The sequence below is a fragment of the Periplaneta americana genome, chromosome 16 (assembly GCF_040183065.1).
Source record: "Periplaneta americana isolate PAMFEO1 chromosome 16, P.americana_PAMFEO1_priV1, whole genome shotgun sequence".
Lineage (NCBI taxonomy): Eukaryota > Metazoa > Arthropoda > Insecta > Blattodea > Blattidae > Periplaneta > Periplaneta americana.
Genome location: NC_091132.1, coordinates 69517697 through 69571651, shown reverse-complemented (window position 1 = coordinate 69571651; position 53955 = coordinate 69517697). Strand labels below are relative to the sequence as shown.

At 36.1% G+C, this 53955-nt stretch overlaps 1 protein-coding gene across 2 annotated transcripts; it reads right to left on the bottom strand.

The window, feature by feature from the left end:
- Positions 1-4381: 4381 nt before the first annotated feature.
- SmydA-1 (SET and MYND domain containing, arthropod-specific, member 1) lies at positions 4382-53682 on the bottom strand. Of its 2 annotated transcripts, none has more exons than XM_069849466.1 (8): positions 53515-53682; positions 41963-42110; positions 39147-39410; positions 36986-37237; positions 29460-29770; positions 24588-24958; positions 20985-21103; positions 4382-12858 (listed from the first exon to the last, which is right to left on the bottom strand). In XM_069849466.1, the coding sequence occupies exons 2-8, from the start codon at positions 42098-42100 to the stop codon at positions 12700-12702; spliced, it is 1614 nt and encodes a 537-aa protein (XP_069705567.1). In that variant the 5' UTR covers positions 42101-42110; positions 53515-53682; the 3' UTR covers positions 4382-12699. The 2 variants fall into 2 exon arrangements, with proteins under 2 accessions (XP_069705567.1, XP_069705568.1); XM_069849467.1 differs by lacking the exon at positions 53515-53682 and adding an exon at positions 53351-53480.
- Positions 53683-53955: the final 273 nt, after the last annotated feature.

The window sequence follows — 53955 nt, the reverse complement described above, 5'->3', positions numbered from 1 at the left end:
GTGGTGTGAGAGATTTAGGACATTTGCCCCTAAAAATTAAAAAGCACGAATCTTCGCTGTCTCACCTGAAAAATGTCGTTTCATTGACAATGTTAGGCAAAACTAATATTGCTGCGCAACTAAGTGAAGCGAACAGAACAAACATTCTCAAACATAATCAAGAAATGAGAAAAAATCGTGAAATTATTTTTAAAATATTGATTTTGTGGCCAATATGAACTTCTCCTTAGGGGACATGATGAAAAAATGATTCGAAGAACCCTGGTGTATTTCGTGGGTTGCTACAGTTCGTTAGTAATCTAAACGAGCCTCTCAAAAATAATTTGGAACATGCCACTGTTTAAAGGTAGTTCTAAAACAATTCAGAATGAACTGGTAGATTGCAGTTGAGTGTCTGCCAATCTGAAATTCAGACTGAAATCGATGTTTTTTTTTTTTAGCGATTATAGCAACTAAGTCAGAAAGTTTTGATTTTTCGATATGTAGTGTATTTATTTTTGTCCTATACTTATTAGTAATGATATCAAGAAGTGAAATTTGTATGTACCAAAATCTACTGCAGCTCCCCCAATCCACAAGTTCACGAGCCGCCACTACTTTCAGCACTACATTCATTTCGTTGTCAACTCATTCACTGAACTGGAACTACGACACATTTCACTGATACTATCCTGATTTCATTAACATTTCAAAAACATTTCACTGCTCAAATAATTTGCACTACCACTATAAACTATAAAACTTCATTGAGACAAACACACTTCTCTGACATAACACACTTCTTTACTGATCCAACACTTCGAATAACAAAACATCAATTACACCCTGTAAATAGTGTGCATCCTTTAAATAATGGCATTACACAAGAAATTCCCAAGAAATATTTTCAAACTCAATCTCATAGTGTCAAACGAAACATGTTGCTCCTCTGTTAAAATGTTACAGTATAGCCTACAAGTAGAGCTGGTCTTGTGCTTTCTCGAACCGGGCTTCTTATGATAAAAAATATTGAAAAGCAAGCTAGAATGTAGGGGCTATCTTAATGAAAGAGGATTTCTTTCTTTTTATCATCTGAGAACTAAATACAGAAACCATGTCCATCGTAATAGAAGTGTTCAGGAAGAATTGGAGCAAGTACTGTAGAATTAAAAATGAACATGTTTATGATTTATAAAGCTGCATTAGATTGTCAACCAGCAGTTCATGAAGATGTTCGTACGAAAAATTCAGTAGGCTATATGTATGAACAAATCCAATTGATCTTTGAAGAAGAACAAGTAGAAGGAAGTGATGATGATGATAATGATGATGATGGGGATGATTTGAATAAATTTAAAGTAGTTGCATATGCTATTCTTTCTCCTCAACAGATTTCTAAAGTACGTTTATAAATTTAAATACAGTAATATATTTGATGTATTGAAGTTCAGCATGATATAATTCAATATTCGCAAACATAGCCTACTACTTCATTGAACGAGGGTCTTATTTCTCCACTTGATATCGACCAAACTGATTGTGAGACCTCTGTCTGCCATCCATCAAGTATTGTCTTCGAACGGAGTTTTCACGGACAGATGAAATATTTCGAGTTTTTTTTTCTGAAATTTCAAAGTAAACTTTCAAGTGCATTAAATACATATTTGCGTAATTTATATGAGTTAATGAAATAATATAGCATATTCACTGTAACGCAATGAAAGAAGGAGAATGTGGAAGAATAAACAAATATGTACGCGATCGCGCCTCCTTGTAAAGTAATAAATTTGGGGCTTGAGGAAGAAACTAGGTGAGCTCCAAGCCTGCTGGCCACTTGTCTCAATCCGTTTCCACAGAAGAAACAAAAGAGAATTTTGAAGAGTGAAAGACGAAAATGAACGTAACCTCGTAACTACCGCATGTGGAAGAATGTCGTAAGCACGATTAGCTGTACGATTGAACAGCAGCAGAACAGAGTCGCTGAAGATGTTAAAAACCTAGCCAAAGCGAGTGGCGAGAGGGGCGTCACTGTCCTCGCTAGACAAGGAATTCGAGTCCTTATACTAGGCGAGTGGCGATCGATTTTCACTGTAGTGGTAGTGACTGTTTTTATACTTCTGTTAAGAGTGGGTTAAGATGGTGGTAATAGAGGTTGTATGGAAAAAATGGTAGTGTTATTTGCGAGTTAGATGCTCTTGCTGTTGAACTGGTGAATCTGACAGACATTCCGAGGTGGAATCCTGCGACAGTCTCGCAGAACTTGGTGCAACGCGTCCAGCACTGGTGCAGAATTCTACTGCTTCGTAATCGGCGTACAAAGTGTCCATTGTTTAAGGCTCGCAGCGGCGGTTAATGGTCACGTTCCTGCACTAGTCCGGCCGTTACTCCGCGTGTTGTGTTTAGGTGGAGTTCTTCACATGTCGCTAGGCAATGTGCCATTCAATTTGAGGATTGTCGCATGCCCTGAATTTCTTCCAGTGGTCTTACATACTGATTAAACTACATACTCTGATTGATTTTACTACAGACAACAAGTTTACAATGTTCAACATCTTCCTGTTCCTAGAATTTTTACACTTTTATTTTGTTCGTTTCATAACCTTGCCATTCCAGCACAATTCCTACAATCTCCTCTCTTGCTTGGCATGTGTGATATTACTTATCCGTGGCTTCCTCTTTTTTTTTTTTCTTTACTGGTGGAATTCATTTCAATATTCTCAGTGACAATCTATCCTCTGCTATTCTCTTTACGTGGCCCTATAAATCTAGTTGTTTATACAGGGTCCGGTGGAATGATCTCTCCGATTAGAAACATAAATAACAAGAGCAACATAGATCCTATTTATATGAAATTATTGCGATTATCTTAAAACTAATTAGCCATAAAACGCGAAATGTAATATTTCTGTCGATTTTATTTTTTTTTTCGAAATTGATGCGAAATTCTATGATCTCTAACCTATGATATAAATTACTCGACTGCAACACAATAGTAATATACGTTACAAGAGCGGTGTGTTGACGTTTTCGTGTTCGAGAAAAAGATTGAAAAAGCGAAACGTAGTTGAGCTTTTTTAATTTCCGAGAACATGAAAACAAACATACCGCTCGTGTATCGTACATTATTTTGTGCGAAGATCGTTTATTACATACCTGAAAGACGAATTTCTAATTAGTTGCAATAAAACCTCCATCTTGGTTTCTGTTTAATGACGGCAACTTCGGAAAACTAAAATATATTTCTTCAACATTGTTGCTATAAAATGTTTTTTGTGTTTACTATACTCCAGCAGGCCGTGATATACATAAGTTTCGTGGAGTAGTAGACTTTACTTAATTTTTGCAAATATTTAAAAACGATAATTAACATTGCAATTTAGGTGAAATTGCAGTGGTAAGTTTCCAATTTATAATTATTACTATGTTAAACGTCTCTAAAAATAATATGTTAAAAGCCTAAAAGAGTAAAATGAATGTCGCGCTTAAGCGGTAAGAAGAGAGAAATTGTTATGTGTGTTACGTTGGGAATACTGAATGTGGTATTTCACACTTACCGCGTATTGGTTCTGTGCGGAAAACAAGCAAATACGCACGATCTCGCACAAAATAAGTAGTAAACAGCAAACAACTGTGGTGACGCCGTCTTTGGCCCAACCGGGTACGACCCACGCCGCCCTTCTATTATACATAGTAGAAGGACTCTAGAACACAGTTAACCTGAAACCACTTGCCTCTCTCACATCGGGCAATAAGTTTCGCTGCCTGGTGATAACCAAACTTCACCCTGAATACTTACTTTTTCCTTTCTACTCTGTCATTATTCCATTATTAAGTTACTGCGGTATCATCTTGCGATCTCTGAATAGACTTTGTAGCTGAAAATAAATTGGACGGAGTTACGCAATAATAGACCAAGCGCCAAAAACCTGTTTCGAGATATTGGCCATTGAAATAAATCTATTTCTTTATAAAACATTTTACTCAAGAAGTAGGCTATTATAACATTCATACTATTACAAAAAATAGCACAAATAATACTAAAAAAAAAGGCTAACCGATTTTTAATAAGAGACCAGCAGTTGAATTAATATTTCAAAGCAAAATAAATAAATGAATTTTATGCAATAAACGAATTTTTGCTTATAAATAGCAGCAAAATTCAGATATCGCATTCTTGATTTTTTCCGAGTTAAATTAGACTCCCATGAAGAGATTTGTGCAAATGTCTCATTTTTTCAAATTGTCTGTTGGTCTACTATTGCGAAACTCCGTCCAATTTTAAATAAAAAAGTAAAATAATAATTATACAGTAGTTTCTTTCTTCCAACAACACATAGACAATAATAACTAAATGCGTAGGATGTCTGAAAAGTCAGGATGCGAAAGTAAATATGAACCTTCATTTATTTTAATAACGAAGAAATTCTGCTATTTATTTGTACAAAATTAGGTATAATACAAATAGTTGAAGCAATATGTTCTCAAAACAATATTATATTTAATTTCAGGTGGAATCATCACACAATGGAATAGAACAGGAACGGGAGACTTTGAAGACTGGAAATTGCACTGGCCAACGGACTCGTCCAGGCTGCCTCGAGATACAAAAGGTAGGATAAATTAACAATCTTCATTAATGGAATTTTTAAACTGTAGTGTAGGCCTACAGGTAGCATGCAAGTGTATTGGTGATATATCTGGCACTGAAGAATTGACACAATTTCTGGGTTTATAAATATGGTAATTTTCACAATGCAGTAATGTTATGGCTACTAGTTTTACCAGATATTAAAAGAGATTGCTCTACTTGAAATAGGCCTATATTCCTGAAGGTATTCTCGATCACGAATTTTCTACTTTGTAGGTATGACAATGTTAATTCCTCTCTACACGTTGAACTTCCTGTAAGACGTAAGAAGTGAACTAAGATATTGTGATTTTAATGAGAGTTTATGTAACTTATATATCGATCTACCGAGTGTTGTCACATCCTACCGGGGTTTATCCTCAATCAATTTTGTTTTCTTCTGTATTGACACCAGAAAAGTACTTGGTGAGGTCCCATTACGTGGAGTCAGCACAACGTCGGGTTTGTATAAACAACAAAAGATATTCTATTGACAATGGACAAACATTAGTGCTCCAGTCTGGATTCGAACCCACGACAGTAAGTTTTACGCAACGATAATGCTGTCCTCTTAAGGCTGGTTCACAATAAACCGAGAACGGAAACGACAACGAGAACGAGAACTGAAATATTATTAAAATAAATGTATTTAAATGTGAGCATTCACAATTAACTATTGTGAACCCTGACATTTAAATACATATATATATATATATATATATATATATATAATTTGAACTGGTAATGGAAATTGCGGGAAAACGGCTGGACGGGTTTTAATAAATGACCCCTCATTTTGAAGCTTGGAACTCAAAGTTTTTCGGAGAAATAGTAGCTTTCAGTGAAATGTCAATTTTTAAACATAATTTTCCTATTTTCCAAAATCCATCTGTCGTCAGTTTTGAGAACCAGCTAATAGCATTCACGGTCGACTTGATATCCCTTCGCTTTTTTGTAAAAGAGAAGCGAAGCGAGCATCAAGTCGGCCGTGTTGCATTTCAGAATAAAACAAAACACATACTACAGTAAACAATATTACACGAAGGCCATGATCTGCAAGAATGCTGACATATTTAGAGCTCAAATTAAATTGGTCATTAAAAAATTAACTTACTACAAATAATTTATAGGTTCGATTCTGTGGTCTGTAATTTTCTGGGTACAGCTGTATATTGGATATTAAAAACTACAAAACTTGGGGTGGTTTGATGACATTATTACCATTAGAAATGAAATATTATTGTAGTTAATGCCATGATGTGACTATTTTTCATTAATTATACATATCAATGCTATATTGATGATATGAATAACTTAAATTAGATTTTGATTTCTATATTTAACTGAGTGGCGGCTATATAGTATGTATAGTATATGTTACTGAAAGCTATAAAACTTACGTAAGATAATAATATTATTAAAAATCAAATATTTTTACAATTATTAATCAAGTGGGGTTGGGTCTTTTTCATATATTTAATGGCGGTGTGGTGTAGATATTTATATGCGTGGTTCTCTTCAGTATTGGCTCGAGAGAGAATATCTTTCATTGTTATGGAAACAAATAACTTTCCGAATGTCTGGTATTCTTCATTGAAAATAAATCTGAAAAATGTTTATTTGAACGTCTAATGAACTTAGTTTGCAGCATTTGCTGCACAAGCCACTAGTTTATTTTAACATTATTTCCGTTCTCGTTCTCGTTCTCGTTGTCGTTTCTGTTCCCGGTTTATTGTGAATCAGCCTTTAGCCGTCGTATATTATCCTGATGGGGAACTTGGCGCCACTTTTAGACTACCGGGTATACATTTTCTTATTCTTAACAGATTTTACTCTACTACTCCCATTCTTTTTCCTCAAAATCTACCCAGCCACCTGCTTGATGTTATTTAAATGAAATAGGTTTTTAATATATAACTCTCATCTTTCCTCTATCCAACTATAACTGTTTTTGATGCTATTTAATCGAAGCAATAGTTACGATGTTAATAATAATCATTTTGAGTTTCTAACAGTTGTCTTGAGCTCTTTTCCAAACGAAACAAGTTACGTGAATTTTAATACTAATAAAAATAGGCGTTTTCTCCGAGTATTTCAATTCTCTTGTGACATCCTAACAATTCTGCAGTGCATTATCATCATCATCATCATCATCATCATCATCATCATCATCATCATTTACATTCATTGCACTGTGGTGCACTCTGAATGGTCTCTGACGAACTAAGCGGTGTACGCCTCTCGGCACTAGTGACATCTATGGATACAGTATCGAAATCATTAGGGTGCTTTCCTGACTGTTCCTAATTATTTACATTTATGCTGACAAGCAAACATTCTGATGGGGACAGATAATTTTTTTTTTCTTCCACCATGTTAATAATGTCAAAAGAAGTGCTTATACAAATTTTAGCCACTCGACTGCAATTACGAGGCCGTTCAGACAGTGATTTTCCCTGGGACCATTTACAGAAAAAATCACAATTGCATGGAAAGATTTCTTGAAGCAGATGCAGCAATTTGTTCCGCTATTTGTCAACATATCCCCCCCCCCACTGGAATTGAGACGTTTGTCATACCATAAGATCAATTTTCCCTGTGTCGTAGAAGTCAGCCGATGGGATTGGAATCAGCGTTTGACAGCCATCTGCACCTTCTGTCGATCCCATAGTATGACAAATGTCTCAATTTCGGTGGGAAATATGTTAAAAAATAGCTCAACAATTGCTGTGTCTCTTTCAACAAATTTTTCTATTGAAATTGTGTTTTCTTTCTGTTAACGGCCCCTGGCGAACTTATTTTTTTACGGCCCCCGTAATTGTGGTCGAGTGGCCAAAATTTGTATAGGCACTTCTTTTGACATTATTAACATGGTGGAAGAAAAGAAATAACATTTATATCTGCCCCCATCAGGATGTTTGCTTGTGGGAGGTAGTTCATGTATGATGCTACGCTCCCGTCATAACCAGGATGAACAGCATAAAAACAAATTTGATTTACAACTATGATAAGAGGAACAAAGGTGTACGATGTCTTGTGTAGTATTGGTGGTTATAAGTTCCTAGTTTTGATACATACACATTTTGGTGGGAATGTGCCTGCTTATAAAATGTTTCAGCAAATCTCCTAATGGTAACTGGGATACTTTCCACTTTTAGATTTTTATGTATCTGTACATTTCTCGTGTACCACCCGCCATTATGAATTACATGCAACACTTTATTTTGCACTACATGAATGGGATTTAACGTTGTCTTAGGTGCATATGGCCATACTATTGAACCATACAAAAGCACCGATCTAATCAGCAATTTATAAATTATCACTATTTAGATGTTGACAATGCATATGTTTTTTTGAAGGGTATGTAGTTGTACCATAGTCTAATATATACAGTCACGAAGCTTGAGTTGCGGGGGTACTAGGAACAATAGACTGTGCCGGTACTATTTCGCATTGTCTGTAATGAGGCGATATTAGCGATCCTAGTGGTTAGCAACTAGCTATGGATGCATATATACTACGTATTGAGCTTCGTGACTGTATTTACTAGACTGAGGTTGTACCATTCTTCCTATTGTTTTTGCTCGTCTATTAACCCTTAAATTGGCACTGTATGCTATAGGATACAACAGGTTAATAAACTATATGCTATAATTTTAATACAATAGAAAAAAATTGGTTTGAAAATTAAAATTTCACAATACTATAATATGCACAACATATAAAATATGAACATTGCGAAAGTTGTTTTCTTTACAGTCCGACATGGTCTAATATACTAGTGTGAGAAATGAAGTTTCGCCAGTTTAAGGGTTAACAATGTTTTTTTCTGACGTAGTCCACAACTATCCAAATGAATTCCAAGTTACTTAACAGAATCCTGAAATTCAATAGCAGTATCATACAAAAGTGGCAAGTGAAGGGTCCTGTCACTGCACAAGAAAAATAATAAAATTAAATAAAACAACATAGAAACTTTGATAAAATTATACATTTGTTATGTTTATAATAAACAAGGCTCTGAGTCCAACATTACTGATAAAAGTGATACCAGGAATTTTGTCTTAAAACTTTAAATTAGCTGCCCAGGACTGAAAATGTGGCTTTTGCGTAATAAATACCGCCATTATTTTTATTGCCTTTTATGTCTTATATTTTATATTCTGTAGCCGTTTTTCTGGATTTGTTTATAGCCTACTCGTAAATTAGTTTCATGCAAAAGGCTGTTTATACTGTAATAGATATTCTCAGTTAAATATTGTTGTGGTCGAGATATTGATTCTATTTTTGTTCATACATTGTCTCACTGAGGAACAGGATTCTCCCACTGTGTGTTACTTAAAAGTACGGTATGAATTTCCAGATTTTACTTCTCTTCGTGCTAAAAACTTATACAAATTCATCTCTCTAGGATAATTATGCAGATATATTTGTATTGTAAGGACATTTTTAATCCTCAAGACTACATTTTCGATGCAAAGAACAAAGTTGGAGTGGAAATGTTTCGTGAAATAGTTTTGTCTATTGAAACTATTCACAGACAAAAGAAAATTTTCACAACTATCTCCGCAGCAGTTGACTTGCTTGCTCACACAGTTGTTGATTCATATTAATAAATAATTCCGCGCATTCAGCTTCCACAGATAAAGGATGGGAATTTCCCCACCGAAACAAACTGTCAATGCCAAATTTTATGTGTCACGTTCAGCGACGCCAGAAGAATTTTAGCGAGTCCCTCGCAAGTCGCCGCTTGAGTCCGTGGCTCTTGCACCTCCCCCAACAGCACTCAGTAAAATACTCCCGTCTGCTTTACGATTATAGTCTGCTATCTTTTATTTTGAGCTCCTATATCTACATGGTGTCTTTCCATGATGTCGAATTACAATAATAAATGTTGTCTAGGATAATATTTATTACGAATGTGATATCTGTATCTTTTATTTCGTATTATAAATGATCCACCAGGTTTTAAGTCAAATATTTGCGAAAACTCTGGATGCATAGCCATTATAAAATATACCGTATTATTTAATATGGAATTGAATCGTAAAGCCCTTCTAAATGATCTTCTTAATGATAAATTTGTGTGATTTATTCAGCTTTGTTTGCACCATCAAAACAACTCGCTCATCATCAACCCATCCTCACGTATTATGATACCGGTTCGACTTAGAACCGGTTCCTAGTGCATGAAATACGTAAGTACTTCATTTCAGTCTTGAACAGTGCACACACTCAGTGCAGGAATCTGCCCGACACTGATTTACTCTATATGAAAGAGCGTTGCTCTGTCACTGAATGAGTGGGTTCCAGAAAATAAGCATTTCTCGCCAAAGTTGAAATTTGGAGATGATAAAATTATCCGGTATGAGTGATAGATGTACACGGCACTCATCATTTTTATGCAGCTATAATAATATTGATAACTTAAAACATTACCACGTTAGAGATGTCATTGAAATGAATAGTTACAAATGCGAAATATCACTTACATGATTTAAAATAATATCAAGCAGTTTTTTGTTTGCAACAATTTCCGGCATCTCTCGGTGTTTTTATTAACGAGTAACTCTAAATCCTGGCCTTAATTTGTGAAATCTACAGTGATCAATTCATGGCACTGAATATCCGAAATATTTTGTGTTTTTCTGTAGATTTATTCCTAATTTATGCGGCAACGCCAAAGGGCGAATTTGGTATATCTCGTTGGTACAATTATAGAGTACCTAAGAGGTAATTTTTTCAACAACATATAGGCCTAACTTTTTGTTTGGAAAGGTGATTGGTAAAACATTAGCAGGTAAAAAAATGTGTTCCATACAACTTATATATCAAATAAATTCTACCTCAGATTAGGTACAAATCGAAATTTTCGAAATAGAGATTGGACACACTATCATTTTGTTAATCCACTATGACTCAAGTGGTAAATTTTCTGGGCACAATTTCAGTGGTCCTTTGTGTAATTTCTGGGAGATTGTGTAGACATTTATCTGCTTCCTATAGGAATTAATGTCGACTTTTTCGAAATAGGGATTAGGCACACTATCATTTCGCTAATCCATTATGGCTCAAGTGGTAAATTTTCTGGATAGAATTTAGTTTCTCCTTTGTGTAATTTCTGGGAGATTGTATATACAGGGTCATTGACGAGGATTTACCTCCTTTACGGAGCTTATTTCTGAAGACTTTTCAGCAAAAATTCATATAAAAATAGTTCCTATCCTCAATATTCTCAGAGTTACACTAATTAAAATTGTTTGTAAAATACGTTTTTTCTTTAGTTTGAAGGTAAAAGAATAATACAAATAGAGAATGAACCATTCAGAACTGTCATTTATTTAATGACAAGTAGTATGAAGCTAAAAATGTGCTGTGAACTCCTTAGTTGCTTCGTACAGACATCTTTTTATATTTTTAACTAGAAAATTACATTATTCTTACGCACTTATCACAACAATTACTACAAATCACACCACTTCCACCGACTTTATTTGTAGTTCAATTTTGCATCCTAATTTACAGTCTTGGAGAGTTTACAACACATTTTAAAAAAATGTTGCCGTCCGCTTGAGTACACTTGGCCGCACGCTTGTGAATGGCACTCGTCGCTCTACGTAACTGCATTCGGCTATCTTTGATTTCCGTAGCGCTCGCGCTGGCTGCTGACTGCTCGCTGACCAAGATCACGCGTTCACAGCAATGCGTTCCAATAACGAAACGTAAATCTGTAAATACTGAGACTAGGACCCATGTTTATATGACATTTTTTGCTCAGAATATCTTCGGAAATAAACTCCGTAAAGGACGGTAAATCCTCGTGAATCACCCTGTATTTATATGATTCCTGTACGAATATTGTTTGTTATTGGCATTATTGCTTTATTTTACCACTTGTTACGTTAAACGGTGAAATTGCGTAATGCTAGATATATGAACAGGGACCCATCACTTGTGAATATGTAATTGTGTTGGTTCATAGTCCTCAGTGAAGAAGAAATAGTCCAAACTATTCAAACCTTAATGGCAGATTATGATAATGGTGATGATGATGATGATTTTTGCTAACTCTTACCTCCATAAATTCATGCTTAAGTTAAGGAAATAAGAACTATAATCCTTTCGCTGTAGAAAAATCCTAATATAAACAATAGCACGTGACTGAAGTGAGGCTTCATTGGCCGTTGTTTGGCGCCATAGATTCTCAGTACATGTTCCCGCCTATTGTTGTACATTCTGTTTCATGTTAAACATTTCCTGTTACTCGTCAAGTAGGCCTAACCTCACTACTATGCATTCGTTTGCTTAGGAAACATTTACTTTATAATTACTGTAATTAAAACTCACATAAGTTATTATATACATTTAAGATTATTTGTTTTTCTCCGCTTTTGAGAGGGTTTCCACTCTTATGATCAATAACCACACACACCGAGAATGCAGAAGACATACTTCAGTACCACGTGCTTACGAGACGCCAGCTTGTTACAAGAACAGGCTACCTCGGTATTATTGTTGGTATTCATCCGCGTTCATAGTACATAACAAAATATAAAAGTAGCTTTTCTTTTACATAGCGTTTTACATATGAGTGAAGTTATATGTTTCATTGTATTTAACAATTAGAATCAATTTTTTATTTCCAAATAATACAAGATTATAGTTTCCAAATACGGACTATATTTTCCTGCGTCGTGTGAGTGTTTCGACTGTGAGCCAATCACGGGTATGACAGCAACGTGCTTGTGTTTACAGTAGGATTTTTCTTACAGCGAAAACAGTATAGTGCTTAGTCACCTTCAGTATAGACCCTCTCGTATGCCTCTGAACTCCCTCCAATCTTCCTCCGGTAAAATGGAACATGAAATAAAATAGGGTGTCAATCTACCTCTTTTCCTTGCTTTCTTTTCTCTCTCTTTTTGAAGAGCCAGTTGCCTCATGCTATTCGAATCGACTGGTAAATTAACAATAATCCCATCGGCCTATTGAAACAGCCTGCTGGTTGCAACCGTCATAGTTACTTATATAAAATAGGTGAGTACAGCCTGTGTGTGGTTGCAATTTGGATCGGGCTTGGGTGGTCCCTAGGGCTAAAGTGGGCTGTCCCCAATAGTGGTGTGGATGTTCTGCAGAAGGGCGTTGAGATCCACCAGGTTCCTCTTCGCCTGCAGAGCGATCTTGCCTTCAGGAAGAATCTCTGGCTCGTGGTTCAGCAGGAAGGACGCCTCAGTCAGTAGTCTCTTGGACTCCTGCAACATCGCAATAACATGACGTCACCACCACAAGGCCAAGGTCCCTTTTATTGTTGTCCTTCGTGGTACAATGCTCCGCTAATGTGCCATTATCAGGATTCCATGCGACGCAAATTAGAAACATACCATCATTCACTAAGTTCTCGTCGTCTTGTCTTATTACTGGAAGGTTTTAAAGTGGCTAACATATGGTCAATATCTTTAGTTCTCACAACCTGTCTGTATTTCATCATGTTTATTCCTTAGAAATTTCCACAGTGTTTTCTTTCAATTATTTACATTTACAAGATACATCTTATTATACGTAAACTATGTTTTTACACGTATATTTAGCATTTTTGGAACATCGGATGAACCAAATTTCTACGTCTCTCTCTAACTGTAAGTTGTTCGAAATGTCGGAAATAAAGTCTGAATATACAATTATTAATGAACGTTAAATATGAACAACTCGAAGGCGATCAAATCCGAATTTACATAGACTAGGTATCGCTAAAAAAAAAAAATTAAAATTTCGACGGAAATAAGAGACTAGATTTTATTGACGATGATGTTCGTATGTCTGCGTTTGAGACCGTCATAGATTGTTGTAGTAACGACAATACAATCAATAAAAGGATACGAAAGGACGTCTTTCAACCAATCATTGCTGCTTATCGCAATTTTATCACTTCCCTAGTCTTTGTTTTTATCACTTCCCTAGCATTTGTTTCTTTGTTTGCCAACATTTCAAACTGAAAATTCTTTACGGTACTATAAAATATGCTTTGCGATCGTCATTTGTTTCCCGTATAGATAGTCGACTGAAAATGGCGTCTCGGTTCAAACGTTTTGGTGAAGGGAACATTAGTGAAATAGAATTTTAGGAAGTTGATTAATATCTATTTATTGTATTAGAGTACTTTATTTCTTCTAATCTATATAATATGTTTTCTTCTGTTTTCATCACCTCCCTACCATTTATTTCTTCGTTTGCCAACATTTCAAACTGTAAATTTTTTACAGTAGGTCTACTATAAAACATGCCTTGCGATAGTGATTTGTTTGCCGCATAGACAATCAACTGAAAATGGCGACTTCGTTTAAACGTTTTGGTGAAGCTAACATTAGTGAAATAGAATTTTAGTAAGTCAATTAATGTCCATTTTATTGTATTAGAGTACTTTATTTCTTCTAATGTTTATATACTTTTTGTAATCGTATAATAGTCAATTAAACCGCACCCGAGTTTTGATTTTCTCTAGATAAATCAAAAGCTCTAGTGAGATTACTGTTGATAAAATAAACGTTGTTTATTACAATTGACTGAAAGTTCATCTTGTCGTAAATATCTCCCTCATAAATAATGGTGAATTTGAGCCACTTATAAGATAAATAGATATTTTTAAATATATTGCAACCCGCCAAGTCTTGCAATAAAATCCTTCCAACTAGTTATGTATAGGCCTACAGGTTGAATGGTAACCTCTGCACCAAAATGAAACTGGTAATAGATCATGAGGATGGGTTTGAAAAATCGAAATAAGTTTTTCTCCAACATTCACCATTTTAGAGGAAATCGTTATCATTCTATGAAGCATTTGGCAATATCACGACTACTGCAATAACCTACTGTACTCAGTCGGTGACGCACGAAGGACGCAGCGTTGCAAGATTTATTTTAACGATTTTCGCAATAATAATAATTAATTATTCAATTTAAACTCATGACTAAACGGTTTGATATGGAAAAGAAGAAAAAAAAAAAGATTCAAGACATGAACTGTTCAGAATATTTTTACCTAACTACTTGTATAGCAATCATCCGGCCATTACCGAAATGAAGTGCTACAAACATTGGGAAAACACTGTTTTTCCATACTTAACGGTACTTCATCGAAGGAAAAGTGAATAAAAGTTTTGTTACATTTTTAATATGTAGAATCACCTCTTAAATGTTGGTGCAACGGTCCCCTTTCACCCTGTATATGCGAACTCCTCTTGAGTATAGGGTTGGACTCATTCACATTGTTGAGTTTATGGGATATGAGTAAGTGAAACATTTTCATAGCAACCGAAGTCGAATTTCCGTTCCAAAGAATTCTTTCAATTTTTTATTAGTGTAGTTCGAATATATACGTTGCACACTAACATATTTTTTTTATAAAATACACACTTCATTTTAAGTTGTTATTTTTCATTTAACAGAGGCATGGCCACTGGCGTGATCTTGGGACAACGAGCGGATCTCGTGCTTCGAGACTTAGCTCGGGCGTGGGTTAGATCCCTCATGGACAATCTATCATGTTAGTTTTTTCTGAAGTTTCTCCCAACTGTAAGACGAATTTTAGGTAATTTCTGGCGAATTCTCGGACTCGTTTAGCTATTATTATTATTATTATTATTATTATTATTATTATTATTATTATTAGTAGTAGTAGTAGTAGTAGTAGTAGTAGTAGTATTAATTATTAGTATTATTATTAATTGTATTTTTTATTAATTGTGTTTATTATTGTCATTATTGAGTGTAATTAGTTACCACTACCACCGGGTATATACCCATTGCAGTGTGAATAAATACATACACATACATACATACATACATACATACATAATACATACATACATACATACATACATACATACATACATGCATGCATGCATACATACATACATACATACATACATACATACATACATACATACATACATACATACATACATACATACATACATACATACATACATACATACATACATACATACATACATACATACATACATACATACATACATACATACATACATACATACAAATATTTCGTTGCCACCTATTCTACTGACACTAGATAAAAGCATTCTTGATATAGCGTCGTTAGCTAAACGATTTAAGAAAGAGACATGACTAACAATAAGCATCTTTCCCTTGTCATTGACCCACACGTCATAAACAAACCTTGGTTTCGTCTCCGAGCGTTGTGAATATGCAGTCGGAATGATAAAAAGTCAAACTTAAGTATTTCTGCCATACTTTTCCCACCAGATCAGAAGGTTTCTAATTTGTATGTCATGAACATCAGTATCACATAACGTGTGAGAGAAAACTCTTAGGACCGGCCACTTTATTCACAATAGTATCTTGTAGCATGAATATTACGTTCAGGTTCCCTTGCGGTTTTGTTAACATAGGCAGTCTCCACGAGCAACGCAAGTACAAATACAGACATATCGGGTTATTATACGATTTGACAGCAATACAGAGGAAAACAACTCAAGAATAATGAACAGATGACAGAAATCTTGAACATGCTGCTGAATTGTTACGCCTATAGGCCTACACCAACTTACAAAGCAGCGTCATGTTTCAGTCTGTGAACTTTGAGACATCTATTTCATTAAGTGGATTTCTAAATTTAATGCTTGTCCCTTTTGTATTAACCTTCTTTATACCAAGTTCCAGGTATACGGAGTGAACCGTAAGTAATGTCATTAATTTTAGGGAGTTATTACTTGAGATATTTTAAACAAAATAGTTTAATACAATTTTGCTCGTTTTTGCTTCCTTTTCGAGATAAAAATTGTTTTATATTAAACATTTCATAGCGTGTTTTGGGGAAGCCATTGATTGAATTGCCAATATGCTCAGTCAATTTAAAGGAACAGTGTTTTATAATAATAAATTATTGAAAGAAGAGAATAAAGCTACAAAAACTTATTGGGCATTTCATGTAATACTTGTGTTTGTGTACTAAGTTATTTTAAAATGGTGTATATCCTTCAAGAGAGAACATAAATCATCATTATTGATTAAATTTAGAAAATTACACAAAATAAGCTGTGTTTTCATTCTACAATAAATTGACAATAACAAAAATACAGGTTGCCAGACGACGATAGAAAATAAAAGATGCTAAAACAAATGAATGAGGTGTGTAAACAATTGAATGCTCTTTCATATTTAAGTTTAAAAATATAGGGGTGCCATTTGAAATTTGAAATTGGGAGTAGCTGGGGATGAAAGGTGAAACCTAAAATGCAATTAAGCCTGGTTTCAGAATTCCCCCTCAATATCTAAATTGATATGTTTTTTGTTTAAATTTAATTCAATTTAAATAGTTATTTAGACTGGAAAGTTTTGAAATGAAAGCTCTGTATATAAAATAATTAAATATATTGAGAAGTTCTCTGTTACTAACCGGAGTTGAACACATTGTACTCCCAGTAAAATACTGTCGTATGTCGAAAATCACATATTATTTTCGTAAATTTTTTCCAGCACTGTTTTACTGTTTGGAGGTATGAGATTCTAACAGTAAAAGAGTAGATTGTGAAAGGTTTTGGTACTTATTTATTAAAATATTTTTACAGCAGTATTTTACTAGGGAATAGCTTATCTTTACAGATCACAATTTTCGAATTACGACACTATTTTAGTGGGAGTGCGACATATGACATTAATAGCGATAGTGATAGCCATGTCGATAGTTTATTTTTGGACTGTGATAGTGATAATAATGTTGGCATTGGTAGCAGAAATGGCGAGAGTGATTATGATGGTGAATCGTTAAAAGATCAGAAAAAATATCCATTATGAACATCATAGTGGTTTTAATGCAGTAAAAAGATTTTAAATTCAGTTCAAACGGCAATTACTTGGAACCGAGCGTTTTTAGGTGCTTCTACACAAACGGTGATTTCGAAAAGCCCTTATACCGGAACGGGTCACGTGATTTCCGCTTGTTTCTGTAGCCAACTGTAACATTTCCTGGAGGAAAGCGCCTGCCCTTTCCTGCAATAATATTTTCTTTATGATATGAAGAAATCTGGAGGCGAGCTCGTCCGCTACGGCGCGTAACGGCTGTTTCTTAATATTAGCTATAGGTACGAAGAAATGGTCCAATGATTTTAGCGTACTTACAAACATAACCGTTGTTATTATTTATTTCTAAGCCCATTGACAATGTTGCCAAGTGAGCTTCTGTCTCGCAAAGTCTACCTCCTTCCATGTTCAGCACAGTGGCAAGAAATTACCATTGCACCTCGGTAGAAATTCTAGTTTTTTTCTTCAATAACAAGAGGAGAAAATATTATCGGATTATGTCAAAATTATCAGTAGGCATAATTAAAAAGTGTTTCAAGAAAGATGTAATATTTTTATAACAAGTGAGCTATTTGTACAAGTCTATAAATGTAGCTTAATTCCTTTCCGTTATAGCTATTTGCACTGTTCTGACGGTAGAATACCGTTTATATGCACATTCCGATTTGTACAAACCTGTCCTTACCCATTCATGTACGGTGGAAGCACTTAAGTTCGACAGAAAACAAGTTCGACATTCAATAGTTCGACTGCTTACGTAGGAGAATTAGACACGCCCCTATACGGGCACTAAGAAATGGGTTTGCCATTTGAATGGGATTTGGTTCTGTGTCTTGTAGTGATACTTTTGTTAAAGGAAAACAGAATATTTTATTGTTTAGGACATCCATATTTAATCACTGATTTTAAATTAATGAACTCTTCTTTTTCTATTAGAGAATTGTGCCGTTTGTGAGACGGAACTGTAGAAACCCACTGTGGTACTAGAAGCGCATACACAAGTCTCGGGACGGGCAGGAAATGCAAGTACAGTACTGTATTCGTTGATGGATAACCAATAAGAATTTTTATTCATTTCACTTGCCACACCACTACCCTTATTGGATGAAATTTCAATTCTGTTCAGTCGAACTTAGGAGAGTCCACTGTATTTGCTTAGATGTTTGCACAAGCAAAATTTGCTTTCCATCACGATCTGAAAACAAATCGATTGGAATTTTTTTTTAATTATGGTTTATTTAACGACGCTCGCAACTGCAGAGGTTATATCAGCGTTGCCGGTGTGCCGGAATTTTGTCCCGCAAGAGTTCTTTTACATGCCAGTAAATCTACTGACATGAGCCTGTCGCAATGAAACACGCTTAATTGCCAACGACCTGGGCCGGGATCGAACCTGCAACCTCGAGCATAGAAGGCCAGCGCTATTAAATCGGTTTGAGAAAAGAAGTGCTTGCATATTACGTTTATCACAAAGACGACTGGTTATACGACACTGAATAACCGTTGAAACCAAGGCTACTATAGAGCGTTCAAAATACCATTGGGTATTCAAAAGCATCTTCTTAGGGGACATCCACTTTTTTCTGTCCCTATAACTGAAATAAGTTATTTGTGCATTTTCTTATGTACAGATGCGTAAATAAAATTTGGAGCTCCCCTATTTTATAAATTTCGCTTACAACACACTGCGCATGTGCAGTAAATAAGAGCCCCTCTAGATATGCTTCTTGTGGACAGTTGCGAAATTGTTGCCTACATACAGGCAGGGGGAATCCAATTAAAAATCTTTCTAGGCTATCGATCAGCAGATATTCTTTGAAGATGTCCATACCATGATAAGCGTTTTGCTTCCACATGTAGTGAATTAAATATCCTTAATGAATTAGTAGCGATATTAAATTTTAGTTTTAGCTTTTGAATACAATTTCAAGCTTTTTACACAATTAAATACAAATATAGACCTTTCACGTTTTCCTGAGAAAAAGGAAATTAGTTTCTTAGACTTGCTGTAAGGTTGTTATTGGGATCGCTAATATTGCTGATATTGCCTATGACGTTTAGGTGTTATGTTGTAGATCGGAAAACATGGGGATACATGGGTAAATGTAGATAATATTGCGACAGGGTCGTTGTGGGAAACACGATTTTTAAGCTGGAGTCAGAACATAATAATAATTAGCTTTCCTTCTTTGACAGGCGAACTATTTTTTGTCACACAGAAGAGTTTTCACCCAATTTTGTTTTCAATTGCAGAAAGGAAAATATTCCCTTAATTTTAATGTTAATAAATCAGGATGTTCTTCATTCTCTCAAAGATATAGAACAAGAGTTCATCACCATTTGTTGCTAGAAAGTTGCTTAGAGTGGGAAATCAATCGACTTCTCGATTGACAACACAGCTAGACCACCAGTGTGATTTCTTTATCATTTCTTCAATCCTATTCTGAACGATGAATACCTAAAGCTGGACCCTGAATATTGAATTCAAAGAATTTAAAAATCTGAAGTAACAGATAGGCTAGACTTGCAAACTAAAACAATTCCTTCAGGTGATCTCATTCCTGGTAAACTCTGTATCTTATAAGTCTGACCCCAAGGGTCCGCGGACCATAGGTTGGGAACCACTGCTCTAAGGTATCATGACTTACACTCTATACCAGATGTCTTTGGAGCAGATATAAGCAACGGAACGAAATGCAAGAGAGTGCGGTTCACACGATATTAAGGGCCGTATTCATAGACATTTTTAGCGCGGGTTTCCGGTGGATGATCAGAGTTTTTCGTATTCATAAACCAGAGTTAGTGATAGGATATGATTTGAATTCTGTACAAGTAACCAGTAGATAGCCGGGGCTAGCTTAGTACGCTCGTAGCGCGTGCTGCGAAATGTCTATGAATAGCACCCTAGATGTTTGTGTATGAATTAAGTGACCGACTACGTTCATATAACGAAAAGTGAAAATTAAAGTAATGTGTCTTTGAACATACCTTCTTACATCAGTCACTAGTTGTACTGCTGTCGTCTGCTCATATACCGCACAGATGCTAGACGCAATAGAACTGCAGTAGTGGACGCGTCTCTGAATACCGTCTGGTAACCAGGATATGCACGCGCTAGTGTCTACAACGCTCTCAGCTAAGTAATGACTCGCCAACCAATGGGAGCGCAGCGATAACATGAGATGCATGGAGACCCTTGCTATGGTCTACTCCAAAGACATCTGGTATAGAGTGTAGACTAGCGATATGGAATGAGCGCTGGTTTTAGTAGGCCTACCCTAAAAGGATGAAAAATTTTTCATGAAAATTCGGCCAGTGTAAGCTATAGAATCCGTGCTCACCCAGTATTGTGATTAATTTGGAGAGCTGGAGTAGGTAGCTAAAGTCGGTTTCAGAAGCCAGCTATAACGGCTGGGGGGGGGACCTTGCGTTAACCCCACGTTATCCCCGTTCGTTTTGCTTGGAGTGGAAACAAGCTTACAGTCTAATCCTCGAAGATAGTAGTGATTTTGAAGCGTGAACGAATGTGTATTGTACTTACCAATAGACTGTCTCTGAGAGCCAAGGGATCAAGTCTTCCCTTGTTGGATGCTCTTCTCGCCACTTCGGCAACGGCCGCATGCAGCTCGAACATGAGTACGCCCCTTACGCGGTGCTCAGCTGCAACAAACGATGCGATAGCAGAAATTAGGTTAGATTGCCATTCCAACTCTCTCTGCATCGTCCTCACTGAGAAATTGGAATTTTCTACCGTAATTTGATCACGTTTGTAAATTTGTATTTTCGCCTTAGATAATTTAATAATGAAATGAAATGGGAATGAAAAAACACAATTTCATTAGGAAAGAGTTTTTGTTCATGTATTATTATTATTATTATTATTATTATTATTATTATTATTATTAAGAGATGAGATCATTTTATTAAGCCTGCAAAATGGTTTAATATGACATTAAATAGTCTTACTGATTCATAAAATATAAGATCTCTAAAAATACGAAATAAAACAGATGCATAGCTTTACTATGCTCAATATACAGTGCGATCGAAAAGTCCCTCCGCAACTCCATTCGTTCTAGTAATCCTATATAAAGCTGGCACGTAATCCTGTAGAAAGTTGCCACTTCCCGTTAATTCCAGTTTGACAACCTCACATCCCCCGTCTATCATATGCTTAGCGGCCAGTGTTGCCACTTGAATTCTCTGCCTAGTGGATTCTCAACTGCACCATAGCTACACAAGCACTGCGGAGAGACTTCTTGATCGCACTGTATTTATGATGTAGTATTATGTGTGGGTGCGATAATCTGTGTAGTCTGTCTTGTTCTGGTGCTTCTGGTGTTAACATTGAATTTTTACATTTTGTGCTTTGTTAAGCTATGCCATAAGTGAAGTCATATTACGACAATGGATTAGAAATGATTCCATCTGTACCACCGAGGGAAAAGTTCAGTCATTTCATACCCTTCTATTGGCATGCCATGTCTGCGATCAGAGGAAATTCCAAGATACATACAATCTCAATCAGTGTCTTTCAGAAGTTGAAGCTCTGAAGGACCGCTTGCTGTGCAAAGAAAGATGGAATTCCCTGTTAACCATTTTATCTAAAACAACAAAAGACTGAAGGTCGTCTTTTCCAGTGCAGAAAAGAATAAACATTATAAGATATATTGAAATTTCTAAATATATTTATATAAAAAACAGTAAATGTAGAAATATACATATTAATTATGATTTAGACTTTTTCAGTTCTTAAAGTCCAATTTAGTTTCTTTTTTAGGTTCAACAAAATGTACATACAGAGGGTCGTATTGAAAGTCAAGAGCAACACATTGCTGTAATTTCAATTTCAACAATGTAACAAAAATATTATATCATCATAATCTACAAACTTTACACTATGTATTGACATATTGTGACGTCATTAACCTCTATCATATGACCATAGGCAATGTTTGCGAAATGGTCGACAACGATGGTTCGTTTCGACAGTGTGCTGTCTTTAAATTCCTTGTTAAAGAAGAAAAATCTGCTGCTGAAATTCACCTCAGACTACAGCGTGCATACGGAGATGTGTGCATGGGCGCCAGCAGTGTTAGGAGATGGGTGAAACATTTCGAAGATGGGAACACAAGTATCCAAGATGAGCCTCGTAGCGGTCGCCCTCGAACTGCCTCCACGGAACGCAACAAGGAAAGAGTTGGTGAGTTCTGGGATGCATTTTGGTTGAATTTCTTGAACCTAGACAGACCATAAGTGCTGTCCGCTATATTCAGACAGTATTGAAGCTCTGTCGTGCATTGCGCGAAAAACGCTCTGGAAAGAAGATCATCCTGCAACACGATAACGCGTGGCCTCACACTGATCGTGTCACCGTAGAGAAAATCAGAACATTTCAGAACAATCTCCCTACAGTCCCGATTTTGAATCCTCCGACTACCATCTTTTCTGTTCTGTAAAGGAGCAACTGCGAGGCCAACGCTACTAGACGTTGGAGGACATCCGGAAATCAGTGCGTCAGTGTTTTCGGGAAGATGAAACCGACTTCTACAGCAAGGGAATTTTCAGACTTACAGAATGGCGGGAAAAATGTATGCAAAGAAATGGAGACTATGTTGAAAAGTGACAGAAAAGTCTGTAGATTAAGGTGATGTACCTGGTTTGTCTAAAAAATAAAAATTAAGATTTACAACAGTGGGTTGCTCATGATTTTCAGTATGACCCTCGTATATGCGACTCTTATGACCAGAGACCGGAAATTTGGCAGAATGCCTTTTTAAAGTAAATCTGTACGAATTTTACCTTTGTGATTGAAACGTCACAGTTTTATGTTGCCCGTTTCTGCCTCTTCAAATATAAATGCCTAATTTACAATATAAATGCCTTTTTTGGCCTTTATTTTATTATTTATCTATTATTTATTAATTTATTATTAGAAATTGCCTACAAGTATATTTTAATTTATTTCTATAACCGCTACAATGAAAGTGACTTCACCGAATGTATATTATTGTCTCTCAGTTCATATTCTCTTTGCAACAATGAGTGCTGCCGTGCAAAAAAGTATAACAGTGATCGTTTTAATTATCGCTTGTGTTTATTTGACAAGGCAACAATGAGTGTGGGTCTAACGTTATTTTTAACGGTGATTTTTCTTTCAGTTTTCATTGCGACGTTGTTGTAGCTATAGTCCCTTCACTCTAATTCCCGGCAGCCAATCGCGTTGCAGATCGGCTACATTTAAACGTGTGCGTCTTGTGATTCGCTGAGGAAGACGTTATTAATTTCTTAAAACTCGATAAATATTTAATATAATCGCCCGCCATTTTGGCTCTTTCGTTGGTGTTCGCAGAAAGCACACGAAGACGTTATTTGCCGCTCAATTATTTGCTGAATTATAGTGCGTTTGATTTATTATCATAGGAGCTACGACATGATAATGTTTAACGGTGTGGCAAATAGATTCCTCGTATGGTAGCTCGGCAACGAAGGAACAAAAATGGCGAACGATACTACCAACTATCTAGACTTTATAGAGCCTTCACTTCCTAAGACGTAAGCAAAGAAGATGAGTCACGCCGGTAATAACAGCGTTGCGACTATAGCAGCAAGATGCCGAAATTCAGTGTTCCTTTACGCAGTAAATTGCAAAGTTACGTTAATACTTTTGGATCCGACGTATTTTGTACTGACGGTAAAGTACTTACATGCAAAATATGTGAGCAGTCAGTGAACTACGGAAAGAAATATTTCATATCGCAACATATCAGTACAACCAAACACAAAAATGCACTTTCCAAGGCTACTGGGAAGAAGATTTCTTTGCTTCCAACAGTAATTGCAACATCGAGTCGAAAATCTCAATTTGCATTCGACTTATGTAAAGCTTTTCTTGCTGCCGAAATCCCTTTGTGGAAAGTGCAAGGTTGTGGGTCTAGTGCAAGGTTTTTGTAATTGCCTTTCATTGCGTATTTAAGCTATTTATGATGCCTTTTTGCCTACCTATTTTAATGATTCATAATGCCTAAACTTCCAGTCTCTGCTTATGAACATAATTCGGAAAATTATCTAAGAAATTATGAATATAGAAGTAGGAAAAAATAGGTAAAAACCTATAAATCTGGTCTCTAATTATGACACATACCAGGTACCAAAGCGTTCACTAATGAGAGCAGTTGGCGGCACAGAGAGATCTTCTCTGTCAGGTCGTGGTCCGAGACACCCGGCAGGCCCACGTCACTGTCTTGACCGTACAGCTGCGCTAGGGCGAGCCTCACGTCTGTGAGATAATAGTGATTGGGGTGCAGCTCTGGTGCAAATTGGGAGAGGAACCTTTCACACGCACGTGGATCGCCCTTCTGCATACTGGTGAGCGCCACACCCACACGCTCCAGCACGCCCAAAACCTGGCGCGCAGGCACCAGCGCTGAGCACCGCGCGCACCGCCACGACGCCTTCTCCAACTCTCTCTCCTCCGAGAGGCTGTTCTCTGGGAGCATGAAACCCTCGCACGGCCTAAAAACAAAATATGCTCAATTACACTTTATTATACAGGGACATCATTTTATTTTTACTAACATTTTTAATATTAACCTGGCTATATCTCTGAATCAACGCCGTTTGCTGCCCCCTTCCACGACTGGAGTGCGATGATACTGGCGTAATGTACAAACAAATCACTTTACTAGGTATAAGAGGGAAGAAAAGTAGTTCAATCATTTACGTAAAATAGGAAATATCGCGCTTTTGAGTTTGATCATTTTCATTAGGTTTTTTTTTTATCAAAATACAGTACAGTATTAACAATGAGGGTTTTTACTCACCAACTGAGCTGTCCATTTGGATGTATTCATTATGCAATGTGAAAAATAATCATAATATGGATATTTAAACACATTTTTGAAAATGGTAGCCGTCCATTTCGATACAGGCTTCAGTTCTTTTGTGCATATTATCGCACTATAGACTATTGTACCTAATTCCAATTACCAGTTTCGTCCTTCGTGCTAGTAACTCATGTTGAAATAATTCTGTACCTACTCTATAAAAGAGTACCTTACGTACTGTAAATTCAATCTTCACTTCTGCCCGAGCCGAAAAGATAAAATTACTCAGACATGCTATCTACTGTCCGTCCTATGTCGTATGGTCGTAGAAAGGGACGAAATCACGTGACAGTTAATTGCTTAACGAGGCCCTTTTACTTAAGTTATTTTAAACAGTCGTATAATATTACGTAGACGTCCGATTCCTAACAGAAATTAATGTTCTCAGAAAAGAGCTAAGACAGCCCAGCCACTAGCTGGCGAATAAAAGCTCGTGGGGGAAACCAGGATACGACGTAGGGAAATGGACGACAGTACCTGTGCGAAAATGATTCAATATTGAAAGCTCTTTCGTCACTGGAAAACGTGAACATATTTTTGGAACGTACTGTTTACCATGACCGTAAGGCTACTATGACTGTATATGCGGTCTTGGATCTGTGTGGAGGACTGTTGAACTTCATTAGTAGAGGGGGTGGGAGTGAAGTACATTAAAAAACTCAGGTACAATAAAAATTGAAGTAAAAATAAAATGATGTCCCTGTATTATACACAGTGCTGTAGTTGGGCCGGTACGGACCGGTACGCCGTACCATCTAATATAGAAACTCGCTGTTACCGCACCGGAAAAAAAATATATACTCGAAAATAATGTGACAGCGACGTGAGATTCGAACTCACGACCAGCGTCCCGCGAGAGAGCATATCGCGCGGGCTTCATGAAGCATGAGGGACGGCGCGACGAGGGGAAAGGGAAAGGCCCATGCGACGAGGGGAGAGTGCACGCGCAACTGCTGCATGCGGAGTAAGGGGGAATGGACCTTCCCGACCCTTCCAGAAATGCGTCGAAGTGGAGATATCCAGATAATTCTCTACACACCTGTAGAAGGTTCTCGCAACTATGATTTTGCTATAAAAGAAGAAGCGCCAGCGAACTAGAGCAGAGTTTTTCAGTTATTCAGTCAGTGAGTAAGCCAGAGCAAGCAAGCCAGCCGGAGTTCGACTCGAGTGTGCGTCCGCATCTGCGTCAGCATCCGAAGGCCTGAGTTCGAGTGCAGTGGCCGCAGTTGGAGGGACCCGAGTTCGAGTACAGTGAACTGTCTCTGAAGGTCTGTGGTTCGAGATACTGTGAACTCGAGTGACTGAGATAGAAGAACTGTGAAATCAGAACTGATAGTTCTGATTTGTAAATAGTGCTTTGTAAATATTAGTTAAGATTAACAGTTCATTGTTGTTCGTACTAGTCCAAGTAAATTGTCATTGTCGTCGGTGGAGTGCTATAACAAATACTGTGTTGAGTGAAAATCCAATTGTTGACGAGAGCGTTTAAGGCGAATTGTAGAAAGGAATTATTGTGGCGACTAAATTACATTGTTGTTACTAATAAAATTCACAATACATTAATTATGTTTAAATAATTTTTAATAGACTCTGAAATGGAGGATGTTAGCTATTTGAAAAACATTTTTATTTTGATATCTGGCATAAAAATAGCGGCTGGCATCTCATATCCTTTGTTTAAACGCTTGTCTATTAGTTGTTTTATCGAAAACCATGGTCTGGCACTTCAGGAGTAGTTGCGATTTGTTGATTTCAAGCTTGCATATTGCCGTGTTATTTCTATAAGTAATTACTACTAATTTTATGGCATGGCGCCTCAAGAAATCTGCTACACTTGTTCGCTAATTTCAAAACTTGCGTAGATGCCTTCGCATAACACTAATTTTATGATGTGGCACCTCAAGAATTCTGCTGCACTGATTCGCTAATTTTAAAACTCGCTCGGACGTAAAGCTAGAGGAGGGAAATACTGTTACTTTTCGTGCGTTCAAGAATCTTGAGTCCAGTTACATATTATAAATTTTATTCCAATTTCAATTAAATAATGTGAATAATCATTACTGTAATGAACGATATCTGCACTAAGAAAAGGAATATTCTTCCAGTAAAAAAGTTCTTAGATTTTTGTTCCTAAAAAGCGTTGGGCCACCAGTGTCAGTGTTTAATTCCTTGCCTTATGTGCAATTGTGGCTGCGGTCTGGAAGGAGGTTTGCAGAGGCGGCTGCATGACGAAGAAGTAACCTTGGAAAATAAATGTTGTATGAATCCATACAGAGTCTAGTCTGACCAAGGAGATTTCAACAGTAACCCCTAAAATTTGTTTCCAACTGCAGCACTTATTATACATAATAATGTATTCTAATATGCATTAGATTTTTTAGTTTAAGATATTTATATTTAGGTTAAATTACATTTTTAGAATAACCTACATTACACTTTTTAAACTTCATTACATTTTAAAATTTGCATTAGATTTTTTGTTTATGTAAGATTTTTTAGATTTATGAAGAGTACATCTTGGAAGGTTCATTAAATACAGTGTTCCCAGAAAGTTTAGGGACACATTATAATTCTTATAAAATGTTGCCCTGGCCTTAAATTACTAGAGAAACTAACAATCTTTTTAACTGTTGATTAACAAGAGGAAAAAACTATTTTTAGTGAACTTTCGGTATTTATATGGTGACTATTAGTCCTTAGAGACAATTTATATTTTTCAAACAGAATAAAAAATCTTACATTTTCAGTATTAAATTTTAAAATGAATGAATAACTAATTCGTGCACGATTCTCAACTGTTGCTGGATGATGTAGGATATACTGTATTACTCTTCAAATTAGTAAAGATGAAATATCAGTAAAAAATTTTCTTTTTGAATGTCGTAACAGTTTCTAAGATTTGAAGTTTTAAAAAAAAATGGGACATTTTGTTATTGGTCGGTTCGTTTTTAACTGTTGAATGGAGCTGCGTTCCTTGGGATTACAGTGGTAGGGGTGGACGCAGCTGTACAAACCTCATAGGTATAACTTCCTTCATTCAGCAGTTACAGATGAACCGACTAATAACAGAATTTCCCAATTTATTTTACAACTTCAAACCTTAGAAACTGCTAGGATATTCACAAAGAAATGTTTTTACAAATATTTCAGCTTTACTAAGTTAAAGAGTAATATATCCTACGTCATTCAGCAACAGTTGAGAATCGTGCACAAATTAGTTATTCATTCATTTTCAACTTTAATACTATTTTTTTTGGTTATTTTACGACGCTTTATCAACATCTAGGTTATTTAGCGTCTGAATGAAATGAAGGTAATAATGCCGGTGAAATGAGTCCGGGGTCCAGCACCGAAAGTTACCCAGCATTTGCTCGTATTGGGTTGAGGGAAAACCCCGGAAAAAACCTCAACCAGGTAACTTGCCCCAACCGAGATTCGAACCCGGGCCACCTGGTTTCGCAGCCAGACGCGCTGACCGTTACTCCACAGGTGTGGACCAACTTTAATACTGAAAATGTAATAAGGACAAAGAGTCATCATGTAAATACCGAAATTGCATTAGTAATTAGTCTTTCCTATTGTTAATCAACATTTAAAAACATTGTTAGTTTCTTTAATAATTTAAGGCCAGGGCAGCATTTTATAAGAATTATAAGGCATCCCTAAACTTTCTGGCAACACTATATGTATTTAGATTAGACCTTTTGGATAAAAATGTTTGCATTTCCAAGTTGAGATATTTTAAATTCCGATCTCTTAGAATTTGAATCTTGTATTTAGATTTTTTCTAGTTTCATTGTTTCATAGTTTATTTGATTTAGATTTATTTACAAGAATGCAAATTAACTGAAAAAAAAATGAGATTTTAGAGAATTCCTGTGATTGCATGTAAAGTCTATGCGACAGAGCACAGCCCAGCTGCAAACACGCGAGCGTGGAAAGATAAAATGTATACACTGTATTTATTTTATCATCAAAATTTGTGAATTTTTATACCTATTTGTTGCATTTCGTAAAATGGAAATAAATCTAATTTAATTTTCAGTATCTAGTTCATCTTGTTCTATTATTGCTGCATTACCGTGATCATGTTACTTTATAATAGGTTCAGAACTATATCAGAAACTTACTTTTCGAGGCAGCGGATGGCGCTGAAGTGTGTGCCAAATTCGGTGGGATCGGCACAACGAGTGCAGCGGCACCAAAAGAACTTTGTCTCCGCAAGATGGTGCCGACGGTTGGCCGTGCCCCATAGCGCGTCTGTGTAACAGATAGAGAGATGCTGTCCCTTGAGCACGGGCTCCATGGTGCGCACGATGAGACCCCCCTCTGACGTGAAGCTCTTGGCGCAGTTGGGGCGGCAGCTGTGTTCCAGCAGGGATGCCTGATCATACACAGCCACGTGGGCCGGCTCTGTTACAGGGACCTCGTGCCCGTTCACCTGAATCACGACACACAGACTGAATTATATTTAGTGGGCTAAAATTATTTATCTATCACACCGCCGCGCCGCCACTACCATTACTACATTCATTACTCTTAGACCTATCATCTTATCGTCATCAACGTTAACATTAACACTATCCTACCAGCACTGCCACCACATCACTATCACTATCACTACCTACATTACTGGGTGATTCAAAAGGTTGTGCTCAAACTGAAGGAGCTACAGAGGAACCTATGGTAATCCTCAGTCAGTATAAGCCCGTAACATTAAGGAACTATAGAGTTGACGGAGACTGCCAGTCTATTGTCGCACACTAGTGTTTAATTTCAATAAATGAAACTATTTTCTATAAATATCTTTCTTAATAGCAAGAAGCCACTTAGATGTAAATTGGATTGACAGAAAAACACACAAAAATTCCACAATCTGGGACATCTGGCCGACATCTACGGCTGACCACTAGGATCCAGAATACAAAGCAGAGGTTAACTTAAAGATAAAATACAATATGATTTGCGGAGAGAATACGGGACAATGATAAATTTAAAAATAAAGTATAACTTGGTTTCAGAGAAACATGAGATGAAAATACAATAAAGAGTAATGAAATGAAGTAAAAAAAAATATATTACGTAGTGTTATATAAGTGATTGTGTAAAATGGATAATGAATCTCTCAATACCATTAGATAAATTTTGTTAATGTCCTCATTAGAAAATTCAAGAGAAAGGAGAATGGTTTTGGTTAACATAAATGACGTTCCCCTAACGCCAAAAATAAGCCATTTCACTTCCCATGTATTGATATTCATTTTGTATCTCTCACTGAAGTGAGGAAACATGGATTGTAAATAGATTTCTTTTCGTCGTTAACGTTATTGGCTTGTTGATCATCCTTCTCAAAACGGACAGTGGGTCAAGAATAAGGCTTCTTTGATTCCGGCGATCGATGGCTATAATGTCTGCTCTTTTCGTTGACCCTTTCTCAGCCAAGCAGTGCACTTCTTCGTAAACCTCCTTCAGAAGAGTGGTTCCGATGGAACTTCTCACTTTATGGTGGCGATTATTCCTCAGTAGTTCTCATTTAGGGTAATAACCCAAAACATGCCCAAGTGTTTCTACTTCGCTGCATCCTGGATGACGACGGTTTTGATCTTGGAAGGAACGATCTGGCACAGATCGTACTGCTGCGATGTTTGTGGACATCTTTATGGCATTGATCCACTCTGAGGATGATATCCCCCTTCTATTACAGAGTCTAAATTATGAGTGAGAGTATAAAAAAGAAATTCCGGTAATGGTACACTGCAGTCTGACAACATGCATATAAGACCGGAAGATTTTCTGAATATCTCAAAGATACAATATGACTATAAATGTCTGAGATAACAAACTAAAGTCATACGGCCTGTCCTTGCTTATGCATCTGAACTATGAGCAGATACAACAACAATTGAACAAATCATGGAAACAAAAGAAATTAATACCTTGAGATAAATAGTAGAGAAAACAAGACTCGAACATGTTAAGCAACCAGACTTTTAAAGAGCAGTGTGACATTCAAACGATAAAAGAATACATGACCAGATGAAGAATGGAATGGAATAATCATATCTCCAGGATTATGAAGATTGTTAGAGACAATTCACCAACAGGAAGAAGTCCGGAAAAACCTCGGAAAAGATGGTTCGACTGACAGTAGATAAAAGCAGGCTGTTAGCCTATAAAGAGTGACAGAAGAAGAAGAAGAAGAAGAAGAAGAAGAAGAAGAATCTTTCTCTTATTTCGTATGGACTTGCACTGAAATTTTTCTTCACACTATTCAATAATGTGCAAAATGATGGACGTATAATAAACGTTACGAAAAGAAATAAGAATATTAAACTAATTTATCGTTCTTGTTCATTTACACATCTCTTTTAAAACGTTTATTTTACTAAACCTGAAAGATGTTTTAGGCAGTGATCACATTTTCAGTAGACTCGACTGTACATTGGTGTTCAAAGATATCTAGCCTAGACTTTTGTAATCGTGAAAGCGAACTTTTCATCTAAAGTGAAAAATAGAAATCAATTCTTTCTGAAGTTTTACGAACTTAAACATACGTCACAAAATACGTCACTACTGACGTCAACATAGTGTTAGCCTTATAGCGGGAGATGAGAGTGTGGAAACACTAATATTGCATTTCAGCTCATCGAAGAAGTAATCTTTCGGCTTACGTATAGAATGTTTAGAATGTTTTATTTTCGTTGGCAGAGTTAAGGCCATAAGGCCTTCTCTTCCACTCAGTCAGCCTTAATCAATGCAATAGTGATATATTTATTTGAATTATAAATATTTACAATACACTTAAAAGATTCTCCAGCAATATTCCTCAGTTAAGTTTTAACGACTAGTACATGTTTATTTAAACTGGGATAAAATCTATAAGAAAAAGTAATAACTTAATTTATGAGTTAATCGAACAGTGAGATTCTCTAATAAACTGGAAACGTTTAGAGTACACGAAACAGGATCTACTTTCTGTTGACAAGCAGGTCGTATTGCACGCGTGCATGATTGGACGACAGCCGAGAGCGCGGGTCAGGACTCGAGTCCCCGCAGAACGTGTTTGTGTTGGCACTACTCGCAGCTCGTTTCTAATTCGCCCGTCTCTCCGTCACACACTGCTTCTGCCAAACGGTGCGTTGGAGAGAGTCAACGGTGCAAGATATTGAACTACCTTCTCCTACACATTACAGACGGGCGCATTCACCGCACGAATACAGGTGGAAGGGAACCTATTACACTAATTCACAGAGGTAATAGATCAAGTCATTGCGAACAAGTTTTGTCAAATAAGTTTTTTGATACGTCCAATAGTTTTGAGAATACGAAATGTAACGTGTTGCAACGTTGCAAAGAGTAGCAGTGCTCCTTGAGGTCGTTGTTTTGCAGTGGATGTGAGTGCACATAGAAAAGTAAATTAAACACCCAAACTGTCATATTAGATTAAAGATGTGTATAAAGTAGGCTACTTGTAGGTCTCGCAAAGGCGTTTGGTAGAGTGGATTAAAGTAATGGGGAACCTGAAGAATATTGTTGTGGATTAGAAAAAGAAGTGGCTCTTCTGTAACCTTTATATGAAATAACAAGTCAAAGTGAAGATAGGAGAACAAATTTCAGAAGGAAGTGAAGTAGAGAGAGGAGTAGGTACGACAAGTTTTTCCATTATCACCTATCCTGTTCAACATTTACTTGAGCAATTTAGTGAAGAACTGTTTTCAGAACATGGAAGGAGTGATAGTAGGAGGAAGAAGAATAAAGAGCATAAGATTTGCTGATATAGCTTTGTTTGGAGAAGAGGATATTATGCTGAGGGATATGTTACAGGAGCTAAATGACAGCTGAGAACGGTATGGGATGAAGATAAATGCAAATAAGACGAAGACCATGGTCATGGGGAGAAAAATGAAGAAGGTAAACTTGCGAATTCGAAACGACGCAGCAGAGCAAGTGGACAGCTTCAGATACTTGGGGTATAGGAAGCAGTAACACGAGCTACCGCCAGGAAGTCAAAAAGAGGATAGCAATGATCAAGGAAGCTTTTAATAGAAATAGGAGCACCTTCTGCGGACCTCTGGAAAAAAGAACTAAGGAAGGTACTAGTGAAATGCTTTGTGTGGAATGTGGTATTGTATAGGGTAGAAACATGGAAAATAGTCTACGACGATGTGAAGAGAAGCGAATAGAAGCATTTGAAATGTGTGAAATGAACAGACAGAATAAGGAATGAAGCTGTGTTGGAAAGAGTGGGTGAAGAAAGAATGATGCTGAAACTGATCTGGAAGAGGAAATGAAATTGCTTGGATCACTGGCAGAAAAGAAATTGCCTTCTGAATGATGCACTGGAAGAAATGGTGGACGGAAGAAAAGTTCGGGACAGAAGAAGATATCAAATGCTGCTCTTGGGCAGAGCAGTATGAATGGATTGATGAATGAATGATTGATTGTCATGCTAATTCAAAATTATTTACAATGATCACAAGATATATTCGCAGAGATTCTAGTGGAAAGTTCCTCCTCCAGTCTCTCAAAATTTTTATTGCGAAAAATTTAAATGTCACACGATGTTATGGGGATAAACCAAAAATATGAAACATAGGCTAATTTGATTATAGAATTAACATATTTACTTTTGCTAGTAGTTGGCACGTCTCTACTAGCACAAATTTTCAAATACCAAGATTTCTTGTCCAGAACGTTTTATAAATCGAAGGCAGATTTTTAATTTTAGTACGTTTCAACAATTTTACGTGATCGATATATATATATATATATATATATATATATATATATATATATATATATACATTTTTTTCTTTAATTATAACGCTGCTGCGCATGCCGTCTTTTACCACCTCTTATTTAATTCTGATATAAATTACATATTGAGACTTCATGCAGAAGTAGCAGGTAGATATTTCAAAATAAATAATAAAATTTTAGACAAAACACATCCTTCTGATTATCAATTTTAATCACGGGTTTTGAGAATTACTTGCAGAGAGTCATTTTTAAACTGAATAAAATAAATGAACAATACAATTAGAAAATATAGAGTATGAAAAAATTATTGGCACGTTATAAGAGCTAAAATCATGCTGGATTGTTGTACTCTAATTATTTGAGATTTTAAAATCTCTTACAAAACAACGAAGGATGTTAGAAAAAATGTCCATAAATTCAATTATCTCTCTGACACCATTAAAAAGACTTTTACAAATATAAGAGAATAAACTAAAACAACTTTCTAATAGACAAAGATTGTCCCTATACTACTGTATGGATTCTTACTAAAAAGCAAGAAATTTGGAAGCAGTAGAGATGATATTTTTGACACGGTACACTCGTGCTGCCATCTTGTAACTGCTGCTTCCTTGTTTCGCTTGTGCGCACAGCGATTATCTTCGAATTTGGATGATACTGCATCTAGTGGTGACAGATTCAGGCGCCTCATTAAGAAATATAGATTGGTACCTCAATTTTTAACTTACTGACTCGCTTGCGTATTAGTATACCTTTTTTTTCCAACCTCATGACAGGCCAAATCGACCTCTAGAGGGTGGCGAGAGGTTAAGGCTTCCACCTGTACGGCCAATCGGCATTTAATTGCAGTAGGGATGTCAGTCCTACGTGTTCGCCGCCTTTACCTGTAAGGAAATGCCCCTGGTACTCATTTCTGTATAGGCTGAGTAGACCCCAGGCCATAGTGCGGCTGGAAGAATTAGATCAATGGAAAAATCCATGTCTCCATCTGGAATCGAACCCGCGATCTTATGGCTTGCAGCGTTACGCCTTAACTACGACGCTACCGCGCATTCCCATATTAGTAAAATAATATATTTATTATAACAAAAATTCTGAATCTCTTGTCAGTCATAATTGAAGGGTTCAGAGCCATAGTGGGCCAAGCGCCATATATTAAAATGAAGAAAACAAGGGTTAAAGTTAAATAAATACCATAATTCAATAAAATATATAGCAAATAATATAAAGTGTGCACATCAAAACTATAGTAAAGGCAGAAGAAATAGGGGGATTTTTGGTCTTGTGCGGAAACTACTCACTCCACACTTTCTCTAGCGGTTTATGACTTGAACAAAGAGACCTTCCTGTCGCTGCGTTCGAATCTAGTTGTTGGCAAGCGCTCGTCTATGACATTACTGTGTTACAGCTTGTTCGAAAAATATATTATAATAACATAATACACAGTATTTTTAAATACTAATCACTCATAATAAGCAGTATTTTTAAATACTAATCATCCAAGTAATCGCTATCGTGTCTCAGTCGAGCTCTGATATCAGAAGTCATATTAAAGACGTTATTTATCAAGTTTACTATTTCTTGAAAGAACTTATAGATTGTGACGACATTAAAAGTGTCCTATCATCAACTCAGACAGCCACTGCCAAGGTGTGTGATGTTTCTCTACGATCGGTTAAGAGAACCTGTGCAGAACGATTTTTTTAGTCATACTTATTGTGTTATTTCTTTTGTTAAGCTAAGACATTCTTTAGTGTGTTTCTAATACATAAGTATTTTCTTATTACGAAACTCGTTCATATTACAATAACGTGTACATTTTCTACACACAGTAGGAATATATTAATTTTTTACTCTTTAATTTTTAATTTCCTCATGATTCATAAAGTTGATAACTGTATAAATATTATTTAGTAGTTACTATTTCGATACAATATTCTAGAAACACATAAAAACAGAATATTAATTGTGTGTAATGCTAAATATTTGATTTCACGTATTAAGTTTACTTTACATTTGTGAGATGACTAACTTGCGAAATATTATAAATGATAATATCATCTAAAGTCTGATTAGTGTATAATATGTTACTATTCAGCGATGAATGCAATGGAGGGGGAAAGAGAACTGGCCTCCATAACCCATTATCTCCTGACTTAGTTACCCCATTAGTGATGCCTTATTGTTGTCAGAGTTTCACACCTGTGTTCGGACAGTTGACTAAACAAAACAATATTCAGTAATCAGGTATTTGTAGTTACTAGAAATCACGTTATTATTTTATTTGTTCTTTTAAGTTTTCCTCTAGTGAAAACGTGTGAATGGAGGAGTAAGTTATTTGGGACAGGACCATACACCAAGTAGGTTCTGAGAGGTGCAGGAGTCGGGGTAGTGAATGAGGGGTTCGCCATACCCGCCTATTTCTTCTTCTGTCCCTGATATGTCAATCTTCATTAAACTGTGGTATTCACTTAACTGTCCACACCTGTGGAGTAACGGTCAGCGCGTCTGGCCGCGAAACCAGGTGGCCCGGGTTCGAATCCCGGTCGGGGCAAGTTACCTGGTTGAGGTTTATTCCGGGGTTTTCCCTCAACCCAATAGGAGCATATGCTGGGTAACTTTCGGTGCTGGACCCCGGACTCATTTCACCGGCATTATCACCTTCATATCATTCAGACGCTAAATAACCTAGATGTTGATACAGCGTCGTAAAATAACCCAATAAAAAAATAATAAAAATAAATTCACTTAACTTTAACTCTTGCTTTCTCCGTTTTCAGTAAATGGCACTTGACCCACCATGGCTCTGAACCCTTGAATTTTAGACAAAGACATGAATACCCTAACGGTGTCATTACAGTCATTAAATGATTGAGTGAGCTCTCAGGCGCGGTACCTGCAGAATTCCGCACACACGCAGAATGTCGTCCTCGCTGAACTCTTGTAGGCAGAAGAAGCGGCGTACGAATTGCGCCACAGTGACGCGATCCTCCTCATAGCGCGGCGTCTTCTTCCGCTCGGCGCAGTGCGACTCGAGCGACTGTAGCCGCTCCCACGCTACCGGGTTCGAGTCCCGCAGGTACAGACACCGCAGTGCTGTTACGCACTGGTAGATCGGGTGCGGCTGCTGAAAGTTTCGTACGGTAACCTGCACAAAATAGTAGTAGATTGAGCGACGCAATAAGGATTGAAAAACATACAAAGGGACAAACAAAGGAACCGATAAACAAATTAGAAAAGATAAAGTGGAAAGAAGAAGAGAGGGAAAGTGATAAAGTAAAGAAAAATATACGAAGTCCTAAGCTGAGAAGAATCAGCTTAAAAGTTTGGAACTATATAGATCAGTGATTCTCAACCTTTTTATTGGCGTACCACTGTTTTTAACTTAGGAAATTTGCTGCACCACTAACCAAATTTATTGTGGGAAAACGTCATGTGTCGCTCCAAGCGTCTGTTTACTTAAGAAAAAGTTACGCTTTGAATTTATTCAATGGAGTGTCCCATAAAATATACAGAAACAGCTATATATTTTTATATTTTATGATATTTTTTTTTTATTTCAAACTTTAAGTACCACCCAGCAGTGGCTCGCGTACTACCGGGGTACGCGTATCATAGGTTGAGAATCGCTGATATGGATGAAAGTGAACACATGCAGTGTCTTGTAATTATAATAGATGACTTGACAGCTCTATGGGCATGAAAATTGATGGAGAGCTATTTTAGACCTTAAGAAAATGTTTAATAAAAAACGGAAAATCGTAATTGTTGACCAAGAATGACGAAATTTCACCTCGATATACGTACCCTTAAATTAGGGAAGAAAGAATGGATGGAAAAAATTGAAAAAGAAGCTATGATATAAGTGAACAAAATGAAAGGAAAAAGAAAAGAGAAAATGATATAAATAAATTAAGCCTAGTAGATGGTAGTATTTTATTAAATGTAATGGGAAGTTTCTTCATACAGTCAACTCCGGATATAGTGAACCTCTGCGAACTTGCATATTTCGTTCACTATATCCGAGGTTCACTATATCCGAAGTGTCTCTCCCCTAACCTTAATTGACAGAAATTAATGAAATTGTGAACAAGAAAATAAAATATTTTATTTTTGTGGGACGGATTGCACTGTATATTGTATTCTGTTACTCACAGTTGATTTACTTAAACTATGCGACCTACGTCCGCTTGCGAAAGACTACGTTCAATGTCATATTAATATTTACCTTATCTTCCAAGGAAAACACTTTAGGTTTCGACATTTTTATACAGTACATTCACTATTGGAACACTAGAAACAGACCGGTCAGGTAGAAATGACAAAAGCTGTTATGGTGTGACTGCGTACTCAGCCTTGGAATTTCCCGGGTCACTTAATGGAAACTGGGAGTGGGGTGATGGAGTTTGAAAGCAATCGAAATCTTACCTTCATTTATGCTCTGGACATAATGTCCGTCCCCTTTTAATAAAAGAAGTCAATTTCATTTTCCGTTGTTTGGATGCTATCCGTCATAATGGAAATGTTTCTGAGAACAAAAGTAAACCCTTTGACGGTGGAGGATTAGAAATAACAGTAGAGTAGAGTACCTGAGAACAGAATGTCAACCCTTCGACAGTGGAGTGAGGCAAGGTCGTCACGTGTTACCTGGATTTACAGTACAGCTCATTGTCTATGAATCACTAATCCTACCCTTGTTCTTTAACTAAAGGAGTAAGAAACTTAGAATACTGCCCTCAATACATTCTTTCAATTTTATACAAGAAGGTGTGACTTCAAATAAGAATTTGTCAGGATACAAGGTTCACTATAACTGTAGCGAGGGTTCATTATAAACGGAAATATTAATGTACTTTTTAATGTATACAGGTCGGAACCAATTATTTAGATTCACTATAGCCGAATGTTCACTATAACAGTGTTCACTATATCCAGAGTTGACTGTGTTTCTTATGAGAAAATAAAAAGGAAAAAAAAATGGAAAATATACTTGGAAAAAATTCTAGTTAATCGTCTAATATACATATGTTTTAATACTGTAATGTGAGACACGTTACCTTGGAGCCTTTGTGCAGTTTAGTGAAGCTGCACTCCGCGCAGTGTGCAGTGGCGTGAGCACACACCTCGCTGCACACCGGCCAGCCGCACTCGGCGCACGTCTTGGCATTTTGCTCCGTCAGCAGCCGGTAGCAGCCTAGGCATACTGGCGGCGTCACCTGCGAGGGTCCCGCCACCAGTGGCAACTCCTGCAGGATAATCTCTCCCACTTTCAGGTCTCGCGTGGCGATCAGGTGCCGCCCTAGGATCTTGTTCTCGGCAACCTGTAACGCACAGCAATCAATTAATTTATTATTAATGTCAATGTTCTCATCTGGTTTCTGTTATTTTTCAATACAACATAGGCTACATATTATCATGGTAATGGGACATCATTTTATTTTTACTTCAATTTTTATTGTACCTGAGTTTTTTAATGTACTTCACTCCCACCTCTTCTATTAATGAAGTTCCAACTGTCCTCCACACAGAACCAAGGCCGTATATAGTAAGCAATACTGAGTTAGTGAGTATAGTACATTCCAGAAATATGTTCGCGTTTTCCAGTGACGAAAGAACTTTCAATATTGAATCATATTTTCGAACAGGTATTGTCGTCCGTTTGCCTACATCGCATCCCAATTTCCTCATCCGCTTCTGTTCGCCCCTCTATAAAGACTGGTGACTGGGCTGTCTTAGCTCTTTTCTGAAAACATTAATTTCTGTTAGGAATTGGACGTCTACGTAATATTATACAACTGTTTAAAATAACTTAAATAAAAGGGCCTCGTTAAGTAATTAACTGTCACGTGATTTCTCCTCTTTCTACGATCCTGTGACAAAACCACTTGGACGGACAGTAGATAGCATGTCTGAGTAATTTATTCTGTGCAGTCGGGCAGAAGTGAAGATTGAATTTACAGTACGTAAGGTACTCTTTTATAGAGTAGGTACAGAATTATTTCAACATGAGTTACTAGTACGAAGGACGAAACTGGTAATTGGAATTAGGTACAATAGTCTATAGTGCGATAATATGCACAAAAGAACTTAAGCCTGTATCGAAATGAACGGCCACCATTTTCAAAAATATGTTTAAATATCCATATTATGATTATTTTTCAATTTCACTTCATTCTCTATATTGTACGCTAATGTGCTGTAGACAGTATAATATACACTGCATAATGAATACATTCGCATGGATAACTCAGTTCATGAGTAAAAACACTTATTCAAATTAAGCTTTCAGGAATAACCCACTTTGAGGTCTGTGGATATAGAGGGAAAAATTGGATCGATGTCAGGTAGAGTTCTCAGGTAGCTCAGTGGGAGAGCGTTGGTACGTTTAACCAAAGGTCCCGGGTTCGATACCCGGCCCCGGAACAATTTTTCCCTCGAAATTATTCAAAACACTTATTGTTAATACTGTACTGTATTTTTATTAAACAAAAACCTAATGGCAATTATCAAACTCAAAATTGTGATAGTTCCTAGTTTACGTAAGTGAATGAAGTACTTTTCTTCCCTCCCATACCTAGTAAAGTGATTTGTTTGTATTTTACGCCAGTATAATCGAACTCCAGTCGTGAAAGGGGGTATCAAACGGTGTTTCCGGTTCTCAACCGTTAATCCAATGGTATAGCGAGGTTAATATTTGAAATGTTAGTAAAAATAAAACGATGTCCCTGTATATATATAACATGTACATTGGTACCGATATTCTTTCACTGTTTTGACTTCACTCTCATCTCACTCACTGCACTGGCACTATGACACATTTCACTGACACTTCAGAACACATTTGACTGACACTATAAATTATCACTGATCGAATTTTAGGTAATCTCAGGCGTATCCTCGGCCTCATCTCGCCAAATACCATTTCGCTATCACCAATCCCATCGATGGTAAATAAACTAGCAGTTGATATAGCGTCGTTAACCAACTAAAAAAAACAATATTGTAAATATCTTCAGATATCTTTCGCCGATTGTTTGTAGCAGTCCAACTGCATCTCTTGTAACTTTTCCCTTCCTGAAGCCAAACTGCTTTTCTTCCAACTGTTCTTCCATCTTAGAATATAAACGTCGATTCAGTATTCGCAGAAGAATCTTCGCCGAGTGTGATATCAGACTGATAGTCCTGAACTCGTTACATTTCTTGACATTATTGTTCTTTGGTATTGGAAGCAACACTGTCTCCGTGAAATCTTCGGGCCAGTCGTCTTGCTCATTTATTTCGTTGCATAATGATAGAATTTCCTTCTTGTCTTCATCCAAGCATTTCACTAATTCAGTGGAGATTCCATCAACTCCTGTTGCTTTCCCATTCCTCATTTCCTTAAGCGCTAGTTAAACTCCTACCCTTAAAATAGAACAGTAGTGTCAGAGTTGTAAGCTCCGAAACCGGTTGTGGTCCAGTCGGAGCGTGAACTTGCTTATGTCTGTGGAAGCACCGGAGCTCGCAACGAGTTATAGTGGAGCGCTCCGCTCCGTTTAGGCTGTGTCTGACAACGCTGAAATAGAAAATCCTTTTTAGTCTTCTGATACGGCTGCTTCGTCTTCTATAGCCATGTCATCTGGACGATTCCTTGTCTCATATAACTCTTCTACATATTTCGTCCATCTGTTCAGTATTCAGCTTTTAACCATTAACCCTTATTTCACATGAGATTCATGAACTAGTTTCCGGTGACTTCAGCAATTGGTGATAACATATTTTCATGCATTTCTGCTCGTTTTCAACTATTTATCTCATCTTTGCTTATTTCTGGTATTATGTTTAGATCTAAGAACGGAATTAAAATACAGGTAACTCATTGGATGTCTGGTACCTTAAACGGCTTACACCGGTCTCTGTGTCCCTTCCAGTCGAGCCGCTGGTGGTCTCGGCAGCAGTAGTAGGTCACATGGCAGCCGCCGCACCGCTGCTGGGCGGGTTGCCTGCACACGGCGCATGTCTCAGCTCCCATGGCTGAAACACTAAAAGACAGTACAGATTTAAATTTTTTTACATTTTTATTTTATCATTAGAGAAAGTAATGGATTGCATAAAAATTATTTCGTGGAAATACATTTCAGCATCCATGTCTGCCTTTGCATAGCGACTTCTCCTAAGCTTATAGCTTGGTTGGTTGTTTGGATATTTTATTTCTTCTACTTATGAAAATGTATAAATAAAGTATATGTTATTGTATTTTTTACGTTTTGAGACCTTAATATTAACAAATGGATAAAGAAATACCTACGTAATGTTAAAAAACCGGACTCCTTTTCACATTCTTCATAAATTAAAAACATGCCTGTTGTATTTCCTTTTGCACATTCTATTAATAATAATAATAATAATAATAATAATAATAATAATAATAATAATAATAATAATAATAATTTAATAACAATAAGCCTAAATTATTATTATTATTATTATTATTATTATTATTATTATTATTATTATTATTATTATTATTATTATTGCGATTCCAATTTAATGAACTTGAAGTAAGATTTATTGGATAGATTAGTAACACTGAACTTAACATAATAAAGTCTTTTTACTTTTTTTAGGGTAAATAGTAGGTCTACATTTTCTTCATTCCTGTCCGTTTTTATGGTCACTTTGTTCGTCACAATAACACTTGTAGCTATAGTATTTAATATATGAATATCAAGAGGACTGTTTTTCGATAAAAATAATGTAATTATAGAGCATATACTGTAGGTACTTTATTTCTTCAACTGCAGCAAGCAGGCCTTCGTATGAAACTTTATTGACGCAAATTAATCCAGTTGTATTGGTTTCATAAATCGTAGTGTGCACTTATTACATTATTATACTTACTTACTTACTTACTTACTTACTTACTTACTTACTTACTTACTTACTTACTTACTGGCTTTTAAGGAACCCGGAGGTTCATTGCCGCCCTCACATAAGCCCGCCAATGGTCCCTATCCTGAGCAAGATTAATCCACTCTCTATCATCGTATCCCACCTCCCTCAAATCCTTTTTAATATTGTCCTCCCACCTACGTCTCGGCCTCCCCAAAGGTCTTTTTCCCTCCAGCCTCCCAACTAATACTCTATATGCATTTCTGGATTCGCCCATACGTGCTACATGCCCTGCCCATCTCAAACGTCTGGATTTAATGTTCCTAATTATGTCAGGTGAAGAATACAATGCGTGCAGTTCTGTGTTGTGTAACTTTCTCCATTCTCCTGTAACTTCATCCCTCTTAGCTCCAAATATTTTCCTAAGTACCTTATTCTCAGACAGCCTTAACCTATGTTCCTCTCCCAAAGTGAGAGTCCAAGTTTCACAACCATAAAGAACAACCGGTAATATAACTGTTTTATAAATTCTAACTTTCAGATTTTTTGACAGCAGACTGGATAAAAGTTCCTCAACCGAATAATAACAGGCATTTCCCATATTTATTCTGTGTTTAATTTCCTCTCGAGTATCATTTATATTTGTTACTGTTGCTCCCAGGTATTTGAATTTTTCCACCTCTTCAAAAGATAAATTTCCAATTTGATATTTCCATTTCGTATTATTATAGTAAGGTTAAACAATAATATCACGGTTTATTATATTTTTATGTATTATTAAGGGTCCGGATACTTATATTTGTGATATTAATAGCTAGTAACTTAATAGTCTGCCACAGAAATGACGTCGCGCGCAGTGTTCTATTTGACCTGTCCCGTATGCTCTGCGCAGCTATTGGTGTAGACTGTAGAGGCTTGGGTATAGCACTCTCTTTGTAAGGTTACAACATAAGACAAACACAGAGGCACATCCAGTACTACAGAAATAAAATTAATTTTGCTTCGTTACTTATAACCGAATGCGGGCCCGTTAGATTTCTAGTTAGAAGTGTGAGTCGGAATTCACTACAATCACAATCATGAATTTTAAAAAATCTTTTCACCCAAGATTCCATTTTATATTATATCTGGACTAACCTCAATTTCCACAAATTTTAGTGACCTGTCGCTTGTAGTTCTTACGTTTTATTTTCAGCCAAATGTTATTAAATTAATTAAAACAAACATATAGTGGGTATATAAAGGCAAAGATAAAAGCATTCATGCTCAACGCCATGCTTCGTCGCTTTAGCAGGGCGCTAAGAACAGTTGGTAAGAGTCTGTTGGCGAATGGACTGATCTCTTTGGTCGCATTAGTGTTAGGAATTAGTATGACGCGAGGCCACGCTTACTTGTTTAGTTTTCCTTCTGATGTTTTATAAATACTCGCATTTGTGCTGGCGGCGATTAAGTCTTTGCGTCAGTACTCCCCACCCGTCTTCATTATTGAGAGCGCAATGCAAACACAGACACTTGGGCCGCTGAAAGTACAGCCTTGTGAATCATCAGTCTTGTTAATTCACCAAGTGAATTACAACCTTAGCATGTTATTGCAATAATAATAATAATAATAATAATAATAATAATAATAATAATAATAATAATAATAATAATAAAAGGTAAAGATATCCCCGTCACACGCCATGAAGGCACTTGGGGGCATGGAGGTAGACCCCCATGCTTTCTATGACCTCGGCACTAGAATGACCACGCTCTGACCGCCTTTTACCCCCGGGAAAGACCCGGTACTCAATTTTATAGGAGGCTGAGTGAACCTCGGGGCCGTTCTGGAAGTTTGGCAAGGAGAAAAATCCCGTCACCACTTGGGATCGAACCCCGGACCTTCCAGTCCGTAGCCAGCTGCTCTACCAATTGAGCTACCCGGCCGCCCCATAATAATAATAATAATAATAATAATAATAATAATAATAATAATAATAATAATAATAATAATGGACCGTACTTTGTCTCAGGAGGTTACAAGATTAAGTATTATTGGAATTCTTAAGTAGACGACGAGCATTCATCTAGCAAGCAAAGTACTTGACTCACGGTTCACGCGACTCTTGTTTGGTGAAGTGGGGCAGAATAAAATGTGGACCACTTTAACAATTACACTAATATTTACAATTTAAATTATTTACACTATGTATACAAGAATACGCTATTTTTACTATTTAGACTACAATAAAGAATGTTGGACAACATTAATCAAACATTATTTACAACATTTAGCTTATGCACAGTGTTGTGTATTGTAATGTGAGGTATTTTATTTCGTAATACTATAGCCTACTTATTTTGTAAATTATGTACAACAGTGTAATTAATAATTTTTCATCAATGTAATCCTTCATTCTTTATGATAGTGTAATAATGAAAACGTATTTTAGTGTCTATAGTGTAAAGGGCTGTCAGACATACACTCAGACATTATTACTTTTATAGAATATTTATTTTTAATGTATAAATTTTCCATCATTATGTTAATCATTCCTTCGATCTATATTGTCTTATTTAACATTGGATTGTATCTGCTTGTTTAACTCTTATTAGAATTACATGTAGGCCTAACTAAATAAGTACATCTATATTTTGCTCTTACTAGTATTATCATTATTATTATTATTATTATTATTATTATTATTATTATTCCATTGTTTTCTGCATTGATGTTATTTATATTTTCTATGTATTTTTATACTGGTTGAGTGGAAGACAACGCCTTATGGCCTTAACTCTACCAGTACAAATAAATCAAATAAGCATTTTAATGAAGAAATAATTTAAATTGTAAGAAAGTTCATCATAATACCAATCTTTATCACTAGACTGCATTTTCAAGTCTCCGATGTCAAGTTTTGATTCATTAATAGGACGTCAACTGCAACACAAGATCAAATGTTCCCTCATAGTACCTGTGTCACGCGACAACATGACGTCACGCCAATATAGTTCATGATCAACTAATCTTATCTCTGTACGTCCTGGGACAGAATGCGGTGCATAATAATAATAATAATAATAATAATAATAATAATAATAATAATAATAATAATCATCATAATTTTTAAAATGCAGTAGTTATCCTTAACGCAAAGAGATTTTGCTTCACAAATTTTTATCCTCAGTATCTTATTCAGTATGATCACATCTAGTCATACTCGTTCTGACGTCATCCATCCATTCTTGTCATGCTTTTCTTTTTTTTTTTTCTCCTTCCCTCCGCAGTCCATTCCACCATCATCATCTTCCATTCTCATCCTCTTCACGTTTCCAAACCATTTTTATCTTCTTTCTTCAGTTACTTGAATAACGTTTTCTATCTCCGTAGTTCCTCAAATTCTTTGATTTGTCATTTTTTCCCTTCTTGATTTTCTCGTTACTCTCCGCCAAAACTCCATTCGAACAGCGAATAACTTGTTTTTGTGTATTCTGTCTAATGTCCAAGATTCTGTCTCGTATAACATAATACTTTGTACCAATGACGTACTATATAGACCTATGAGGGGGAAACTGTAACCGCTAAAGAGAGCATCTAAAGGCGGCGCGTAAGGAAATGCCTCCCAGATATCGGTGGTATGAGGAAAATCGAATACCTCCCGTGCACCAACGGGCACTGCTGCCTTGCAGAAAGATTCGTGGAAGACTAAAGGAAGAAAACCTTGATTAAAAATTATCTGGTCTTTCAAGTTGGGGGTTGTAGCGATAGTCCAGATTCCTGCCCTACACAAAAAGTACTGGCTACAATGCTAAGAAAACTAAAGGCAATAATAATATTAGTCTAATAATAATAATAAATTTATTATCATTATCGAATTATCAAGAAGTAAAGAAAGGCCCATGGGGACTTGGAAATAGAGTTCCATGCTTCCCTGACGTTGGCACCATATTCCGTTTCTACAATCTGTAAAGTAAATTGACGCATTTGGTTGGAACCGATGACAAGCGAATGGGCGGAACCTATCAGTGCGGGCGTGTATTGCGGGCTGCATCGACTCACAGCCGCTAAGAGGTAAGATGCACGTGGAAGAAGGTGATAGGTAGGATGACATTTTAGACGCTCGTCTTCAAGCAATTCTTTCCCTCAGAGCGGTCTTGGACTGCGCTCTCCACTCACCATTTTCGCAAAGGACCTGTTTCGTCTCCTATACTCTACAGCATGAGTGTACGAACGCATAAAGAACCAGGAGATATTGTACGTCAAGCATACTTTGCTAAGATCAATAACTATCCATATAAAATAGGAAAAGGACCTTAAAAACATGCGCTGCGGGTTGCTTGCGCTAGGGGTTACCTCGTACGAGTATGTTCTACAGATTGGATATGTATGTTCTACAGATTCCTGAAAGAGGGTATAGATACTTCGTTACTTTGTCTTTTTGATTTTATTGAAAGTTTAGTTTCAGAATTCTTGACCTATTCGTTCTTGAAGAATTTTCTAATCTTCTTCTATGTTGTCATGTTCATTGCGATATTGACGAGCATATTAGCTACATCTTCTTACTGATCATAGGTGCATGAAAATCACTTGTTTTCCATGTGTGGTGAACTTTAGCGCTGTTACGAATGCGGTGGGAGAGATGGTGGTTTAAATTGTATCCGCGGGCTACTGTTCTCACAATTCAGACAGTCAGAGTATAATTTAATAATGAGCGAATCTTATGTAATTGTCTACACTTCCTACATTTCAAAGGCTTGTATTTTGACTGTTTACCGAAATACAACAAATTAAAATACACTCCTCTATTGCTACGTTTCATTTTTAAGAACTAAATATTACTTTCATATTGAATATATCTCGGATTAAAAATATTGCACCTTCGAACAAAAGGAAAATTTGCAGAAAATATCAGTAGTTCCTTACACGAAAGAAATAGCTCTTAATTGAATCCTTAAGATTACAATTGATTACCCATTTAAATTTAGAATAGGCCTAAACCAACTCTTTTTTAGTAACTAGGATATCGGATTGTTACAAATAACCACCACCTGCTCGAATGCATCTACGCATCCACTGGCTGCTTATAACTGCCTGCTCGTAAGACCATTCTAACAATGCTTTCAGTGAAATAGCGTATTTCCAAATTCTAACGGTAGGTGCAGCACCAACCAACTCATCTGTATGTATGCTTCAGGAATTGTAACAGTCTGTCTTACAGATATATGATGGATGAATAAATATATCATATCATATCATATCATATCATATCATATCATATCATATCATATCATATCATATCATATCATATCATATCATATCATATCATATCATATCATATCATATCATATCATATCATATGTCTGCTTCAAACTATAAAAAGACGCTATTCTACCTACTTTGTGCCAGTGTGACATATTGAACTGTGTTGCGAATAATAATCCTCAGAAACTTGTCAGAAACTCTTGTGGATGAATTCGTGAAGCCTCAAGCACTCATGGAAAGTGACAAGCAGAAAATATATGTTTTTGCACTACCGTGCTTTTTGCTGTATTTGCAGCTATTGTTGCTAGACCTTGAAAGTTAGATTTCCCACAGAGAAACTTGTTGCTAGGGAAATCATTCTTCTTAACATAACATTACAGTGCACTTATTGTTACTTAGTTGCAATTGCAGTGCAGTTTTGCAAAGGCTTGGGAGTAATATTGCTCTAAATTTTCAATGAAAAATAGATTGCATTTGCAATTTTAAATATGATCGTGCAAAAAATGTTGTACAATACACGTTTGTGAAAAGCATTACAAAATTTTGGAAATTGAAAAACTCGCTCTGCTCTTTTTTCAATCTTTTCCTTGATTTTATAAAAACACTTCCCAACCTTGTATCGTAATATACTATTTCGCTTCACTTTTACTAACAGATATTCAATTTAATTATATCATTGGCTGAACAAAGTTCTCTGGGCAGACGAAGTAGTACATTTCTTTCCTGTTGGTGAAGTTAACATATGTTATTCCAGAATTTATGTTATTCCAGAATTTATTCTGAAAATAAAACCCAGGTTTTAATTCAACAAGTTCTTTATGATTTGAAAGTCACTGTATCACGTGGCTTCGCTTCACAATTTATCATTGGTCCATATTCCCTCGAAACACACAACAATGAAATAATATAAATGTCACATCAAACGAGGAGCGCTAAACTCTTAAATACACGGATCTTTGGCGATCGTGTCATCAGTGGGCACTTTCCAACATTATGGTCTTCACGATCTCCAGATTTCAATCCTGCCGATTTTTCGTTGTGGAGTTCCCTCAAAGAACGAGTTTTCGTGGCACATCCAACAACCCTACAGAAACTAAAATATGCTCTCTCTCTCTCTCTCTCTCTTTCTCTCAAGACATTGGAAATATTTCAAAGCATCGCCTGCAAAACACGCAGAAAGAATGACTTCCTTTGAATAAGAGAAATGCGGACATATTTCTAATGTTATATATGAACCAAATTCCATTGTTTTCTGAACTGTTATAATATTCATAACGCTTTGAAGAGTTAAGTGACTTTTGAAGGATCTGATACATATTATAGGCCCTATCTATTACAGTAGGACACCATTTTGCTAAATACGGGTTATTCAAAAGTTTTTTTTTTTTAAGTTAACACTGGAGTTTTGGCGTTAGGGAACAGACATGTGATCCGGGGCTGCATTTAGGCATGGGGTAGAATCCCTCCTAAGCAGATTGGATTTTCCCATTTGTTAAGGCGAATATTAGGTAATCTAATGCTAGATCTTAAGAGTTATGTGTCTAAAATACTATCTCTCTTCTCACCATTTCTATTGACACTGTACAGGATAGACGTGAAATAACCCTTCAGATTTTCAGAGCGAATAGCTCAGGTTGTACTCAACAAAGAAGTGTAGTACCATATTGGTGGAAAGTTTATAATTTTCTCGTTTTTTTTTTCGAAATGTTTAACACCTTCTTATTCGATAAATATTGCGAATAGGATCATGATTTTTGTCCATATCGATAGAAAATGTAATAAATAATCTTGTTAATTTATGATAACTGGACTTCATTTTACTTCATTTGATTCTTAATTTACTCTATTTTGTTACCAATTTAACCTACAAAACTTTCATTTTGACTTCACACTAATAGACTATTAAATTCTTACTAAAATAATATTTCACTTATTTTCATTAAGTACAATATTATCTTTGTTTCTTGGTAAAGAATTTTATTTATACAAGAGTTAGGTTTATATTAAATAGAACATATTGTTTTCTAAATGTTTTATCTAAATATTGTTTCTTTTATAGTAATCTGATTAGTTTCTAGCAAGTCTATTTCTATGACCTGTATTTTATAATTACTCGTACTATATTTATGTAGCTTCCTTTCCTTATTCTGTAATTTATGTAGGCCCACAGTTACAAATGGTATGTGTTCTGATAGTCTAATAATTAAGTATTATTATTATTATTATTTATTATTATTATTATTATTATTATTATTATTATTATTATTATTATTATTATTATTATTATTATTATTATGACTAGGAGAATGGAGAAAGTTACACAACACAGAACTGCACGCATTGTATTCTTCACCTGACATAATTAGGAACATTAAATCCAGACGTTTGAGATGGGCAGGACATGTAGCACGTATGGGCGAATCCAGAAATGCATATAGAGTGTTAGTTGGGAGGTCGGAGGGAAAAAGACCTTTGGGAAGGCCGAGACGTAGATGGGAGGATAATATTAAAATGAATTTGAGGGAGGTGGGATATGATGATAGAGACTGGATTAATCTTGCTCAGGATAGGGACCAATGGCGGGCTTATGTGAGGGCGGCAATGAACTTCCGGGTTCCTTAAAAGCCAGTAAGTAAGTAAGTAAGTATTATTATTATTATTATTATTATTATTATTATTATTATTATTATTATTATTATTATTATTAATATTATTATTATTGCCCTGTATAACTGTTTATAGGCCTAAGAATAACATTACGTTTCTACAACCTAGAGACGATAATCCGATATATTCCAACCAACGTAATATTTACGTTTGTCCTTCAGACGAACAATTAATTTTTTCCTTGCTCGGGCTATATTGCTCCATCCAACTAACATGATGTGTGTATGAGGGGAAGGACTACTTGCCAACCGCTTTGTAAACACTGTACAATTTTGTGTGTGCTTAACTTCAGAGTAAATGTGCCTTAAGTTTGAACTCTATTATTATATCTACAACATTCGTTTGGCCCATATATACTTATGATCACCTGTTACATCTAATTCATAATAACAAAAGCCCGGATGTTTGGCAAAATGCCTTTTTTACTGGGTGGATGTACACCATTATTTTCATAGATATAAATGTGATTTAGGGTAAATCAAAGTGATAGGGCCGATTTTTATTTTTCCTATTTTGCCTTTTTAAGACGTTTCTTACTAATTCAATAATAAATGCCTTTTTTGTCATTTTAAAAGCAATATTTCTTGTTTATTTGCAATTTTCTAATTAGTTGTAATGTGTATGAAATTTAAAATATATGAAACAATGAATAACTTTACTAACAATAGTAAATAAAAGTAATTTATTTCGGTGCTTAATCTGCTAATAATACTATTAGCGTAATATGAATAATGATCGACAATCCACAGTTACAAAAATATCTCATGTCTTCACCATACCAACAATCAGCTTTATAATTTTAAATATTAAGCCCGCTTTCATAGAAGTTGTCACGTAGCATTTTCTTCCTGTTACAATTTTGTGCTACACGTTTATTATTGTAGGAGAAAGAAATTTGATTGAGGAACTGTCAGTTATTGTCGGGTGACAGAAGATATAAGATCGGTTAGCAAGAATGCCTAAATTCAGTAAACCATTGAAAAGTAATCTTCATACTTACGTTAGTGAATTTGGTGCTCATGTGTTTTAAACCGATGGAACAGGTTTTGTTGTAAGATTTGTGAAAAGACAGTTAATCACGAAAAAAAAAAAATATATATATATATATATTTTATCAGTCAACATGTGTCAACTACGAAGTAAAAACATGAGTTATGCTGATATCATTTTAATTTATTGTTAAAATATATTATGCCTTTTTAAAATTATAATGGCTTTTTCAAAATTTGTCTTTTTTTTACGTTTTATTGCCTTTTTTCTGCCTATTTTAACTGTTATAAATACCTAAACATCCGGGCTCTAATAATAACAATAGTGCTATGTTAGTCTCCTTATTTAAGTTTCATAAAAACAGCAAAACATTTGGTGCTTATGTGTTTTAAACCGATGGAACAGGTTTTGTTGTAAGGTTTGTGAAAAGACAGTTAATCACGAAAAAAAGTATTTTATAAGTCAACATGTGTCAACTACGAAGTAAAAACATGAGTTATGTTGATATCATTTTAATTTATTGTTAAAATATGTTATGCCTTTTTAAAATCTATAATATCTTTTCCAAATTTGTCTTTTTTTTACGTTTTTATTGCCTTTTTTGCCTGCCTATTTTAACTGTTATAAATACCTAAACTTATCCGGGCTCTAATAATAACAATAGTGCTATTTTAGTCGCCTTATTTAAGTTTCATAAAACCAGCAAAAAATTTGGTGCTTATGTGTTTTAAACCGATGGAACAGGTTTTGTTGTAAGGTTTGTGAAAAGACAGTTAATCACGAAAAAAAGTATTTTATAAGTCAACATGTGTCAACTACGAAGTAAAAACATGAGTTATGTTGATATCATTTTAATTTATTGTTAAAATATGTTATGCCTTTTTAAAATTTATAATAGCTTTTCCAAATTTGTCTCTTTTTTACGTTTTTATTGCCTTTTTTGCCTGCCTATTTTAACTGTTATAAATACCTAAACTTATCCGGGCTCTAATAATAACAATAGTGCTATTTTAGTCTCCTTATTTAAGTTTCATAAAAACAGCAAAAAATTTGGTGCCTATGTGTTTTAAACCGATGGAACAGGTTTTGTTGTAAGGTTTGTGAAAAGACAGTTAATCACGAAAAAAAGTATTTTATCAGTCAACATGTGTCAACTATGAAGTAAAAACATGAGTTATGTTGATATGATTTTAATTTATTGTTAAAATATGTTATGCCTTTTTAAAATTTATAATATCTTTTCCAAATTTGTCTTTCTTTTTTACGTTTTTATTGCCTTTTTTGCCTGCCTATTTTAACTGTTATAAATACCCAAACATCCGGGCTCTAATAATAACAATAGTGCTATTTTAGTCGCCTTATTTAAGTTTCATAAAAACAGCAAAAAAAGACTGAAAGTTGGCATGTGAAATTAAGATTATATTCCAGCGGACAGCCAAAGACATGAATCATGATGCCCACATCCCCGTAGCTACTCTCACGCGTTACCATGTGTTTTCCTAGTCTCTAACAAGTGGCAAACGCACATCCCTGTCCACAGCCGACACAGCAACGTTAAATGAATGACACTGTACACCGGTTACAACAACTCTGGTCACCATTATCACCGCAATTACAATTATCACAGCCAGAAATAAATGACTTGCACTTGCCTGGAGTGGAATCAGCTCATGCTCAGGAAACAATAGCGCCGCAGCGGGGCTATTTTCTGTCTGCTGGGCCCGGCCGCACACAATGACCCGCCCGTCTACCTGTTCCCAAATCCATCATCGCTCCTCGGCGCTGCGCTATTTTTACAGCGATCGGTTCACAGCTACAGTCCCACGGGACTGCCTCACAAATCGCCAGCCCGCCTCGCGAGGTTGGTAGCACTTGATTGCACTCGTGTCGTAAAGGATGCCTAATATTAAGGTGGCAAGACTTTTGCCGACAGCTTCCGCGTGGCGTTAGATAACCGGGTCGTTAACATTTGTTCCATTCAATTCTTTTTAATGTCCACTTATCGCGAATTACTATAACGAAATATTTTTTTAAATACCATGTTTTAATTTTTGCATTTGTCCAGCAGGTTAAAAAAACCCTTGTGCATTTGA

Bases quoted from the DNA above. Each gene is read 5' to 3' on its own strand.
- SmydA-1 (XM_069849466.1), bottom strand. From the start codon at position 42,100: ATGGGAGCTGAGACATGCGCCGTGTGCAGGCAACCCGCCCAGCAGCGG. The intron at 39,411-41,962 runs GTACCAGACATC...TGTGCGTTACAG, and splicing joins ACCGGTGTAAGCCGTTTAAG to GTTGCCGAGAACAAGATCCT. The intron at 12,859-20,984 runs GTAAGTACAATA...GCGATGTTGCAG, and splicing joins CTCTCAGAGACAGTCTATTG to GAGTCCAAGAGACTACTGAC.